Source organism: Balaenoptera borealis (assembly GCF_965194805.1).
Source record: "Balaenoptera borealis genome assembly, chromosome: 17".
In the NCBI taxonomy this organism is placed as follows: domain Eukaryota; kingdom Metazoa; phylum Chordata; class Mammalia; order Artiodactyla; family Balaenopteridae; genus Balaenoptera; species Balaenoptera borealis.
In genome coordinates, this window is record NC_138876.1 from 57,986,285 (window position 1) to 58,058,373 (window position 72,089).

Sequence of the window (72,089 nt, forward strand, 5' to 3'; positions counted from 1 at the left end):
TACCTCTTCCCTCAGTTTCTCTTTGCCTTATAGACTTAACACCTTTATGAAAGTTCATGTTACTGTCACTTTCATGGTATCTCAAGGAGCATTGAGGTAAACAAGTATATTTGATCTGCCATGTTTAATTTGAAGTTCTGCTGTTAGTTTCAAAATTGTCTGTATTTGCAGTTTAGATGTTGTCTCCACCACAAAATGTAATTATATCCTTTCTTTAATACCCTTCTTATCTAAATTTGATTATCTGATTCATCATTTCAGCTACTGTCTTATCAAAGCTCTAAGTCCTCTGCTATTTTATTCTATTAGCATCTACCCAGCTAAACACCACTATTTTCTTTTTGCCTACACCCAAATTATACAGATAATACAAATAAATAAAAATAGTAAACAAACAAATAAATAACACAACTAGCTCAATCATTTTATAATTTTATTACCAGAAATACCAGCACATAAATGATCAACAAGTGTAATTGGTCTTTTTAATAATTTTTCTATCTCCAAATATCTTTCAGTAGCACTTGACAAAAACTGACCTTCTTTATTTCTTGGAAAAGAAAGACTATCAGCTCTTGCTTTCAGTGAAACCCAACTTCAGTTTTCCTACCTTCGACTTCTCGAATTTCTCTCTAATTTGCCAGTCCCCCTTTTTCATCTTGACCAATAAATGTTGGAGTACATCTGGGTTTCTTTCCTAGGATCTCTAAATTCCTAATCATCCACTTGTTCCCTCCATGATATCATCCATTTCTTAGACTTAACAGCCAACCTGTAATGCCAATAACAGTGTCCATAAATATCAGATCATATATATGTAAAATGTTAATATACAGAAACCTCAGTTAAATAGATTTGAGAGACCAGAGGGGGAACTCTCATGCCCTACAATGATAACAGAGCTCAACAGAAAGAAGACTCCTCTTTCCTGGCAAAGACTCAGTCAATGAAAAGTCACGGGCTCTTTGTTTACTATATTGCTCCCAACTTCCTTTTCCTCCCTATAAAAGCGTTCTCTTTCCTTTGGGGTGTGGTGACTTGCACATGGCTCGCCATGGTTGCAGACCACAAATTGCAATTCTCTGCTAATTCCATATAAATCCATCCTTGCTGGAAAAATATCTGGCAGTCTGTTTGTTTTAGGTCAACATATGGAACTGTGCTATTCCCCTACTAAAATTTTACTTCCAGGCTACAACTGTCTCTCACCTAGACTCTTAGTTATACTGGTTACTCTGAATTGCTACTGGCTTCCCCCAACCTATTTTCCACAAAGCTGCTAAAAAGACCATTCATTTAAATCTAACCATGTCACCCCTGTTCTTAGAAACCCCAGTGCCTTCTCTTTGCCTCTAAACTGAAGTCCAAAATCCTGGCGTGTTTTGCAAAGTCCTTCCTGACCCAGCTTCTGGTGTTTCCAGTCCCTATGCTTTGCCACCATCTTTTTGATTCTCTCTTTGCCAGTCATCCTAGGTTTCTTTCACTATATCGAACTAACTCCCAATATTTCAAACATATTGTGGTAGATACTGTGAGGTGTTGCCCAAATCCCATTCCAGAAATGAAAGATTTATTACTTCAGCTTTAGGAATTGCCACCAGCAGACATGTCTCAACTGTTAGTCCTTTTTAGAGATTGCATCAGCTGAAAACTATTGCCTCACTCAAAACTATGGCCCCTTTGGGGTAAGGTGGGGAGAGTAGCCTGGATCCAATTACTCACTGACAAGGAGGTGTAAAAGCTTGACTTTCTAGGCTTAACTCAGGACAATTCTGAAGGGTCTTCATATTTCAGAGTCCCCAAAAGGATTGGACGAGTCTTCTGTTGAGACTGCATCACAGCTTGACTTATTCTGCTCATTCCAGCTTCTGTCTCTTCCCTTCACAGTGTTAATGCCAAGAGCACTTCCTAATAACCTGCTGCAGGAAGAATCTATTTCTCAATGATGCAACCAGTGACAAATAGTGTCACCCCTACTTAGAACAGTATATTTCACTCCCTTATTTTCTTCACTGACTTCTCACTGTAGGTAATCATGTTTTGATGGAGACATTTCCTGATTTCTAGGATTGGGATAAATTCCCTTATGTTATAGTGTTATAGCACTGTGCACTTTCCAGCTCATAATAATCATCATGTGTTGAATTATTTGTTGGTTCTGCATCTTCAACTGGATCTTCAACTCCATCACTCTCCACCTTCCATGCTGGTCTTCCTCAGTCTTTTGCATTTTGTAGTTCATGCTGCCACCTGCTTCTGGTCCTCACACTACTGTTGTGGGTTTCTGGCCCTTCCCTCTAACACTACTGCCTGCCTCATTCCACTTAGCTTACTCTCACTCATTCTTTATGTCTTTGCTTTAAAATACCATTCCAGAGTTTCCTCCATCCTGCTTACAAATATTTACTTATTCTCAATATTATCATCATGCTTTATTCTCTAAATAACCAAGAATGCAGTAACTGTATATGCTTTTCCTCCCACTTTAAGTCTTAACACAGGGCTTCACACTTTGTGGATGCTGAAGAACTGATTGACTTGAGTTGTTGTTTTGCCACCCACATATATATTGGTTGATGTCTTGCCACCCACATATATATTGCTTTGGGATACATCCTCCTCAGAATGAACCATCCTTTTTGGAATTCTATCCTTCCCTCCTTCCAATCCCTTTATACTCAGAGATGTACAGTTTTTATATTGATGAATAAAAAATGGAGGTGGGAATAGAGTTGAGGGTTAGGGGCAGAGGCCACTGCTTACTGCCACTTCTCAAAGAGATCATATGTCCAATTTTCTCATGTAGTTGGCATAAAGAGTGTGCCTCTCAATATGGAGAGATGATAGGGGTGGTACAAAAACATTTCCTTCCATTTGTCAGGTAATCTCTATTTAGTACTATGAAGCTATTTATGCCACAGTTACTTCTTACCTTAGTTTAACTTAGTTGGACTAAAATAACTGTCACAAAATTAATCTGTTATGCTTCATATTAGTGTAATTCTTAGAGTTAATAGTATATGGAGTTGTCCTTTCTGAAACTTCATCAATTAGTAAGAAATTAGGACAGGCTCAAAATTCCCTACAATTTCTAGAATTTGGAGGTATAATTTAGGATTTTATAACAGGTATAATAATCTGTTTTGTTTACATTTGTGTATGTTTTCTCTTGAAAATAGTTTTACTTCTGTTTTTCAACCATATTTAGTCACATTTATAAACTTAGGCATTAAGGATGTATGAAGATGGAATGCTTGCTTCAGTTTTTTTAACTTACAAACTGTGCACTTGTTGCTAAGTTACATACTTTTAATTAATGTTTGAGATAGACTGTATTTGGTTTTGTATTTAATTACTGCAACTTACTTGGGAGATAATTGTACTTTCCTGCCCCACTGATGTCAGGCTTAACCATGTGGCTTATACTATTATGACCAATGAAATGTTAGGGAAATTGAAGATTCAACATGTGATTTGTGCTGTTCTCTTTTTTCTTTGTGTCACAGACAAGCAGAAGTTTCTTCGAGCCTTGATCTCAGAGTAAAGGGTGATTTCTGATCTATCTATCAATCTATCTATCTATTTATCTATCTACTTATGTAGAGAGTGAGAATGTGTGCATATATGCACATATATAAATATAAATCTCCACATATATATTGTATAAATATTACATGCACACAGACACAAGCATAAAAATGCTCACTTTCAAACATTGTGGAACAAAATATATTGGAACAAAAAACAAGAACCTGCTACTCTCTGTAAGTGTTTTATTATTTTGTCAGAGACTTTAAACTTGTGATTTTCTTTTAAGTGTAGAATGACCATCCCATTCACAGATTTACAGAAGATCAGCACTAGACAGGCTCTTACAGAATAGAGCAGGACCATCCCAAGTTGGGAAATTCAACTACGGCAGCACTGGTATTCACTGGGAATCATTCTGTAGTTCCCTTTGCCAGTCTCTTTGTTGGCTACTGTTGCCTTTTTTCAGATTATATTTTAGAAAATGCAGGGGGAGAGACTTTAATCTGAAGGAAACAGCAGGTCAAGTGCCCCAAGGTTAAAAGTAATATTTAGTAAGTTAGACCATAAACAGGTTTCTTTAATGTGATGAAGTCATGAGAATATCATCTTTGCAAAGGGGAGATGATCTCCAAACTGAGCATAAAGTTTACTAGATGTACATAATTATTAATTTTTTGATAAATGGAAATGAATATATTTTTTTCTTTCCACCTAATTTTTTAAGTCAGTGCTTAACCAATTTCAAAGAATTTGCTACTATCCTATTGATAGTCAGTAGACCCAAAGATTGGTGCACATACTATCATATTGCAGGATGTAATGAAATAAGTTCTTCATTATTTCCAAGTAAGTCATTGTAGCAATAGCCTCTTGAAAATTGCATAATTGAAATACTGGCTGTATACTGCTTCAAGCAGGCATGTTTTGAAATGGATAAAATAAAAATCCTTTTAAAACACGAAAGTATATTTTCTGATCTCCTCCTTTGCAGTCATCTCACATGATTATGATTATTATAATTTAGCAATTATAGAACTTTTAAAATGGATTGTGCTTAAGCTAAGAACTATTATTACTACCATACTCTGAATTAAGAAGCAAGCACAAAGATGTCATCAGTGAGGCCTCTCAGCAACTCTACATTCTGTTAGTCTGAGCACTAGAAGACAAAAAGGTCAAGTCCAACAGCTATACATACTGAATAGCTGTTTAACACAGCAAGAGACACTATAATAAGCTGGATACCAAGACTGCAGCCTGAGAATGCTGAGCCACTGGCAGTGTGGAAGTGAACCTTTCCAGATTTAATTAAAACTATCCATGAAGATACTAAGGACAATGAATCAGACACCATAACAATTACCACAGGCTTTTTGTAGTTGGATGATAGAGGAAAGCTATCATTCAGGAAAAAAAAAAAAAAAAAAAATCAATTCAGAAGATAATACTGTAAAGCAAGTTTTTACTGGGTGAAAACTGAATGCCTTTTTGCTATTTGTTGAATGCCTTTTGCCAGGATGGGAATAGATGGTGTTTTAGGTGGCACTTTTACACTCAAGTTCATATTTAACAAATACTTTTTATGGCATTCAACAACAGATGTATATATTCTGGGGCACTTGATAATAACGAATTGCACATCTAACAATTTCTTTCTCCAAGCCCACGCAATGAGGAAGGCTCTAAGTTACTATTTATAATTTTTATGGAAATACTTTTTAAAAGAGCATTTCTAAATAACCACCCATGGCTGTCTGATTACAATTATTTTTCAGCCTTAAAGTACAGTAAAGTGTAATTCCCTATAATAACATATTTTCAGAGGCTTTAAGTGATAGTAAGAATAATTTTTAAAAATTCATCCCCCGGTGGGTTATTCTGTTACTATAGTTCCTACAATTTTAATATCTCTAAATCATAAGAGGTGGAGAAGACAAGCAAACAATTAAAATAGAATATGTATCCTCTTAATTCCATCTGAGTTATTTCAACTAAAAGAGTCAAAAGTAGAAAGTAAAAGCAACTCTTATTTCAGGGAACATATAAAAGATCAATGTTATGTTGACTTTACTATTATTATGGTTTAAAAGAAAATAATCATTTAATGTTTCATAGTTAAGCAACATTACGAACAAAGTGAAAATACAGGCACTGCATTAAATTCAAATTTTATTAAAATTATTCTTAATACACAAAAATATAGAGCAGTCAATTGTACAGATTTATGTATATGCACACAAAGTATTTTCTTTTAAACCAGGCATAATCAGTGACAAACATATAATCAAGCACTATTCTGTAATACAAGAAATTAGGACAGTGAATAAAGTGAGCATAAGAACACCGGAGTACTCACTGATTTGAATACTCTTTTCCTTTTTTTTAACTCTTTCAATTTTAAAGTAGTAACAACAATATCATTTCACAAAACACCTTAAAGGAATAGTCAGCTGAACCATTCTGTAACAAAGATAATGATAGAGACATCCATTATGCCAGTAAAGGGTCATATGGGTGTATTAGTTTGCTTGAGCTACCATAGGAAAGTGCCACAAACCCGGTGACTTACATAACAGAAATTTAATGGCTCACACTTGTGGACGTTAGAAATTCAAAATCAAGACGTTGGCATCTCCTTCAGAAGGCCATGAGGGAAGGATTTGTTCCATTTCTCTCTCCTAGGCTTGTAGATGGCTATCTTCACGTCCCTATCATGTCCCCCATATGCACGTCTGTTTCTAAATTTCCACTTTTTATAAGGAGACCAGTCATATTAGATTACAGTCCACTCTAATGACCTCATTTTAACTTGAACACCCCTGGAAAGCCCCTTTCTGCAAATGAAATTGCATTCTGAGGTACTGAGGCATTAGGACTTCAACATATAAATTTTAGAGGAACACAAATCAATGCATGATAACAGAGTTTTACCCTTTTATTTTTAATAGCTTCAAGATCTTAACTGGAAATTTGAGGATTTCTTTAAGTGGATGGTTTATGTCCATGTTATTCTTCTAGCTTAAAATCATAACAGAACAAGAAATAGCAGTATATACTTCTACCGATCCCCTTTTTACTTTACAGAGACCCCCTCTTACATCCCTTTTGGCATATTATGTAATGAACTCTTTATATTTTATTGGCTTTGTAATTTTTCCCAATACACTTCAATATTAGGTATTTGCCCCCCCAAAACAGGAAATGTTTAATGTTTAAAATGTAAATATTATCAATAACAAAAAAGTAATGGTTTATTATTTCAGGGAATTTTAGAAATATCTACTAAGGATCTTTCTATATAGCCTGTAAACTCATTCTTTACACATATCCTCCACAAGAAAGCTACAAAGTCATCAAATGTATATTTACTTTTTAAAAAGTCAGTATTTTATAACACAAACCTTTTCAGAACTTTGATAAAATGGTTGAGTAAAATAAAACAGTACAAGTTTACTTACATGCTGTTAAAATTCTTTTGACTTTCATGTGAATTATATCTTTAATTTTTTAAACTTTTCATTTATCTAGTTTTGTGCTTTACATCGATGGTAAAGTCAGTATTCAAAGCAATTTTTAAAAATAGTATAGCACAGTCATAAGATGTCAGAGTTTACAAACAGATATATGCTCAATTTCTGACTCCATCACCTAATTCTTGGATGACATGTGACATGAGCAAGTTACTTTCTCTGAGCTTCAGTTTCACCTTGTGCCAATTTAAATAATGATATATGTAAACTATTTAGAAGAATACTTGGTCCATAGTAACAGCTCAACGTGTGTTAGTTGTTTTACTCTTATAAAACTTGATTTTTCTACTTCTTTAGTCTGTAATTTTGTTTTTCTTTTCAATTGTGCAGTGAGCACACAAAATTGTACTGTGGCTATGTGAAGGAAAAAGACTTCTACATAAATTTAACTTTGAAGATGGCCTTGAGAATATATTTTCTGACAATAACAAAAAATAGTAGAAAATAATAAGAATTAGATGCCAGTAGGGAGAAGTTTCCTTTTTTAATTTTATAAAGAAAGCAGCTATAAGAAAGAAAAGAAGCCCTTTTATTACAGCTTAAGTGTCAATAATATGTGGTATGAAACAAGGTCAAGTTTTCTTCTAAAGAAAAAACATAGGCAATAAATTCAATGGTTTATTGAAAAGATAAGAAATTTGCCAGAAAGAAGTTGTATACCTTGAACATAAGTATCACTTGTTTTATTTTAAGCTCATTCTGTTGTACCCAAAATAAATATTAAAGACATGCAATGAATGTAAAGACTTTAAAAGCTCTAGTTATATGAGATCAGGGCTGGATAGGACTTGAGAGCTGGATCAAACTTTCAATGTTCAATAACGTTTATGATAGAAATGGTATTTGGATATAGTCAGAGGCTTTATTTTGGAATACAGAGTTAAATGAAATTAGGTAACAAATTAAATTTAATAATAAGTACATTCTAACAGGATGTCAAACAATGTTTTCTATCTTGAACTGATGGATAAGTCAAACAGAATAGAATAAGTTCAAAACAAAATCATCTCAATTGCTTTAAACAAAGCATGAAAAAGAAGGTAAATTGGGGGGCTTCTTACTTTGTACTTCCTTCTCGCTTCTCAAATCTTGACACTATCATACTTCTTGAATAATGAAAATGCAGTCTCTCTGCTGCTGTCAAAGTTGTAGTTTTCTTTAACCTAGCATTCGTTGGTTTGTTGATAAAAGCACTCAGATTTTCATGTTCCTGCTGTATCATAAATATGAATGATGGACATAAACTTTCACAGGTAGACTCACCAAATAAACTTTTTTTTTTTTTAATTAAGAAGAGAAGACCTCAGCCCTGGCTGATTTGTACTAAGGTCAATAAGGCATCTTGATTGTGCGCTGCGTGCTTCAGCAAAACAAGCCCGTGGTCAAGATGAAAGACAAAGCGGTTGCCTAAAAATTCACGTGCAGAAGTTCAGCAAATGTTTTTGAATGTATGAATTACCTAGTGTGTATGGTAGAAATTGGATTGCAATATCTGTTACTGTATTGATTTGATTGCCATGTTAATTTGAATGAACATATTATCTTAGATTGATTAATAATCTATCACACACAAAGTTAAGATTTATTTTCTTTCAATTTGTGTCCTCACTCATGGGTTGTTAATTGACTATTTCAATCTGAGAACTAAGTAGTTTTAATATATGTGAAAGCTAGTTTTGAATGCTTTCTTCATTTTCATTTTATTTAGCATTTCTTTATGGTGACTGCTGGATTAAAACTGACCAATTGGCAGATAATTTGCTGAATACAGATTTTTGTAGACACTCAAATCTGTCCTGATAATCTATGAAAGGATACACTCTTTCATGCCTGGGGACAGTTATCCCGAAGCCCCTGGATACCAGTGCTCCCCAGGTTTCTAAAGGGATAAGTTACAAAGTCTACTTCCCTTTTACCTGGCTACCATCGCTGACACTGTCTAGACTTCAGCCTTCCTGCTCTTACAATTTGTGGCTAAGCACTTTGTTGCTCAGCATACACACATCATCTTTCACCTAGGGTGATAAATAAGTGAACCCCTCATTAAAACAGCAAATGATATTATTAAGCAAGAGACAGGTGAACTCTGTACAGAAATTGGAAAAAAATGGCTGTGGAAGTCAGGGTACATTTTGCCTGGTAACGCTTCTCCAGGAAAGGATAGAAGAGTCATTAATCTGAAAAGAGATCAAAATCATAGTTTTGAAAAATGTCTAGCAATTCTCATTCCACCTATTTATCACCTGACTTTATTACTACAAGTTCTTCTCTTACTTTCTCTTTCTGACAGAACCCTCTTAAGAAGGAAATTGTTTGACACCCCCCGCCTCCATGTACAAGTGTCAGTCATTTCTCAAACTGGATTTTCTCACATTACACCTTCCCCAGCAACTCTGGTAGTGTCCGTCTCCACCCTCCACTCTAAGGAAGCACATGGTGATAAACCCCACAAATTCCTTTTGGCTTCCATGAGAATTGGACCTAAATCATAATTCACATTGTTGGAACTAATATTTTAAGCATTTCCTAAAAATGTATTTGAGGCAGTTATGCTTCTTTTTGCCCCATCGTTCCCTTTGATTAGTTACAAGAATAAAGAATACAGGACATTGTAATCATCACTCCCTCCTCACTCACTCTTATGTTAATATTTAACAATCCACTTTGATGCACAGAACAACTGAGTCTCTAAACTGTAAAACTCTCTCAAATGGACATCAAGATGGAACTTAAATCACAAATGGAGTGTGTATTACATAAAATTTATAGTAATTAGGTGGAATTACAGAAAAAAAATTTTTCATGATTATAAACTTAAATCATGTTCATTGAAGAAAATATGTATTCCCTGTCTCTGTTTTCTACATATGGACATATACGTATTTCTCAATATTGTATTGTATATAAAGTTGTGCATCTTTTGTTTTCACTTGGTTTTATATTGCAAATGCTTCCTGATGTTAGTTCCAGCTTCTGTAAAACTTTTCTCAACGGCAATGCCTCTTGATGGCTGTGGATTCTGGTGGCTGGCTGCTGTCAAGAAATCTGTGGTCGTCTGGTGGCAGGACCCAGAAGTTCTTCTCTCTGCACTAATAGTTGTTTTTGGGAAATCTCTGTAGCATATTATAGCAATAGAACTTTGAGGGATTTGTTTCTCTCTGGTGTCTCTAGGCACATGAAGCAGTGCCTGATTCCCTTGGATTGACTTCCCAGTGCTGCCACCCATTGCACCCTCTCTAGCCTATTGCTTCTAGTGACAAGTGCTGTGCTGTGCATTTCTTTCCAACTCCTATGATTGTACCCAGGAAACACTTTGCATAATGATACAAAGTTATGTATTCTTACTTACTTTCTCAGTTTCGTTTTGCCTTGTGGAAACTTCAATCCTGGCTCAATAATATTATTTTAGCTCATGGTGAGATTTCCTATCCCTTTAAGTGTGTGTCTTCTCAGGTCTTTGTAGAGCCAACAAGGACTTTGTGGTGATTTTGAGATTGAGGTATTACATGGATTCGGCCATATCCCCACGTTTATCCTTCCTTGAATTCTCTGCCTATTTCTCACTTTCCTGATGAAGTACTATGTGCAAATGGAATTCCAAGTACACTCATGATTTTTTCAGCTTCCCAAACTAGATTTGTAAACAAATGTCTATGAATTGCCTGATTTTACAGCTAACTTATTTTTCAAAAATGGTACCTTAGCGGGGTCCACACTTCCTGACAGTTTCATATGTTCTCTGGAGTAGCACTGCCACGGGTCTTTGTCAAGTGAGCTTGTACGAAGAAATCTAGGGATGTACAAGCTTTTTGCTCTTAACGTTTGAGAGAACAAGCAAACTGGATGACTAAGTAGATGCAAAGGAGAGGCATAAACACACATCAAATTTTGCATGTTAGTGGTGGAAGCTGCCAAGCATTTATGATGCATTTTAATTAGATGTGGAAAATGGACACACGAAGAAGCCTCAGCTCAGCAGGGATTTTTGTCTGTTTGGTTCACTGATCTATTCTGGACACCTAGAAGAGTGCCTGGCCCACAACAGGCATACCCAACATATATTTGTTAAGTAAAGAAATAGTAGCTTAAAGAATCAAGTTCACTAGAATCTTTCAAAGAAACTCGGCAGTTGTTCTTTCCAACCCTTCCTCTTATCACCTATTATTTTCTCATCGCTTGAAATATGATCTAACTTTGCTTAAAGAGGTAATGAAAAATATCGCCTCTCTGTGTGGACAGATAGAGCCGGAGGCATCAACAGCCATCTGTAGAATAATCCCTATAACATCTAAGCATTAATCTCTATGTACACATCCTACCTTTGCATAAAATATCTTTGAAAGGAAAAATGAAAAATAATAGACAAATCATATCCATTTTACAAAATATTTCTAGCCTTGGGACATTGCCATATAAAATGAAAATCCATTGCCCCCTTACAGATATGCTGTTCATTTCTAATTAGACTTTTATTGCCAGTAGATATTCTCAGAAACTGCTGTCACATTTCATATTAATACTAAAGAAATAATTTATTACATACAGAGCACCCAAAACTAGTAATGGTTTCATACTATTACTATTGAATTATTATCTAAATGCATTAGATTCACTGTTTATACATTGTCTTGACATTCTTACACAATATTCACACATGGTAGTTGTCTATAAAAGTCTTGGAAATAATCACTTTTTAGTGACTTAAGACAAGCAAAAACTTTGGTTTAAATTATGTTACTATTAATGCTCCTTCATAAAGAAAAAAAAGATTATTTCTGACAGAGTCAATTTCTTTTACTTATAAGTCCCTAATATTTCTATTCACATTGAAAATTACTACAGCAGAGTTCCATTAAATAAAACTAAACAAATGTGTCATTTATGCATACCTAAATCAGAGTGGATCATTGAGATAGTTGCCCTCAACAACAACACAACAATAACAAATAAAAATGACAACAAAACTTACAAGCTTCTACGAAAAAAAAAAAAGATTGCTTAAAAAGAGATAAAAATGAACTAAGATGCAGCTTTTCCTCTGTACCACAAGATGCTGTAAAATAATGTAAAATCTACAACTTGCCATGAAAATAGGATTTTGAACCTAGAGTCTTATGTCTATTCAAGCAAGAGGAACTAACAAAGACATTTTTAGTTACACAAAGTCATGGACCCTTACATTCCTCTGTTTCTCAATCCACATCTGTTTCATTTTCTTCTCAGCGTTCAGGCTTCTTCTCCAAGGCTTTTATTTTCTGCTTCCACTTAACTTTCACTTGCAGCATGCCATGGCTTTTCATGGTGATTCTCGCTTTACCTCATCACTTATAGATCCATTTATCAATATCAGCTCAATTCATCTCTGTGTATCTTAGTTCAAATTTCTATAGAGAGAGAAACTATTTGACTCAACCGACATCAGGTGCCTGCCTTTGGTTGCAGCAACTGTATGCTAAGGTGTAGGGGCCCCTGATATCAATATGCCCATCTGAGTTATGAGAAATAGGAGAGGGGGGAATATAATTTTAGAAGGGAATGAAGCAAATATAAATATATCTAATAACTTGGACTACTTACAATTTATGTGGTAGCTTGGTAATAAAATATAGACTTTGTAGTTAGGTTGGGATTTGCTTGATAACTTATTCCTGATGTCCCTAAGTCCTATTGCTCAATGTTAAAAACATCTACCTCCAGGCATTGCTGTGAAGAAGTATGCGATAAAACACATGCTGTGACCAATCCCAGGTCTAAAATATTGTAGTTAATTAATGGTAACTTCCTCTCCATACATCAACAAGTAATTAATTTTAGTCCAAAGAAAAATCATTTGTTCTTACATAAATTATTTTAAGTGATCATAAGCAGCAGGTTTAGGGTGGAAGCACTGTTTTTGGAAGGAAAATATATTGAAATAGGAATTTACCCTCATTGGCTGTCAGTGTTACCTCAATACAGTCCAATTCACAAAAGCATTTCCATTTTTGTCCTAGGGAGTCAGGAGTTTCTGAGTTAGATAGATAATAGATGATGGATAGATAGATAGATAGATGATAGATAGATAGATAGATAGATAGATAGATAGATAGATAGATAGTTTTATATATTTGTTCCATAGCTTTCAAAGTCTTCTCTAATCTTGCCCACTCTATTTAGTAGAATTGTTTTCTCACTAAGAACCAATATGTTTCCTCTACCCTTTGGTTCCCTTAAGACCCAAAGCTACATCCAACGTACATGCATGTGCTCCTGGTATTCTACAAGTCCAGAATGGTCATTTTCTTTATTTATCTAAATTTTACTCACGTTGTCACCCCAAATCAAGTTTAAACTCATTAAAGAAATATTCTTCTGGGGGGAGGAGAGAAGATGGCGGAAGAGTAAGACGCGGAGATCACCTTCCTTCCCACAGATACATTAGAAATACATCTACACGTGGAACTGCTCCTACAGAACACCCACTGAACGCTGGCAGAAAACGTCAGACCTCCCAAAAGGCAAGAAACTCCCCCCGTACTTGGGTAGGGCAAAAGAAAAAAGAAATAACAGAGACAAAAGAATAGGGACGGCACCTGCACCAGTGGGAGGGAGCTGTGAAGGAGGAAAGATTTCCACGCACTAGGAAGCCCCTTCGCGGGCAGAGACTGCGGGTGGCAGAGGGGGGAAGCTTCGGAGCCACGGAGGAGAGCGCAGCCACAGTGGTGTGGAGGGCAAAGCGGAGAGATTCCCGCACTTCCCGCACGGAGGCTTGGCGCTGACCAGCACTCACCAGCCCAAGAGGCTTGTCTGCTCCCCCGCCGGGGCGGGCGGGGCTGGGAGCTGAGGCTCGGGCTTCGGTCGGATAGCAGGGAGAGGACTGGGGTTGGCGGCATGAACACAGCCTGAAGGGGTTAGTGCACCACAGCTGGCTGGGAGGGAGACCGGGAAAAAGTCTGCAGCTGCCGAAGAGGCAAGAGACTTTTTCTTGCCTCTTTGTTTCGCGGCGCGCAAGGAGAGGGGATTCAGAGCGCCGCCTAGACGAACTCCAGAGACTGGCGCGAGCCGCGGCTATCAGCGCGGACCCCAGAGACGGGCGTGAGACGCTGGGGCTGCTGCTGCCGCCTCCAAGAAGCCTGTGTGCGAGCACAGGTCACTCTCCACACCGCCCCTCCCAGGAGCCCGTGCAGCCCGCCACTGCCAGCGTCCCGTGATCCAGGGACAACTTCCCCGGGAGAACGCACTGCGCGCCTCAGGCTGCTGCAACGTCACGCCGGCCTCTGACGCCGCAGGCTCGCCCCGCCTCCTCTGTACCCCTCCCTCCCCGCGGCCTGGGTGAGCCAGAGCCCCCGAAGCAGCTGCTCCTTTAACCCCGTCCTGTCTGGGTGGGGAATAGACGCCCTCAGGCGACCTACACGCAGAGGCGGGTCCAAATCCAAAGCTGATCCCCAGGAGCTGTGCGAACAGAGACAAGGAGGGGAAATCTCTCCCAGCAGCCTCAGAAGCAGCGGATTAAAACTCCACAAACAACTTGATGTGCCTGCATCTGTTGAATACCTGAATAGACAACGAATCATCCCAAATTCAGGAGGTGGACTTTGGGAGCAGGATATATTAATTTTTCCCCTTTTCCTTTTTTTTTGTGAGTGTATATGTATATGCTTCTGGGGGAGATTTTGTCTGTATAGCTTTGCTTTATAATTGCTTTATTTTACTTCACTATATTATAGCCTCTTTCTTTCTTTCTTTCTTTCTTTCTTTCTTTCTTTCTTTCTTTCTTTCTATTTTTTCTCCCTTTTACTCTGAGCCGTGTGGATGAAAGGCTCTTGGTGCTTCAGCCAGGCATCAGGACCGTACCTCGGAGGTGGGAGAGCCAACTTCAGGACACTGGTCCACAAGAGACCTCCCAGCACCACGTAATACCAAACGGCAAAAATCTCTCAGAGATCTCCATCTCAACATCAAGACCCAGCATCACTCAATGACCAGCAAGCTACAGTGCTGAACACCCTATGCCAAACAACTAGCAAGACAGGAACACAGCCCCATCCATTAGCAGAGAGGCTGCCTAAAATCATAATAAGGCCACAGACACCCCAAAATACACCACCAGACGTGGACGTGCCCACCAGAAAGACAAGATCCAGCCTCATCCACCAGAACTCAGGCACTAGTTCCCTCCACCAGGAAGCCTACACAACCCACTGAACCAACCTTAGCCACTGGAGACAGATACCAAAAACAACGGGAACTACAAACCTGCAACCTGTGATAAGGAGACCCCAAACACAGTAAGATAAGCAAAATGAGATGACAGAAAAACACACAGCAGATGAAGGAGCAGGTCAAAACACACTAGACTTAACAAATGAAGAGGAAATAGGTAGTCTACCTGAAAAAGAATTCAGAATAATGATAGTAAGGATGATCCAAAATCTTGGAAATAGAATAGACAAAATGCAAGAAACATTTAACAAGGACGTAGAAGAACTAAAGAGGAACCAAGCAATGATGAAAAACACAATAAATGAAATTAAAAATACCCTAGATGGGATCAATAGCAGAATAACTGAGGCAGAAGAAAGGATAAGTGACCTGGAAGATAAAATGGTGGAAATAACTACTGCAGAGCAGGATAAAGAAAAAAGAATGAAAAGAACTGAGGACAGTCTCAGAGACCTCTGGGACAACATTAAACGCACCAACATTCAAATTATAGGGGTCTCAGAAGAAGAAGAGAAAAAGAAAGGGACTGAGAAAATATTTGAAGAGATTATAGTTGAAAACTTCCCTAATATGGGAAAGGAAATAGTTAATCAAGTCCCGGAAGCACAGAGAGTCCCATACAGGATAAACCCAAGGAGAAACACGCCAAGACACATATAATCAAACTGTCAAAAATTAAATATAAAGAAAACATATTAAAAGCAGCAAGGGAAAAACAACAAATAACACACAAGGGAATCCCCATAAGGTTAACATCTGATCTTTCAGCAGAAACTCTGCAAGCCAGAAGGGAGTGGCAGGATATACTTAAAGTGATGAAGGAGAAGAACCTACAACCAAGATTACTCTACCCAGCAAGGATCTCATTCATATGTGATGGAGAAATTAAAACCTTTACAGACAAGCAAAAGCTAAGAGAATTCAGCACCACCAAACCAGCTTTACAACAAATGCTAAAGGAACTCCTCTAGGCAAGAAACACAAGAGAAGGAAAACACCTACAATAACAAACCCAAAACATTTAAGAAAATGGGAATAGGAAAATACATATCGATAATTACCTTGAATGTAAATGGATTAAATGCTCCCACCAAAAGACACAGGCTGGCTGAATGGATACAAAAACAAGACCCATATATATGCTGTCTACAAGAGACCCACTTCAGACCTAGAGACACATACAGACTGAAAGTCAGGGGATGGAAAAAGATATTCCCTGCAAATGGAAATCAAAAGAAAGCTGGAGTAGCAATTCTCATATCAGACAAAATAGACTTTAAAATAAAGACTATTACAAGAGACAAAGAAGGACACTATATAATGATCAAGGGATCGATCCAAGAGGAAGGTATAACAATTGTAAATATTTATGCACCCAACATAGGAGCACCTCAATACATAAGGCAAATACTAACAGCCATAAAAGGGGAAATCGACAGCAACACAATCATAGTAGGGGACTTTAACACCCCAATTTCACCAATGGACAGATCATCCAAAATGAAAATAAATAAGGAAACACAAGCTTTAAATGATACATTAAACAAGATGGACTTAATTGATATTTATAGGACATTCCACCCAAAAACAACAGAATACACATTTTTCTCAAGTGCTCATGGAACATTCTCCAGGATAGATCATATCTTGGGTCACAAATCAAGCCTTGGTAAATTTAAGAAAATTGAAATCGTATCAAGTATCTTTTCCGACCACAACGCTAGGAGACTAGATATCAATTACAGGAAAAGATCTGTAAAAAATACAAACACATGGAGGGTACACAATACACTACTTAATAACGAAGTGATCACTGAAGAAATCAAAGGGGAAATCAAAAAATACCTAGAAACAAATGACAATGGAGATATGACAACCCAAAACCTATGGGACGCAGCAAAAGCAGTGCTAAGAGGGAAGTTTATAGCAATACAAGCCTACCTCAAGAAACAGGAAACATCTCGAATAAACAACCTAACCTTGCACCTAAAGCAATTAGAGAAAGAAGAACAAAAAAACCCCAAAGCTAGCAGAAGGAAAGAGATTATAAAGATCAGGTCAGAAATAAATGAAAAAGAAATGAAGGAAACGATAGCAAAAATCAATGAAACTAAAAGCTGGTTCTTTGAGAAGATAAACAAAATTGATAAACCATTAGCCAGACTCATCAAGAGAAAAAGGGAGAAGACTCAAATCAATAGAATTAGAAATGAAAAAGGAGAAGTAACCACTGACACTGCAGAAATACAAAAGATCATGAGAGATTACTACAAGCAACTCTATGCCAATAAAATGGACAACCTGGAAGAAATGGACAGATTTTTAGAAATGCACAAACTGCCGAGCCTGAACCAGGAAGAAATAGAAAATATGAACAGACCAATCACAAGCACTGAAATTGAAACTGTGATTAAAAACCTTCCAACAAACAAAAGCCCAGGACCAGATGGCTTCACAGGTGAATTCTATCAAACATTTAGAGAAGAGCTAACACCTATCCTTCTCAAACTCTTCCAAAATATTGCAGAGGGAGGAACACTCCCCAACTCATTCTACGAGGCCACCATCACCCTGATACCAAAACCAGACAAAGATGTCACAAAGAAAGAAAACTACAGGCCAATATCACTGATGAACAGAGATGCAAAAATCCTCAACAAAATACTAGCAAACAGAATCCAACAGCACATTAAAAGGATCATACACCATGATCAAGTGGGGTTTATCCCAGGAATGCAAGGATTCTTCAATATATGCAAATCAATCAATGTGATACACCATATTAACAAATTGAAGGAGAAAAACCATATGATCATCTCAATAGATGCAGAGAAAGCTTTCGACAAAATTCAACACCCATTTATGATAAAAGTCCTGCAGAAAGTAGGCATAGAGGGAACTTTCCTCAACATAATAAAGGCCATATATGACAAACCCACAGCCAACATTGTCCTCAATGGTGAAAAACTGAAACCATTTCCACTAAGATCAAGAACAAGACAAGGTTGCCCACTCTCACCACTATTATTCAACATAGTTTTGGAAGTTTTAGCCACAGCAATCAGAGAAGACAAAGAAATAAAAGGAATCCAAATCGGAAAAGAAGAAGTAAAGCTGTCACTATTTGCAGATGACATGATACTATACATAGAGAATCCTAAAGATGCTACCAGAAAACTCCTAGAGCGAATCAATGAATTTGGTAAAGTAGCAGGATACAAAATTAATGCACAGAAATCTCTTGCATTTCTATACACTAATGACGAAAAATCTGAAAGTGAAATTAAGAAAACACTCCCGTTTACCATTGCAACAAAAAGAATAAAATATCTAGGAATAAACCTACCTAAGGAGACAAAAGACCTGTATGCAGAAAATTATAAGACACTGATGAAAGAAATTAAAGGTGATACAAATAGACGGAGAGATATACCATGTTCCTGGATTGGAAGAATCAACATTGTGAAAATGACTCTACTACCCAAAGCAATCTACAGATTCAATGCAATCCCTATCAAACTACCACTGGCATTTTTCACAGAACTAGAACAAAAAATTTCACAACTTGTATGGAAACACAAAAGACCCTGAATAGCCAAAGCAATCTTGAGAACGAAAAATGGAGCTGGAGGAATCAGGCTCCCTGACTTCAGACTATATTACAAAGCTTCAGTAATCAAGACAGTTTGGTACTGGCACAAAAACAGAAATATAGATCAATGGAACAGGATAGAAAGCCCAGAGATAAACCCACACAGATATGGTCACCTTATCTTTGATAAAGGAGGCAAGCATAGACAGTGGAGAAAAGACAGCCTCTTCAATAAGTGGTGCTGGGAAAACTGGACAGCTTCATGTAAAAGTATGAAATTAGAACACTCCCTGACACCATACACAAAAATAAACTCAAAATGGATTAAAGACCTAAGTGTAAGGGCAGACACTATCAAACTCTTAGAGGAAAACATAGGCAGAACACTCTATGACATACATCACAGCAAGATTCTTTTTGACCCAGCTCCCAGAGAAATGGAAATAAGAACACAAATAAACAAATGGGACCTAATGAAACTTAAAAGCTTTTGCACAGCAAAGGAAACCATAAACAAGACCAAAAGACAACCCTCAGAATGGGAGAAAATATTTGCAAGTGTAGCAACTGACAAAGGATTAATCTCCAAGATTTACAAGCAGCTCATGCAGCTCAATAACAAAAAAACGAACAACCCAATCCAAAAATGGGCAGAAGACCTAAATAGACATTTCTCCAAAGAAGATATACAGATGGCCTACAGACACATGAAAGAATGCTCAACATCATTAATCATTAGAGAAATGCAAATCAAAACTACAATGAGATATCATCTCACACCGGTCAGAATGGCCATCATCAAAAAATCTAGAAACAATAAATGCTGGAGAGGGTGTGGAGGAAAGGGAACACTCTTGCACTGTTGGTGGGAATGTAAATTGATACAGCCACAATGGAGAACAGTATGGAGGTTCCTTAAAAAACTTCAAATAGAACTACCATACGACCCAGCAATCCCACTACTGGGCATATACCCTGAGAAAACCATAGGTCAAAAAGAGTCATGTACCACAATGTTCATTGCAGCTCTATTTACAATAGCCAGAACATGGAAGCAACCTAAATGTCCATCGACAGATGAATGGATAAAGAAGATGTGGCACATATATACAATGGAATATTACTCAGCCATAAAAAGAAATGAAATGGAGGTATTTGTAATGAGGTGGATGGAGTTAGAGTCTGTCATACAGAGTGAAGTAAGTCAGAAAGAGAAAAACAAATACAGTATGCTAACACATATATATGGAATCTAAGGAAAAAAAAAAAAAAAAAAGGCCATGAAGAACCTAGTGGCAAGACGGGAATAAAGACACAGACCTACTAGAGAATGGACTTGAGGATATGGGGAGGGGGTGGGGTGAGATGTGACAGGGTAAGAGATTGTCATGGACATATATACACTACCAAATGTAAAATAGATAGCTAGTGGGAAGCAGCCGCATAGCACAGGGAGATCAGCTCGGTGCTTTGTGACCACCTAGAGGGGTGGGATGGGGAGGGTGGGAGGGAGGGAGATGCAGGAGGGAAGAGAAATGGGAACATATTGTATATGTATAACTGATTCACTTTGTTATAAAGCAGAAGCTAACACACCATTGTAAGGCAATTATACTTCAATAAAGATGTTTTAAAAAAAAAAAAAAAAAGAAATATTCTTCTGAATTCTAAAACCTCTACTGACCTCACCTTTCTCTGAACTTCTCAAGTCAATTGCCATGTGATTTATTACTTTGTTGTCTTCTTCCTCCCGTTACTTTTCATGCATTACTTTTGTCTTCCCAAACATAAGACTGGAAGACAACTATAGATTGTACTCAACTTACAGAGCACATAGGTCCTAGTTTAATGTAAGGTCCACCACAGGTATTCAATAAATTTCTAGTTATCATTTACTCCATACTTTCTTTAAATTAAAAAAAAATCAATAATTAACAATTGATATATATTGACAGTAGTAACATATTATGCATACACAATTCATCTTGCAATACACACTTCATGACATCACTCTTGTAATAACTATATGAACTAGAAATAAGTATATAATGTTGATTCCTAATGTGTTATAATGTAACACATGGAACACTCTGAAATGTAATTCAGATAAAAATTTCCTCAACACTTAATAGCCCAAAATAGTTCATGGATTTTTATGTGCTATATCAAGCTAAACACAATGCTTAGTTCATTTTACAAAAGACATAAAAATTATTCAGAGATAATGATTCATAGAAATCACTTAATTAAAAACTATTTTTCCTGTTGACTATAAATAAGCATAATATGTTAAGAAATAGGAATAAATCTGTTAAAGTTGGAACCACAAGAAGAAACTCTGGAATAACAACTCTTTACCCTTTAAGTCAGAAGAATAATTGAAAGAATTTGAGTGTACTGCATGCACAACAGTGTAGCATCACTTCAAATGAATTACAGTATTTTCCCTTAAGAATTTGTAATAATGTTCAAAAGTAAATAATAACCTGTAGGGCAAGTATAAATGGAGGTGGAATGTAGAGAAATTTTACCAGAAACTCAATTCCACAGGCTAAATTGATCTATGTTGATTGCTTTTGCCTGTACAATTTGCTTCTGAAGATAACAGCATAAACTCCAACCCAACTCTCCCTACCTGCCAACCTCAATTGACTTCTTTGTCTATACTGCTTACTTTTAGACACTAAAAAGAGAAACTATACTTAATCAACACTTCAATCTATAGTATAAGCACCTTTTAAAAATAATGCAATCCATTGAGAGAAAAACATTACCATTTCATGTAATTAAAAGCATTGTGATAACAGATAAGACCTTAGTCTTGTAGCACTTAAATCTTTTTTGTAGCTCTATTTATTAGGTGATATAACCAACAAGACTGAACATTCATACCTCACAGGAAGATTTTCATGGAAAAGTTGATGTTTTAGTTTTTTAATATGCTCTAAGGTACTTCTTTTATTTTTTTTTATTATTTTTTTTAAAATTTATTTATTTTATTTATTTTTGACTGTGTTGGGTCTTCGTTTCTGTGTGAGGGCTTTCTCTAGTTGTGGCAAGCGGGGGCCACTCTTCATCATGGCGCACGGGCCTCTCAGTATCGCGGCCTCTCTTGTTGCGGAACACAGGCTCCAGAAGCGCAGGCTCAGTAGTTGTGGCTCACGGGCCCAGTTGCTCCGTGGCATGTGGGATCTTCCCAGACCAGGGCTCGAACCCGTGTCCCCTGCATTAGCAGGCAGATTCTCAACCACTGCGCCACCAGGGAAGCCCAGGTACTTTTTTTAAAATGTATATACTTGATATCTAGATTATTGATCATTAATAAATGAAGACCTTTTGTACAATTTCATAGAAATGTTATATTAGAGGTCTTCTATGGTATTGCAGTTCTTAGAATAGTCCTAGAGAGAAGTAGAATGAAATTAGTCCGAAATATGTGTGATTTTTTTTTAAGGTGTTTCAAAAATTTTTTAGATTCTTTATTTTTTTTTAATTGAAGTATAGTTGATTTACAATGCTGTGTTGATTTTTGCTGTACAGCAAAGTTATTCAGTTATTCATATATATGTATATTATATTTCTCTTCCATTATGGTTTATCATAGGATATTGAATATAGTTCTCTGTGCTATACAATAGGACCTTGTTTTTTATCCATCCCATATATAAAAGCTTACATCTGCTCACCCCAACCTCCCACTCCATCCCTCCCCCAACCGCCGCCCCCTTGGCAACCACCAATCTGTTCTCTATGTCCATGATTCTGTTTCTGTTTCATAGATAGTTTCATTTGTGTCATATTTTAGATTCCACATATAAGTGATATCACATGGTATTTCTCTTTCTGACTTATTTCACTTAGCATGATGATCTCTAGTTGCATCCATGTTACTGCAAATGGCATTATTTCATTCTTTTTTTGGCTGAGTAGTATTCCATTGTATATATGTACCACATCTTCTTTATCCATTCACCTGTCAATGACATTTAGGCCATTTCCATGTCTTGGCTATTGTGAATAGTGTTGCTATGAACATAGGAATGCATGTATCTTTTAAAAAAAAAAATTTTATTGGTGTATAGCTGATTTACAATGTTGTTAGTTTCTGCTGTACAGCAAAGTGAATCAGTTATACATATACATATATCTACTCTTGTTTAGATTATTTTCCCATATAGGTCATTACAGAGTACTGAATAGAGTTCCCTGTGCTATATGGTAGATCCTCAGAAATCAGTGAGCAGGGGGCAGGCCTGCTGTCCCGGGATGGCGTGAAGAGGACTAGTCCCTAGGAATACATGAAATTTTTAAAAGTCCCACATTTCCACCAAACTAAACCAATGATCTCAATAACTATGACTCCTGACTAATACAGAAAACTTTAATTTAAAAATAGCCATTATTTGTATATAAGCATGCAATCCTATAGTATGCTATTTTTGCTCTTCTTTGGTGTGCACAAAATTTAAATAGATAGACATTTCTAAAACCCACTTTTTTCCATTTAATTATTTAATCATTTTAAGTGATCCTATTTATGACTGATATTGGGTATTGAACATCAGAAAAGAATATCCAAGAGGAGAGAAAATCCCTAAACTGACACCCCAGATAACAATTTTGTGTATTCAGGTATATTACAGTTTAACTTCCACTTTAAAAAAAGATTTCCCACACTCATAACTGCCAAAGCTTTCCATATATCTCAAATCAAATAATATTTTTTAATTATAACCACAATAGGGCTTAACATATGGATTTTTATTTAGAAATTTGTCCTTACAGTTTGAATACTTAGTTAATGATTTGCACTTCAACAATGGGAATAATTTTTATTCACTATGGGTGGACAGACAGCTGCTTGCTGCTGTAATAACTACCCTCATGTTTCAGTAGTTTAAGAGAAAAAGTGTTTATTTCTCAAAAAAGAGTAACCCAATATAGGTATTCCTGGTTGCAAGTGAGATGTGATACTTTTGTCTAGTTTCACACTTGTTCCCAGACTCAGGCCGACGCAGAATCTTGTGACGTTCCATGCCTGCTATAGCATTCTTTGATGACTTTTTTTGTCCTTAGTAAGCAATTCCAATCTCCTTAATGTCTCTCATGAAACTTTCTGTGATCTGGTTTTTGGTTACTTTTTATGGCTCTTATCCTGCAATTCTCACATTCCTTGCACCAGCCCACTGACTTATTTCCATCTCCTGAACGGACTACACTCTCTCACGTACCTTCAAACTTCTTTCAGGCTTTCCTGCTATGCATGTTGCCCCTCTTTATGGAATCTCCTTCCTTCATTTTTATGTGGATAAGTTCTATGAATCTTATATGTTTCAGCCTAGAGGTCACTTCTTAGAATTCCAGAAGTGACCGCCCTATTTCACAATACTTCGTGCTCCCCATAGCACACTATATTTAGCAACATCATAGCATTTATCTTATTCTCCAATTTCTTCTTTGCCTCTTGGTGATATGCTTAAAGAAATAAAGTGTTTGAAGGCATGGACTATATCTTATACTTCATTTTATCCCCAGGACATAGCACATGACTAGCTAACAATAGATACCAGTATAGAAAGAGTGAATAAATAAATAGGGAAAATATTTTGTACTGTAACCTAAAGACATAAGTCCCAGATTGATTAGTGTTAGTAGTAAAAACAGAAAACATAGAGTAAATAGAACAAAATATATATGTCACTTTTTAAACTTAATTCTAAATGAAAGAGGAAGCAAGGCATAACATTAATTAAAAAAGCACAAAGGATATGAAAGATAGAATGGCTTAGATCAACATTTAAAACTAATGTTCATTTTTATAGTTATATATAAAACTAAAAAGTCAAAGGCAATGGGGAACATTTTGGCAACAGGTTTGACGGGCAAGCCATATTTTTAATGTATGTAAATTTCTTACAAAGCACTAAAAATACTTTCACACAGAAAAAAGTAGGTATTTCTTTAAAAAATAATTACAAGTTGACAAAAACTTTTTTTAATAAATGTACATCTTCTCTGGCAGTAAAAAATAACTCTATAAGCTTTTGCCCTTTAAATTGATCAAAAAAAAAAAAAAAAAAAAAAAAAAAACCAGGGGAAAGAATTAATGATGGCAGTATTGTGAGATAACCACTTCCAGAAAGCAATATGCCCATATGCATCAAGAGACTTAAAAATATGTATAACTTTTTATTCTGGATTTCCAAATGGAGGAATTTATTCTAAGTAAACAATTCAGGGTGAGTTTGAAAATAAATATATAAATCACATATTAAAGTAGTATTTATTTTAATACAAATTGGAAACCAACTAATTATTGAGAAATAGGTACATGATTAAATAAATAAAATATAGTGTATAAAATGACAAAATATTATTTCAGTAACTAAGAAGATATATAGTGGCCTAAAGAATTTTTTTTCATATTTAGGCAGGGAAATGCGGCATTTTTTTCTTTTGTGGTATCTGCCTTTGTTTCAGTTGCTTAAGCTGCTTGAAAACTCTATGCCATGGTAGAGTTTACCAGTGATCCAGAGTGGTGCCCCAGTTCCTGGGCTATGTTCAGAGGTAAGGCAACAGGCACTGAGGGAAGATGGGCCCCCTTTCCCTTTCTCCTCCTCCATAAACTGTTTATGTTCACTCTTGGATTTTGGCCTTTGAAAGAAAAAAAATTCAAGAATAGATGTAATCTATTTCTATATTTTGGTGTGCCAGAATCCTTCTCAAAATAGAGAGCCAGATGTCTGGTCAGTATGCTTGTTGGAAAGGATGAAATGTAGAGAAAAGGGAAAAAAGATAATATCTAAAAACATTGTTATTCATATTTTGAAAGACTTTCCCACAACCAAGATCAGATGAACATTCACTTTCTTTTTCTATTTTTATGGGACCATTAAAATTAATTATAATGTGATATTTTTACAAATCATGAGAAAATTATCTAATTTACTTTTTGAGAAAATCAGCTTTCCACTGCCATCTACTAAATCTACTAAATAATAATCACAGTTTTCTTTAATTTGATATGCCATATCTAACGTATACCAAAAAATGCCTAGTATAAGCAACAGTACTTATATTAATAAATTTTAGTTGTTTCATTGATCTATTTATCTTTTCTGTATAGTGTTGATTAGTAATTCTTTATGATATGCTTTTCTATTAATTATTATAAATTGACATAATCATACATTTTTTATTACTCAGCCATAAAAAAGAAAGAACTCTTTTTGTTTCCTTGGATATTTGAAAGGATATATGCACCCAAAGTTCATAGCAGCTTTATTTACAATAGTTAAGATATGGAAGAAACTTAAGTGTCCATCAACAGATGAATGGATAAAGAAGATGTGGTATATGTATACCACAGAATACTACTCAGCAATAAAAAAGAATGAAATTTTGCCATTTGCAACAATATAGATGGACCTAGAGGGCATTATGCTAAGTGAAATGAGTCAGACAGAGAAATACAAATACTGTCTGTTTTCACTCATATGTGAAATCTAAAAAATAAAACGAATGAGTATAACAAAACAGAAACAGATTCATAGATAGAGAAAAACTAGTGGTTATCAGTGGAGAGAGAGGTAGGGAGATGGGCACAATAGGAGAAGGAGATTAAGAGTACAAACTACTAGGTATAAAATAAATGAGAGACAAGAGTGTAATGTACAGCAAAGGGAATACAGCCTATATTTTATAATAATTTTAAATGGAGCATAAGTTATAAAAATATCAAATCACTCTGTTGTACACCTAAAACTAATGTAACATTGTAAATCAACTGTACTTTAATTAAAAAAAAAAGAGAGGGAATGAAATCTTGCCATTTGCAACAACATGGATGGACCTGGAGGGTATTATGTTTAATGAAATAAGTCAGATAGAGGCAGACAAGAACTGTATGCTTTCACTTATATGTAGAATCTAAAAAATGAAACAGACAGAAGAATATAGCAAAACAGAAACAGACTCACATAGAGAACAACTAGTGGTTGCCAGAGGTGAGGAGGGTAGGGGGATGGGTGAAATTGGTGAAGTGGACTAAGAGGTACAAACTACCTGTTATAAGATAAATAAGTCACAGAGATGTAATGTACAGCACAGGGAATATAGTCAATAATATTATAACAACTTTTCATGGTGTATAATCTATAAAAATATCACATCACTATGTTGTACACCTGAAACTAATATAATATTGCAAGTCAACTATAATTCAATAAAAAGAAAATGCTTTGTTAATAACAAATAAGATTATATTTTTTGCTCATCAAATTTTTAAAACAAGGATATTTTCTGAGAAAAGATTTTAGATATGCTGTTACATCACTGTCATTAGCATCACTAATGTTATCTGTCTTTGGCCTGTATCAATCTTTAATTTTAATATGCACCTTAACTGATACAACATCATTGAAGCCACAAGAAATGTTTTCTTTTCCTTCTTTTCTGTCTACAGCTTTTATGCAACCTTTTCTAGCAAATTATACTCTTATTCTTAATCTATAGAGTTTATTTATTTCCAAGCAGGGTATCTGTGACAGGTGTTCTGAAACCCTAACAAGTGAATGCATTCATTTAGATACAGCTCCTTCCTAATAACCTCAGTTGCCTGAGGTTGCCAACGGTCTAAATTGTAACTCCTATTCACTGGAAATGGCCTGAAACTTTTACCATCAAGCTAAGCTTGAGGGTTTCAGGGAATCAGCTAGATTGGTCAAGTACCATGCAATAATACACTAAAGGAGGCAGCTTCCAAGGACCACTAGGGTTAAAGGTAATTTTGTAAGAAGTTTCGATGCATACTGCAGTACTCACTCTTGTACATGTGCCACACTGGACATCATTTGCCTGGTGCTGGCATGCCCTTTTGAAAAGATGTGAGAACTGCTTTAAAATGAAAACCATACACATTATCCAGTGGTAGAATGACTGTAATATAATTTTAATATACTCAACTAAAAATCCTAGTCATGTCTCTTTCTTCCAAACTCTAGTTCATAATAACTGTCTACTAAATAAAGCATGCCTGGTAAACTAACATAATTATGCCAATCAATACCAATTACAAGAGAATAGAGACAATGGCATTTAACATGGCACTAAGTATATATCAGTTGCATTTATTATAAGAATTCTAACAGGTAGACACTGTTATCACCACCTCCCCATTTTTGAGGTGAGATAATGGAGGTTTAAGAGGTTAAATAATTTGTCATTGTCAACACACTAATATGTTGTGGATCTGACACTGGAATGCTAATCTATGTGACTCTAAGTACCAAGCACTGTATAAATATTCAGCCAAATACTTCAAAAGGGTGGCATTTAAATACCCTGTCTCTGAACTGAGTTTGATTTCAATCATCTCAGAAAAATAAATTTCAGAACCTTTTCTTAAATGCCTCTTTCTTTCTCAATGGCCTTGACTAATGCTTTGCAATTTTAATATTCTTTCTGATATCTAATCCCAAGTGTTCCTGATGAATTTTAAACCTACTCCATTTTTAAGGTGTATCAAATAGACGCTTGCTAAAAAACATATGTCTATAAGTGGCTATAGCACAGCATAACTCGACCTCAAGTGAAAAAATATTCTGGAAAAGTGTGTTGAAATGAACACTGTTCCCCTTCCTTTTACATTTGCTAATGAACAATACAATCTCAGGACCACATTTTCAAAGATAACTCATCAAATTTGTAATTGTTTCATGAACAAATCCCTGCGGTCACATACAAGAGATGGTGCTTCAGAGGTCTTCTGGATTGTCAAAAGCTGAGAGTAAAAGAAAGATTAACTATATCAATGCTTGGAAGATCTAGTTTTATTTACAATAAAAATGGGCCATGATATTTGCAACCAGGGCAATTTATGGGAGAACTTACTGTCTTAATCAGTGTCATACGGGGAATTAGATTACTGATAAAGTAGAAAAAAGAAAATAAGGAAAATTTAGATTGGAATAAAGAAGCAGTCTAAAGTCATTGCCCAATAGTTTAATATGTCTACTGTTTTGTTGAAGCATAAGATATTAGAATATTTGAGTCATTGTAGAATATTTGTGTCATGGTGGATCATTACTCTGTTAAGAGTCACAAAGAGGTACGTTTCTGTGCGCATTTGGTCTCATGGTTGAATGCTTTGTGATCTTGGGAGTGCCATTGCTTTCCTTTTTTTCCATTAGTGTAATAATTTTTTGGCAAATGTGAATTCTTTTCTTTTTTAATGTCATCTTCCTCTATTCCATTCTTTTCCATTTTCAACACTGCCTTATGCTATTTCATTTATGACACATTGCTATGGCATCCTAACCTGTTTTAGTATTTCCAATCTCTTCCCATCCTTGGCTCTTTAAGCCAGTTTGAATCTTCCTAGAACCACATCATCAGTGGTTCTTTTGACCTCTGATCTGCTCTAGCCTTTACTTGATCTCTTCCTGGTTCCAAAACACCTGCCACCAAGACTCCTACTTTGGATACATTTGGATTTAGTATCTCCAGTGTATTCTCAATCATCAACTTTTTTCAACAAACTTTAACTTCACTTGTGACTCTGATTCCTCAGGTCCCTTGTTTCTTTCAACAGGAATCCCATACTCCTGGCTGAGTTCTAGAATACTGAGCTATAAAAATTAGCTCCACATTCCAGCCAGATTGCCTCCAACACACATCCTTCCTGCAATATTCCCTATGCATTACCACTAGATTGAATCTCTTCTAAGTTCCACTTTTCACAAAACATTTTCCTACTAAAGTATTTTTCCATTACATTTCTCCAAATCTATTTGTTAATGCATTTTGTGTCAGTCGAGGTTCCACCAGAGAAACAGAACTAAATATATATTAAGAGATTTATTGCAAGGAATTGGTTAATGTGATTGTGGGGCTGGCTACATAAGTTAGAAATCTGAAATCAGCCATCAGGAAGGGGAGGCTGGAACTCTCAGGCAGGAGTTGAAGCTTCTGTCCAGAGGCGGAATTTCTTCTTCTTCTGGGAAGCAGTAGTTCTGCTCTTAGGGTCTTTTAACAGATTAAATCAGGCCTGCTCAGATTATCTAGGACAACCTTCCTCACCTACAGTAAACTAATTATAAATTTTAATCACATCTAAAAAACATCTTCACAGCAACACGAAGATCAGTGTTTGATTGAATAACTGTGGACTATAGCCTGGTTGTTGGTACATAAAACAGACCATCACATACTCCAAATTGAATGAATGAATGAAACCTATTTACTCGCTAGCCTATTAATAATTGCAGAGAATAAGCCATTAAGACTAGGAGGAGAGAGGAATCTGGAGAAGTTAAAAATGACTAACTTTGGCCCAACACAGGAATACCAGTTTCTTGTCCAGTGGAATTTCTCTTCTCACACCAAAATAATCAGTTTATTATCTTCCTGGCATGGCCTACATACTTTGCCTCCTGATCCTTACTCAGTATCACAGCTCCGGAATACCTTCTAACGTGCAGTCTAAACTATAGCCTTCCTTCAAGGTCCCACTTAAGCCCTGCTTGCAGAATGAAGCTTGCTTAGATGGCAATTCACTCTGGACTTCCATAACAGGTAGGGTAGTTTTTTCCTTTTTTATTTTATTTTTTTTTATTTTTTGACAGCTGCGGCGCAGCATGTGGGATCTTAGTTCCCTGACCAGGGGTTGAACCCCTGTCCTCTGCATTGGAAGCGCAGAGCCTTAACCACTGGGCCATCAGGAAAGTTCAGGTAAGGTTTACAGTACTAATTTATCATTTGCCATCTATACCTTGTATCATTATTCATCTTCAGAACTCTTACCCCAGCTAGACTATAACAAGTCCATGTGCAATGTTGTGTCCCCTACATACATAATAGGTCAAAACTATTTATGACCACATTGGTACTTGTCAAGCAAAGAGAATTATTTCATAAACTAGTCTACTTCTGTTAAAAGATCATCCTGATGGCAAAGTGAGCAGAAATAGATGGAGAAATCAAAACATTCTCTGTAGTTCAGTGGAACTGCCTCTTGTTGTACAATGGAATCTATTTGGACTGCATCTGCTTTTGTTTCACCTCCTTTTTCAGTTCCTTTTTCCTTTCCTCTCCTTCTCACTGCATATACCCACCTCACCAAGGAGCTACACTAATATCTCTTGAGAAATGCATTGTCTGCAGTTCTCACCTAGCTTTTTCAGCTCTGTTGCACTGCCTGATGCTATGATTTAGCATGATTCATAATAGCAAGACTCAGCTAAGGTCCTGTCACCTCAGATTGCTTATGTGCCTTTTTAGATACATGCTTAATTCCTGTTATGTTGCTGGGAGTCATTCACAAGTGTGGGATTGAGGAATAATTCCCTGAAGGCATTACAAATGACATTTGCTTTTCAAATCTTCTTTTTTTTCTTTTGTTTAGTCATTCAGTGAAACACTGTGCTCAATATAAGTATCATGGATTCTAGGCTGTTAAAGCAGGAAAATGCTACTTACATCTTCTTATTATCCCTGCCAAGAAATGATGATCCTTGTGGTGTATTTCTTAGAATAGCCAGGCCCTAACTTACCACTAAGTCGTTTTACAATATTAAACTCTGAGCTATTTGTCTGAAACCTAGTATGTCTTCCACATTGAAAAATGTTACTAAATGTCAGTTAATTTCCTGAACTAGGCTAAAAGAATTCTCAAAGTAGACTTAATTCAGCGAATTAGGCCCAGTATGTTATAAATAATTTGAGGGTTTTTTCCAGTAAACTCTATTAAAAATGTAGCCATTCTAGGGCAGGAATGGAGACACAGATGTAGAGTACAAATGTGTGGACACAGGGTAGGAAGAGGAGAGTGGGATGAATTGAAAGATTAGGTCTGACATAAATACACTACCATTTGTAAAATAGATAGCTAGTGGGAACCTGTGGTACAGCACAGGGAGCTCAGCTCAGTGCTCTGTGATGACCTAGATGGGCAGGATGAGGGGGATGGGAGGGAGGTCCAAGAGGGAGGAGATATATGTATACATATAGCTGATTCACTTCGTTGTACAGCAGAAACTAACACAACATTGTAAAGCAATTATACTATAATAAAAAGAAGATTTAAAAAATAAAATAGAGTTAAAAAATGTAACCATTATTTCTAGCACAAGTTTCACTTTGGAACACTGGGAACTTACCTTCCTTAATAAGGAAAGCACTGGATCGCAATGTGGACATTTTGTAGTTATAGATTTCATCCACTGAATGTTTATATGAAACATGGACACAATCCACATATTTTCTAAATGATAAATTAATGAATAAGCAGATATCCTTCTCCTATGTACTATGAGAGAGGGAAAACATTAATAATCACCTCTCTTGATATGAAGCAGCAAGAACCACAGGGAATGTTGGGTCACATCCTCTCATGGAACACTGCCCTTTTGCTAAAATAAATTTTTAAAAACTCTAACCTTCCCTTGACATTGTATGGATAAACTCGCCTCCAAATCAGGCAATTAAAGATCAGGTGCTGGTGTGATGGAAGCTGTCTATGTTTAAAGTTTGTTCAAATTAAGACTAGCATTAAAGATTCTACCAGAAGAGTTGACCCTGTCTGTCCTTCCAAAAATCTCAGATCTCTTCTGTTCCCTTTTTAGAAGACTTGAGTAAAAAATGCAGAGCACTTAAAAATACAGCTGGAGAAAGAAGATAGAGAAAACAAGAGAAAGCTTCCTTCTGGTGCAAGGGGAGGGAAATGCCTGCCTTTTACATATAAAACCTTGAGACTAATTACATTAAAGGCATATTCAGTAATATCATTTAAAAAATTTTCAAGGATACTTATGAGTAATTTAAATATATACCTTTTAACCTACACCTCATGTTCCATTATACATAATTATTCTACTTGCTTATTATACACTTTAAATTACAAGGATTAATCATACACATAGCATAATTAAATTGTGAAAAAGGATTAATCATCATTATATTATTGTTTAATTAGACTACATATTTCATTTTAACTAGAAAATGCAAAGCGTTTTAACTCATAGGCTAACCACATTGTTATATGGATAATTAGCCTGGATTTTATTATAGGTAAAGAAAAATAAGGTCCAGGATAAATGACTTATCCAAGGTGAAACAAGAATATGTCCTGTCCTTGGTCTGAACCTAAAATAGCTTAGAATTGAGAACTTTCAGCCATTTTTCAGAAAACCAAACCAAAGAAAAACAAAAAGTTTTTCTCTTTAATGAATTATATCTTGACCCTTAAAGAATATGTGCTCTTCTCGCCCAGAATCATATGGTTCATATAGGGTTTCTGAGAACATGGCCACTGAGTGTGTCAGTTAACCACCTATTGGCAGTAAGTCTGGCTTACACAGCTGTCACAGTCCCAGCCTCTGACCCTATACAGTTCCACCACAACATGGAATAGCCCCAGGGTGTCTTACTTCTTAAATGGCCTCCAGACAGATATTGTCACCAGATGGCAGTACCAGAGACTTGTGATCCAGGACATAAATATACCACCTTTTCTTTTTTATTATAATACCTATTTATAATACTAAATGAACAGAGAGAAACAAAAAAGTACTGGTGGGAATTATTTTAAATCACAAGGCAGGTTTTTCTGCTAGGTAAAGAAGTAGTTAAATTCCTTCTTGAGAATGCTACTCAGCCATAAAAAAGAATAAAATAATGCCTTTTGCAGCAACATGGATGGACCTAGAGATTATCATACTAAATGAAGGAAGTCAGAAAGAGGAAGACAAATACCACAATATCACTTATATTTGGAATCTAAAATATGACACAGATGAACTTATCTACTAAACAGACTCACAGACATAGAGAACAGACTTGTGGTTACCAAGGAGGAGGGGTTGGGGGAGGGATGGATTGAGTTTGGGATTAGCAGATACAAACAATTATATATAGAATGGATAAACAGCAAGGGCCTACTGTATAGCACAGGGAAGTATATTCAATATCCTGTAATAAGCCATAATTGAAAAGAATATAAATATATATATATATGTAAACTGAATCACTTTGCCATACAGCAGAAATTAACACAACATTGTTAATCAACTATACTTCAATAACATAAATTTTAAAAAATTCGTTCTTGAGTAAATTGCATCTGGTTTAGTTAAGTCCATTGATGGATCTTTTGATTATTGAAAAAATTAAGACTCAAGCCTTAACCAGGAAAATACAGGAAACAAGTAAATGAACATCAACAACAACAACAAACTTGGTCTCTGTTTCAATCTCTTGTATGAGGTGACATTCATAATTCCTGAGAGAGAAAGTCTTATTGCTCAAGATTAGACCATAATACTGCCCATCATACAAGTTAATTGTGAGGAAGGGAAGACAGTTTATAGGAGATATTTGGCTGAAGAAGTTTGCAGGAACTCCTCTAGTTTCTGTTAAGTGTAGGTAGAGCACCTGGATTAATTTCCCCAACAAAACACCAATGAGTGTAAAACATTCCTAAAGTAGATTAGAAAGTTGTTAGAAAGGGGAAATAGATGCTGAGCAGCAAAAAGTAAAAATAAAAATAGACTCCAGCACAGAGTCTAATCAACACACTGAGATGTTTTAAAAAATGCTTTGGTACCTGAATAAGGTAACCATAATTTAAAAATTTTTACCTTTATATTTTAAGTGTGTGTGTGTGCATGTGTGTTCTTTATATCAAAATCTACAAGTTGGAAAGATACAGCCCAGTTATTCCTCACAGTTCATCTTTCTTGATAAAGAAACATGAGAAAATCCAGCTAATATATTTTTATTTGAAGAGAAATTGTAAAAGCCAAGGATCATATATAAAGCAAACGAACATGCTTGTAATTATTTTTCTGGTAAAAGTTTCAAATAACAAATTTCCTAAAGTGGGTATTTTTTTTTAATATAATAAATATCTTTAGTATACACACATGCTTTCACAATCTGTCCCTTTTAGATTCTTGACTGTACACACCAGACCCAGGAAATAATCCTTCTATTTGATGTTTCTGGATCCAGCGTCTAACTGCAGATACCATGGTTACAATGCCTAGTGTTGGGCATGAAACTGTAGGCTTTAAAATGCAGCAAATTGATATACTGTTTTTTTAGGACACTCAGCCAGATCTGCACCAGATCACATATTTGTTTATGAAGAAATGGTTCTCTGTAAGGTAAGGTGATGTAGACCACTAATTATAGATGGAAGTCAGGAGATAAGGAAAAGATGATTATTTATATAACCCAGTTCCTTACCACAATGCTGTACAGGAAAAGAGCTAATAAAACCTCTCTGATAACTTTGAACCCAAGAGGTAATTTACATTTTATTAAGTGGAGGAGATTTGAAATTGTTTGTTGCAGAAGATTAAAAAGAGGGGAAATAAAGAGAGAGAAAGAGACTGAAGCTTGAATTAAAAATGAGATTCATGATTTTCCTTTTGATCCACAGAATAGCAACTGTCTGTACTGCATTATAACTTCATATGATTTCCCATCAGGTTGTCTGAAAATTGACTCTTTAAATGTGATGATGCTGAAAAAATGGTGTCTAAAAAAAAAGATTTTTTTTAACATTATGTCTCCTGCAAAATTTTACTAATGAGATACACAATAAAATTATATCACTCATGCATTATTTAACATCATACCCCCCGGATTTCCATCTCTTGATTTTAGATGACTCACATGCCTGGAAACAGAACAGCCCCAGGCATTTTAGGTTTTGAATATAAATCACCTATATAACTTAAGAATGTTATTTTAAATAAAATACCCAATGCTCTGTCTTGATTATATATGAAAGAGAATATGTATTTTTGCATAATTCTAACTTCATTTGCATATTGCAGCATTTCATTTTTATTGAGTGCCCATTGGTACCAGGTGCCATGATAGAGATGTATGATATTGTTTAATTTAATTAAGAAATCATTATTCCTAGCATATTCCACACTTCCCATGCAGGCAATTGACAGAAATACTTTGGTAAATTGCTGGCATAAATTATTTATAGAGATAAGATATCCATTTTACATTCAAAATGACACAAGACTGATATTTGAGTTGCAGAGGGGAACATACATGTATGTGCCCAAACCATGTATTTGAATAAGGAGGTTTATACAGTGGTGTGCTGGTGTCAGCTTATTTTGGCTCAGGAGAACCGTTGTAAGCATCTCTTTTCAAATCCATGTTCAATAATGTCATGTTGCTGGCTTGAAACTGGCCATAGTGGAAATATTTACACCAGAGAAATTGTAAACGCAGCAAACCAGTGGTTTTTATTTTGTTTTGTTGTTTTCAGAGAGCCAGTTGTTAAACATCTACCAGTACACCACTGGATTCATGCAATGTTTCAGAATTACACATGCAAATAAAGTGTTGTCTTGAAAGAGCAACAATCTCTTTGAAAGATTTTTAATGTTGTAGTAAATGTTGTATTAAAATAATAGTCGCACTTATATTATATTTAGCGTTTACTTTAAAATAATCCAAACTTCACAAAAAATGAGTTGGTGGGAGGATAGGGAATAGATAAAACAAAACTAGTAAAAATATTTACATTTTTTAAATTGGGGGATTGGTATATAGGTTTCTTTTGCATTTTTATATTTGTGAAGATTTCCATAAAGTGATGTTAAAAATAAGTATCAACAGCAAATATACATATACATATATATTCTCTTACATGTGCATGTATGTATATATACTTATATTTGTCATGAAATATATATATATGAATTCACAGATAAGTACCATATTCTTAAAAATAAAGACCATATGAACATACACAGCTTTTGTTCTATAGACATTCAATTATTTTCTTAGTATGTTTCTGTATCATGAAGTTATGGCTTGTAATTTAATTATGAAAAAATCTTTAATTAACCTCAAATATTTCCCTTAACTGTGATTCTAGATTCATCAGGGCATGAAAAGAAGTAAGGTACCAAATTATCTTCTTAAGTAAATTTATGACAAAGTCACAAAGGATATAATGTAATATATCTTAACAGAGGTACTGATGGCTTGTGAGATTCAGGTCCCTTGCATATTATTGAGCCTAGCCATTTTATTTTGTAAATGAATAAACAAAAACAAAAACAAAAAAAGGACAAGGGACTTTTTCAAAGTTAGTTAACCAAGTTCTTTCTACCCAAATGCCAAAGTCAACATCACCTAGGAACTTGTAGGAAATTCTGAATCTCAGCTTCTACCCCAGGACTACTGTAGGAGAAACTGTAGTTTAACAAGACCCCCAGGTGATCTATATACATTTAATAAAAATTGAGAAGCACCAAACTAGGCTGTAACAAATTCTGACAGTTTGTCTGATTCCCCCTCCTCATTACACTCCACTCCCTAGCAAGTGGATGAACTTCTTTTTGCTAATCGTAACAACAGGAAATAATTTTCCTCATTCCATTTGCATTTTCCTCCTCATTCCATTTGCATTTTCCCTTGTCGAGGTTATGCTTGTGTCTACACATGCACACACTACAGAGGCACCAAAAGATTTCTTACAGGTTTTGCCTCCTTCCTTCAATCTTGGATTTGTCATTTCATTAAATGAAAATGTTGATATTCTGAAATTCTGTAAAAGTTATCAGACACAAGAAGAATTAGCAAGAGGTACAGCAGTGATCTATGATGATGACGATAAAGATATCTGTATTCTGTATGACAGAGAGTCATATAAATTCATGAAGATTCATAGAGGAATGAGTTTGAGAAGGACTGAAAATGCTGTGCTAATAGCTCTAGACTTCCCTTAAATGAGTGTATAACCTTTCCTCGGACATCAATAGCACTTTATTTGAAGAAAAGTTGCATGTAGATTGCACATGGCATCAAGAACAGCACAACTTCTCAGAGAGCCTCTGTGGTCATGCAGATGGGCAGGAGCTGCCACAGGTTAAACAAATTACCCTACACTAAACTTAATTGAAGAATAATTTATAGAAGCCAAGAAATGTTAATTGAACAATGAATTACTTAGACTGAAGTTAAAATACATGCAGATTGATCGCTAGAAAGCAAACAAAAGATTGAAAAGAGCTTAGGAGGACTTGAGTACCTTGAAACTTAAAGCCACTAAAAATAAACTTCACGATGGTAGGATGATCAAAACATTGGAGCAAGAAAGAGAAGGAGGTTGTCAAATTCTAGAGCATGACCTGGCTAGCAATCAGTGTTTGTGTTTATGTTCAATTTGTTCATGAAACTAAGGTATTGGACTAGGAATATTCTAATGTATTTTTAAACAGTGTTCTTTAAATATTATTTTCCCCCTTAGACATGCTTACCCCCAAGAAATTAAGACAGCTGTCATTACAGTGTTTGGAATACACTGGTGTGGTGAGCATTAGTTAATCACCTACACACCGCAAGAAGCCATTCAGGCTACATTTGAAGGGATGGTTGGTGAGAGATAGGAGTCATGCCTGGTCATCAGGTGAACAGAAATTGGTACAGAATTAAACACAAATCTGAGTGCTATGCCAGAAAAGAATTCTGGTCAAATAGTGTTAGTGCAATTAATGTTAGTGCAAATAGTGTTAGTGTTTGTGTGACAGTGTTCAGAGAAGAAAAGTGAATAAAACAACACTCAACTGAGTTAGGATCTGCCATCATACCTGTATGTCATTGAAAATACAATTCTTTTATCTAACAGGCATCTTTATTGCTTTTTGAAAGCAGAGAATTATTTAGAAACTTTAAGTTTTATTTATCTTTAAAGTAATGTGATATGATTTGTTCATCATTTTCTAGTTCTCTAACTCTCCAAATTCTATGGTTTCTGGTAAAATCATCTGAGCCTTACTCAGTCTTTAACTGATGTTAGAGGGAAGATTTGCAGAACATTGATTTTCCCTGGGAGACAGCAGGGAATAGTAGAGAGGGCTGGGTGGTCAGACAAAATTCTGGCTCTGCCACTTCTTAGCTACTAACCACAAGCAATAGCTACCTCTAATCTTCAGCTTCCTCATACACTTTGCATCTCAGATTATCCTTCATCAGTTTGTTGTGGAGTTTAAATGAGGTAATAAAAATGGACTGTTTTGAGGGAATTCCCTGGTGGTCCAGTGGTTAGGACTTCATGCTTCTACTGCAGGGGGCATGGGTTCGATCCCTGGTTGGGAAACTAAGATCCTACAAGCCACGCTGCATGACCAAAAAATAAAAAAATAAATTTTAAAAAGTAGACTGTTTTGTACAATGCCTGGCACATGAAAGGAGAAAAACAGTGGGAGCTCTTTTCTCCCTTTTCTCCATCTGTGATGGAAGATTTCTTCAAACACAAATCACCCAGAACTGGCTAAACTAGATAATTTATGGGAAAACAATAACTTCCTCCATTCTGAATAATTTACTACTATGAATTACTGAGAGGGTGTCACTATTACCCCTTAGCTAACTATTCCCAAACAGAAGAGGACATATGTTACTCCCATTAAAAAACAAACAAACAAAAAGTTAAAAAAGGAAATTCAGGTAAAACAAAATGTAAAAGAAACAAAAGCCAAAATCGCAGAAAGTGTAGTTTTTAATTGCATGGTTTTCTTAAATGTTCAGGGTTTGGTTTCTCCCTCCCATCCCCCAACACTCCCCCCACCCCACCACCGTATTTGTCAGTAAGGTTGGCCTCAGTTTAGTGACAGCTCTTACTCTGGGATGTGATGACCTTATTTTTGTGGAAAATTGCTTTGACTTTTCGTAAGGTAATAGCCATTCTAGCGTAAACATACACTGTAATTTGTTTTTCGCTTTTGTTTTGCCAGGAGAGGTTGTGCATGCTTTCAGAAAGCATCTTTCCCTCTCACTTCTTGTTTTTCCTGAGAGATCCAACTGGCAGTGTTATTTTATGGATTACTTTATGCTTTGTGATTTTTCCGTGATTGACTTCTTGCACTTAAGCTAAAGGAATTCACTGATGTTAACTGAGGTGGTTTCATTTCTATGAAAGCTCAAGCTTTAACTAGGCAAATCTGAGATTGATAAAGATGCTTCAGATTCTATACTGCATCTGGATATGCATAGAATTTTACAGCAAAGGGTTTGGAAAATAACTAGGAAAAGTCGAATAGGTACACATTTGTTAACATCATTCTTCAGCTCACTTTATATTTCCAGAGTTTATTAAGTATACATTTCTTGACCCTTAAGAATAATAATGAATTGACTGTTTGTGCTGCAGTTGCCTCATTCTAACCTAGAAGATTTAAATCAGATGAGAAAATGACTTAGTAAACGTAAAATCTTTTGCCAAATGTAAAGTGTCTTTAAATGTATACTACCCAGCCTCCACACTGGCCCCAGTAATCCCTGTCTCCTGGTATCCATGCCCCTGTATAGTGTGTGTCCATATTAAATAAGACTGTTCTGTTTAACCTACAGGATGTTATGGAAATGAAGGTGTGTGATTTCCAGGGTTAAACTATAAAAAATATCACAGCTTATGCCTTGTTCTCTTTGGGATCATTTGCTCTAGGAGAAGCCAGCTTCTAAGATGTGAACACATACATGTGGTTCTAAGAATAGATCCAGACATCTTGATTGTAACTTCATAAGAGACTTTGAGCCAGAACTACCCAGCTAAGCCAATTCCAAATGTATGGTCCACAGAAACTGTCCAAGACAATATCTCTATTTTGGGGGGGCAATTTATTATGTAACTATATTTAACAAATGGAGAATGGTGGTTCACTCATTTATTCCTCCAATGTTTATAAAATGGCATCTACCAAGCACTGTACTAGAAAGTCAGACACAATGATAAAGAAGCATGCAATTCACTGAGAAAGAAATAATGTAAAAATAAAATTAAAAAATGCTTTTCTTGGCATATTGAATTATAACCACTTTAACTGTTAAAGCCCCATTGCCATAACTCTTGTAGAAGGAAAGACATTTCCCTCAGCAACCTGAATAACTACATTGTGATTATTAAAACTTTCATTTTATTTCAAAATGTGTCCAGGCTAACTAATTAATTTGACCAAAAACATGTCTCATGAACCAGAGTCAAGTGCACAATCCTTGGCCAGAGGGTTTTCCATTCCATGGCTCATATTGGAGCTCCTTACCTTGGCTTCCCTCTTCATCAGAGACAGACCAAGAGATGGTATCAAAATGTATTCCATTAGCAGGAAGACGAAAACTAAATGCAAACAAAGAAAACACAGAGAGCAGGAGAGACCTTCAAGATGGCAGAAGAGTAAGACATGGAGATCACCTACCTCCCCACAAATACATCAGAAATACATCTACATGTGGAACAACTCTTACAGAACACCTACTGAATGCTGGCAGAAGACGTCAGACTTCCCAAAAGGCAAGAAACTCCCCACGTACCTGGGTAGGGCAAAAGAAAAAAGAGAAAACAGAGACAAAAGAATAGGGACAGAACCTGCATCTCTGGGAGGGAGCTATGAAGGAGGAAAAGTTTCCACACGCTAGGAAGCCCCTTCACGGGCGGAGACTGTGGGTGGTGGAGGGGGAAACTTCAGAGCCACGGAGGACAGCACAGCAACAGGGGTGCAGAGGGCAAGGTGGAGAGATTCCCGCACAGAGGATAGGTGCCGAACAGCATTCACCAGCCTGAGAGGCTTGTCTGCTCACCCACCAGGGCCCGGGAGGGCTGGGAGCTGAGGCTTGGGCTTTTGGAGGTCAGACCCCAGGTAGAGGACTGGGGTTGGCTGCATGAACACAACCTGAGGGGGCTAGCGTGCCACAGCTAGCCAGGAGGGAGTGTGGGAAAAAAGTCTGGACCTGCTGAAGAGGCAAGAGACCATTGTTTCAGGGTCCTCAAGGAGAGGAGATTCAGAGCACCACCTAAACAAGCTCCAGAGATGGTCGTGAGCCACAGCTAACAGCGTGGACACCAGAGACAGGCATGAAACATTAAGGCTGCTGCTGCAGCAACCAAGAAGCCTGTGCAAGCACAGGTCACTATCCACACCTCCCCTCCTGGCAGCCTGTGCAGCCCGCCACTGCCAGGGTCCCGTGATCCAGGGACAACTTCCCCGGGAGAACACATGGTGCGCCTAAGGCTGTTGCAACGTCATGCCGGCCTCTGCTGCCACAGGCTTACCCCACATTCCATACCCCTCCCTCCCTCCCAGCCTGAGTGAGCCAGAGCCCCCTAATCAGCTGCTCCTTTAATGCTGTCCTGGCTGAGCAAAGAACAGACGCCCTCTGGCGAGCTACATGCCAAGGCAGGGCCAAATCTAAAGCTGAAACCCAGGAGCTGTGCAAACAAAGAAGAGAAAGGGAAATTTCTCCCAGCAGCCTCAGGAGCAGTGGATTAAATCCCCACAATCAACTTGATGTACCCTGCATCTCTGTAATACCTGAATAAACAACAAATTATCCCAAAACTGAGGCAGTAGAATTTGGGAGCAACTGAAGACTTGGGGTTTCCTTTCTGCATCTAATTTGTTTTTGGTTTTATGTTTATCTTAGTTTAGCATTTAGAGTTTATTATCATTGATAGATTTGTTTATTGATTTGGTTGCTCTCTTCCTTTTTTCTTTATATATGGGTGTATATTTCTTTTCATTTTTCTCTTTTTGTGAGCATGTATGTGTATGCTTCTTTGTGTGATGTTGTCTGTGTAGCTTTACTTTTACCATTTGTCCTACGGTTCTGTCTGTCGTTTTTTTTTTTTTTTTTAAGTATAGTTTTTAGTGCTGGTTATCATTGGTGGACTTGTTTTTTGGTTTGGTTGCTCTCTTCTTTCTTTCTTATTCTTTTTTTTTTCTTTTTTATTACTAATTAATTTTTTTATTTCTAATATTTTTTTATTATTTTTTATTTCAATAATTTTACTTTATTTTATTTTTCTTTCCTTCTTTCTTTTTTTCTCCTTTTTCTTCTGAGCCGTGTGGCTGACAGGGACTTGGGGCTCCAGCCGGGTGTCAGGCCTGTGCCTCTGAGGTGGGAGAGCCGAGTTCAGGACATTGGTCCACCAGAGACCTCCCAGCTCCACATAATTTCAAATGGTGAACTCTCTCCCAGACATATCCATCTCAACGCTAAGGCCCAGCTCCACTCAACGATCAGCAAGCTACACTGTTAGACATCCTATGCCAAAAACCAAGCAAGACAGGAACACAATCCCACCCATTAGCAGAGAGGCTGCCTAAAATCATAATAAGGTCACAGACACCCCCAAAACACACCACCGGACTCTATCCTGCCCTCCAGAAAGACAAGATCCAGCCTCATCCACCAGAACGCAGGCACCAGTCACCTCCAACAGGAAGCCTACACAACCCACTGAACCAACATTAACCACTGGGGGTAGACACCAAAAACAATGGGAACTACAAACCTGCAACCTGTGAAAAGGGGATCCCAAACACAGTAAGTTAAGCAAATTGAGAAGACAGAGAAACACAGAATAGATGAAGGGGCAAGGTAAAAATCAACCAGACCAAACGAATGTAGAGGAAATATGCAGTCTACCTGAAAACGAAATCAGAGTAATGTAAAGTTGATCCAAAATCTTGGAAATACAATGGAAAAATAAAAGAAACGTTTAACAAGGACCTAGAAGAAATAAAGAGGAAACAAACAATGATGAACAACAAAATAAATGAAATTAAAAATTCTGTAGAAGTAATCAATAGCAGAATAACTGAGGCAGAAGAACAGATAAGTGACCTGGAAGATGAAATAGTGGAAATAACTACCGCAGAGCAGAATAAAGAAAAAAGAATGAAAAGAATTGAGGACAGTCTCAGAGACTTCTGGGACAACATTAAATGCACCAACATTTGAATTATAGGGGTCCCAGAAGAAGAAGAGAAAAAGAAAGGGAATGAGAAAATATTTGAAGCGATTATAGTTGAAAACTTCCCTAATATGGGAAAGGAAAAAGTCAAGTCAAGGAAGCACAGAGAGTCCTTACAGGTTAAAACCAAGGAGAAACATGCAAAGACACATATTAATCAAACTATCAAAAATTAAATACAAAGAAAAAATATTAAAAGCACAAGGGAAAAACAACAAATAACATACAAGGGAAACCCCATAAGGTTAACAGCTGACCTTTCAGGAGAAAGTCTGCAAGACAGAAGGAGTGGCAGGACATATTTAAAGTGATGAAAGGGGAAAACCTACAAACAAGATTATTTTATCCAGCAAGGATCATATTCAGATTTGATGGAGAAATTAAAACTTGTACAGACAAGCAAAAGCTAAGAGAATTCAACACCACCAAACCAGATTTACAACAAATGCTAAACGAACTTCTCTAGGTAGGAAACACAGAGAAGGAAAAGACCTACACGGACAAACCCAAAACAATTAAGAAAATGGTAATAGGAACATACATATTGATAACTACCTTAAATGTAAATGGATTAAATGCTCCAACCAAAAGACATAGACTGGCTGAATGTCTACAAAAACAAGATCCGTATATACGCTGTCTACAAGAGACCCACTTCAGACCTAGGGACCTATACAGACTGATTATGAGGGGATGGAAAAAGATATTCAACACAAATGGATATCAAAAGAAAGGTGGAGTAGCAATTCTCATATCAGACAAAAAACACTTTAAAATAAAGACTATTACAAGAGACAAAGAAGGACACTACATAATGATCAAGGAATCAATCCAAGAAGAAGATATAGCAATTGTAAATAATTATGCACCCAACATAGGAGCACCTCAGTACATAAGGCAAATACTAACAGCCATAAAAGGGGAAATCGACAGTAACACAATCATAGTAGGGGACATTAACACACCAATTTCGACAATGGACAGATACTCCAAAATGAAAATAATAAGAAAACACAAGCTTTAAATGATAAATTAAACAAGATGGACTTAATTGATATTTATAGGACATTCAATGCAGAAACAACTGAATACACTTTCGTCTCAAATGCTCATGGAACATTCTCCAGGATAGATCATATCTTGGGTCACAAATCAAGCCCTCATAAATTTAAGAAAATTGAAATCATATCAAGTATCTTTCCTGACCCCAACACTGTGAGACTAGACATCAATTATACAGAAAAATCTGTAAAAAATACAAACACATGGAGGCTAAAAAATACACTACTAAATAACAAAGAGATCACTTAAGAAATCAAAAAGGATATCAAAAAATACCTAGAAACAAATGACAAAGAAAACATGACAACTCAAAACCGATGGGATGCAGCAAAAGCACTGCTAAGAGGGAAGTTTATAGCCATACAATCCTACCTAAAGAAACAAGAAACATCTCAAATAAACAACCTAACCTTACACCTAAAGAAATTAGAGAAAGAAGAACTAAAAAAACCCAAAGTTAGCAGAGGGAAAGAAATCATAAAAATCAGATCAGAAATAAATGAAAAAGAAATGAAGGAAACAATAACAAAGATCAATAAAAGTAAAAACTGGTTCTCTGAAGAGATATACAAATTGATAAGCCATTAGCCAGACTCATCAAGGAAAAAAGGGACCAGACTAAAATCAATAGATTTAGAAATGAAAAAGGAGAAGTAACAACTGACACTGCAGAAATACAAAGGATCATGAGAGATTATTACAAGCAACTATATGCCAATAAAATAGACAACCTGGAAGAAATGGACAAATTCTTAGAAAAGCACAACCTTCTGAGACTGAACCAGGAAGAAATAGAAAATATAAACAGACCAGACACAAGCACTGAAATTGAGACTGTGAATAAAAATCTTCCAACAAACAAAAGCCCAGGACCAGATGGCTTCACAGGTCAATTCTATCAAACATTTAGAGAAGAGCTAACACCTATCCTTCTCAACCTCTTCCGAAATATAGCAGAGGGAGGAACACTCCCAAACTCATTCTACAAGGCCACCATCACCCTGATACCAAAACCAGACAAAGATGTCACAAAGAAAGAAAACTACAGGCCAATATCACTGATGAACATAGGTGCAAAAATCCTCAACAAAATACTAGCAAACAAAATCCAACAGCACATTAAAAGGATCATACACCATGATCAAGTGGGGTTTATCCCAGGAACACAAGGAGTCTTCAATATACGCAAATCACTCAATGTGATATACCATAATAACAAATTGAAGGAGAAAAGCCATATAATCATCTCAATAGATGCAGAAAAATCTTTCAACAAAATTCAACACCCATTTATGATAAAAACCCTCCAGAAAGTAGGCATAGAGGGAACTTACTTCAACATAATAAAGGTCATATGTGACAAACCAACTCCCAACCTCGTTCTCATTGGTGAAAAACTGAAATCATTTCCACTAAGATCAGGAACAAGACAAAGTTGTCCACTCTCACCAGTATTATGCAACATAGTTTTAGAAGTTTTAACCATGGCAATCAGAGAAGAAAAAGAAATAAAAGGAATCCAAATTGGAAAAGAAGAAGTAAAGCTGTCACTGTTTGCAGATGACATGATACTATACATAGAGAATCCTAAAGATGCTACCAGGAAACTACTAGGGCTAATCAATGAATTTGGTAAAGTAGCAGGATACAAAATTAATGCACAGAAATCTCTTGCATTCTTATACACTAATGATGAAAAATCTGAAAGAGAAATTAAGGAAACACTCCCATTTACCATTGTAACAAAAGGAATAAAATATCTAGGAATAAACCTGCCTAAGGAGACAAAAGACCTGTATGCAGAAAACTATAAGACACTGATGAAGGAAATTCAGAATGATACAAACAGATGGAGAGATATACCATGTCCTTAGATTGGAAGAATCAACATTGTGAAAATGACTATACTACCCAAAGCAATCTACAGATTCAATGCAATCCCTATCAAATTACCAATGGCATTTTTCCCAGATCTAAAATAAAAAATTTCACAATTTGTATGGAAACACAAAAGTCCCCGAATAGCCAAAGCAATTTTGAGAAAGAAAAATGGAGCTAGAGGAATCAGACTCCCTGACTTCAGACTATACTACAAAGCTACATTAGTCAAGACAGCATGGTACTGTCACAAAAGCAGAAATACATAACAATGGAACAGGATAGAAAACCCTGAGATAAACCCATGCACATATGGTCATCTTATCTTTGATAAAGGGGGCAAGAATATACAATGGAGAAAAGACAACCTCTTCAATAAGTAGTGCTGGGAAAACTGGACAGCTTCATGTAAACGAATGAAATTAGAAGACTTCCTAACACCAAACACAAAAATAAACTCAAAATGGATTAAAGACCAAAATGTAATGCCAGACACTATAAAAATCTTAGAGGAAAACATAGGCAGAACACTCTATGACATTAATCACAGCAAGATCCTTTTTGACCCACCTCCTAGAGAAATGGAAATAAAAACACATATAAACAAATGGGACCTAATGAAACTTAAATGCTTTTGCCCAGCAAAGGAAACCATACACAAGATGAAAAGACCACCCTCAGAATGGGAGAAAATATTTGCAAATGAAGCAGCTGACAAAGGATTAATCTCAAAAATTTACAAGCAGCTCATGCAACTCAATATCAAAAAAACAAACAATGCAATCCAAAAATGGGCAGAAGACCTAAATAGCACTTCTCCAAAGAAGATATACAGATTGCCAACAAACACATGAAAGGATGCTCAACATCACTAATCATTAGAGAAATGCAAATTAAAACTGCAATGAGGTATCACCTCACATCAGTCAGAATGGCCATCATCAAAAAATCTATCAACAATAAATGCTGGAGAGGGTGTGGAGCAAAGGGAACCCTCTTGCACTGTTGATGGGAATGTAAACTGATACAGCCACTATGGACAACAGTATGGAGGTTCATTAAAAAACTAAAAATAGAACTACCATACGACCCAGCAATCCCACTACTGGGCATATACCCTGAGAAAACCATAATTCAAAAATGGTCATGTACCACAATGTTCACTGCAGTTCTATTTTCAATAGCCAGGACATGGAAGCAACCTAAGTGTCCATTGACAGATGAATGGATAAAGAAGTTGTGGTACATATATACAATGGAATATTACTCAGCCATAAAAGAAATGAAGCTGAGTTATTTGTAGTGACGTGGATGGACTTAGAGTCTGTCATACAGAGTGAAGTAAGTTAGAAAGAGAAAAATACTGTATTCTAACACATATATGGAATCTAAAGAAAAAAAAAATGGTTCTGAAGAACCTAGGTGCAGGACAGGAATAAAGATGCAAACATAGAGAATGGACTTGAGGACATGGGGACAGGGAAGGGTAAGCTGGGACGAAGTGAGAGAGTGACATGGACATATATACATTACCAAATGTAAAATACATAGCTAGTGGGAAGCAGCCACATAGCACAAGGAGATTAACTTGGTGCTTTGTGACCACCTAGAGGGGTGGGATAGGGAGGTTGTTAGGGAGACACAAGAGGGAGGAGATATGGGGATAGATGTATATGTAAAGCTGTTTCACTTGTTATAAAGCAGAAACTAACACATCATTGTAAAGCAATTATACTCTAATAAAGATGTTTAAAAAAAGGAAGAAAAGAATATACAGAGAGCAAATCAACCCATGATTATATATATATGATGAACATCTTACTAAATTTTGAAACCACCTATAGCCAAGTTAAAATACATAAACCTCTGTGAGTTTCAAGAATTAGCCAGATTTGTGCTCACAAACATCACATTGATCAGTGGCCTAAACAATGCATTTTATAGATTTAGCAGAAGTTGCAGAGAAAGCAGCATACCCTCAGTCCCAGCACTTGTTAATTCAAGAAGCAGAAATATAACACAGAATTTCAATGCAGATGATTTTCCCAACTCCTTAAGTGGTTTCTCTGGCAGTTTAAGAATCACAAGTAACAGAAACATGGCTGAGCTCACTGCTCTGTAAATTCTAATTTATGTTGATGCCGTCCTTTTGTTCCCTTAGTGTCAAATGTCTACTTGATACACAATATACCAGAGAGTAAAATAATTCCTCTCTTAGCCCACAAAAAGAGATAATCATACAAATTTGACAATGTTACTTCAGAAAGCTGTGGAACAGTCCTTCAAAACTACACTTTTGAGAGCATAAAGAACAGCAATCTTACCACAGGGCAATAAGGCTCTAAAGTACAACTTTTCAAACAACAGTGGTTCCCACATTTAGAGTCAATAAAACCAAGATCTTGTAAAGCTACTGAAAATGAGGCACTGGAACTGGGTGTTCTTTGATATTCAAAACTTTTTCACAGGATAAACTGACAGAGTCTGACAACAGCACCTGTCAGAGTTTATACCATTTGATATTGCTGGGAAGGTAAGATCTCAAAGCTGGGAATAGCCAGCTTTCATGTCCTTGTTTCATAACAAAATTTTAGGCTATGGCATAGTGTCAAAATGAATTTCGTGATGTTCGGGATTGTTTATTCACAGACGGTACTATCCACACTTTCTTAGATTTCAAATTAATATTCAATATGTTAAAGACACAAATATGGAAATATGACTTTCTTCCTAATTTCAATGTACAGATAATGTTATTCCCACTTATTAATCTAATAAAGAAAGACATCAATCTTCAATTTTTCTTTGTTTGATTAGTTCAGATGAAACAAACTAAAGCCCTTCAGAAAAGTGTTATTCACAACCCAGTTATAATTCACATTTAAATGCACTAAATAATTTAATAATTCTACTTAATTTTTATGTTCTTCAAATGTGTGATTTAACAAGTGAAATCTTCCCAAGTACTTAAAAATAACTTTGGAGAATCTAGGAAATCAAACTTAAAAATACAGTTACTCAAATTATTTTGATTATCCCAACACAGTTTAGGATGTTGGGCAGATTCATTTACATTGTTCATCTTGAAATCATAAGTCTAAAATCATAACTATACCCCAATAAAAATAAATAAAATAAAATGATGCTATGCTCAGAGATGAGATGAATAAAAAATTGGTAAAAATAAAATCCATTGTGAACTTTAAGTTATAAATTTAAATCTAATAAAATCTCAGTCTAATGTCAAATTCTCTTAAACACCTCAGACATTTAAAACGCCAGTTACATATATTACTACTGACTCTAACACCAAAGTGTGATTATGGTAGGTTTGATTTACTATGTAATTTCTGCTTTCAATTCTAACCTTTCCATGTTGGAAAGATAAATGCCTAATAAGGAAACATTCTGATCATGTCAGATGTGTTGGCTGCCATCTCAAAAAGCTGAAGGTGCCAATCAGCCAATGAAGTGATTTTGGGATGGGAGGCCTACACATATCTTGAGTGATTTCTCCTCCACCAAAGAAGGATACACTGAGCCATTTTTCAAGTTCACTTTGCTAACTGAGGACTCCAGTCCATACTTTTCAGATAGGATGTTAAGTTTCATAAGTGTTAAAATGTTATAGGGCTTCCCTGGTGGCGCAGTGGTTGAGAATCTGCCTGCCAATGCAGGGGACACGGGTTCGGGCCCTGGTCTGGGAAGATCCCACATGCCGCGGAGCAACTAGACCCGTGAGCCACAATTACTGAGCCTGCGCATCTGGAGCCTGTGCTCCACAACAAGAGAGGCCGCGATAGTGAGAGGCCCGCGCACCGCGATGAAGAGTGGCCCCAGCTTGCCACAACTAGAGAAAGCCCTCGCACAGAAACGAAGACCCAACACAGCCATAAATAAACAAATAAATAAATAAATAATTTTTAAAAATGTTATAATTCAATATTTTATTTCAGCATATGAATATTCACATACTGCTAAAACTGAAAATAACTGTTTTTACTTTCTTATTTTCTCATTTATCTTCATTTTTCATATTCACAAGTCTTATAGTTACCTTAATGACATTTGATTGTATTTTCCATCTGTTTCATAACTTTGGTGATCCACAACTCTGATGTCATCAAATGAAATGTGGAAGAAGGTTTGTAAAATAATCAATACAGAAGTGCAGAAAATAATTACACATACACCATAGGACTTTCAGTAGAATTAATACTATCATTGGGCCTCATCTAGAATGCCTGAGCAGACTTAGTGGCCTATGGATACTTATAAGACACTTTGCCACAATTGGATCTGTCAGAGTTGATGACAATACTTCACAACATTTCTTTTGATGGATAGAATACATTTCCTTGTTTAAATTTTTTAAAATTATTATAAACAAAGGTATTAAGCTTATGAATTTAACCTTAAAGAGAATCTTGATGGAGTTGAATACTGTCTCCATGGTAAAAGGAAAAAATGGAAATTAAATTATATATAATAGGAAGGTTATATTTCTGGTGCCATTTCAGTGGCAAGGAACCATTCCTCAAAAGACACAGTCCTGGTGAGAATGTTGTCTTGAGGAATAAGCCACTTTAACTACCAATAGAGTGCTCAGCAGAGCTATTTGCTTCCCTCTAGTATTAGTTTGTTAGGGCTGCCACAACAGAGTACCATAAACTGAGTGACTTAAACAACAAAAATTTATTTTTTCAGCGTTCTGAAGACTAAGAGTCTGAGATCAAGGTGTCAGCAGTTACGATCTCTCTGAAGGCTCTAGGGAAGCATCTGTTCCAGGTCTGTCTCCTGACTTCTGGTACTTCATTGGCTGTGGCACCATAACTCCAATGGAATTCTCCCTTTGTGCTTGTCTGTCTCTGTGTCCAAAGTTTCCCTTTTTATAAGAACACCAGTTGTATTGGATTAAGGCCTATTATAATGACTCCAGCTTTATTAATTAACATCAGCAAAAACTTTATTCCCTAATAAGGCCACATTCTGAGGTTCTGGGAGTTAGGACTTCAACATGTGAACTTTGGGGGGACACAATTCAATGTATAACACCTCTCTAGTGCTGTCTAAGAGCAGAAGGACCTCCAGAGCGATTTGAAACTGAATAGGAGCAAGTGACAAGTGATCATCCCTCTGGGAGTGGAATGTCTTGAAACCTAAGATTTAAACATCCTTCTTAAAAGATCTAATGCAGCAGTGCTGGAGATGTTCATGAATAACAAGCCACTGACTTGCACATGAAGGAATATTTAAGAAAGCAGCAATTCAAAATATTTGTCCATAAATGAAGAAAATGTTTTCATATTCTAGAAAGAGTTTAAGGAGATAGAAAATTTTTGAGACGATAAAATTACTACCTCCAATTCTCAGCCCCATTCTTACACAGCTTATGACCCTAGAGAAAGAGGTTTATCTACCCTTTTAGCTTATGTACTTCTGGAAATAGGTAAATGTGGTTACAATAAGAAAAAAGAACTTTAATTATCTACCATTTGAGCTAATAAAATAAATTACTGAATAACAGAAACGAAACTAAGATCCCTGTAATTTCCAGAAGAGGGTATGTCTCCAGAGTATAAACATAATATAGCAAAAGCTGAGCTCTGCTATTATATTTTTACCTTATTTTTATTCTATGACCTATTTTGTCCTGCTAAATCAAGAGAACTGAAAGACATAATGTACTTTGGTTCAAGGGAGGCAGAGCATCTGATTCTAACCTGAACCTAATAGGGTCCCCTGCTTTACCCACTGTCCCCCAAATGTTTTGTACATCTTTAGGTTGGACATCCTTAGCTGTGCCCTATTCATACCCTTTGCACATACTACTATCAAGATTTCCATCGTGTCAATAAAGGACCATTTATTCTGGAAACTCATGGATAAAACAGAGTAAATTAAAATTGTTATAATATTAGATTATCCTGTCTAGCAGTGAAATCTCTAGCATCTCATGTATTGGGGAGGCAAAGTCTTAAAAACTGACCTGGGAGTCTATGCTTCTCTTCAAGGTTTCTTAACTTCTCACTTATTGATAATTCTACTGATAATGATTTAGTAAGTACGATGTCCACTCCAAGCCTGAAGCACTGAGCAGGTTGCCTTGAGGGACTGACATTGAACAATATAATAGCCATGTCCTCAATAGGGCAAAGTGGAGCCCCGTTTTAGAAGCAGGTAAAACCTCTTCCAATACCACAAGATGCATCTGCCCCAAAACTGAGGATCTGATCACATCCATTTCAATTTCATTCTCGCCCCTTATTAACTATTTTTATGATTTGTTGTGCAACTGGATGTGGCTTAGCTGACACTACTTCTCATTTCAGTTGGCTTTCCAGTCTTTGTTTGGATGTCTGCTTTGTCAAACCTTAGCTTGTCGTTGTGTTAGCACGTTTACTACAGCTTTAGCTCTTCGGTTCTTTCCCAACTAGTCTGGATCTCTGGGAAAGTTCAAGGGCTTGTCTCACCTGCACTGTAAAACGTTTAGGAGGTAGCTCCCAGATTTGTGGATTTGGGACTGGTGCTCTGCTGCCCCCTACTGGCCCTAAGCCATACTTTACTTTGAGGTACAACCTTGTCAAAAGCCAAGCATTTCTCAAGGAAATATTCTTTCAAGAATTCAATCAAAGATCTATAAAGTTAACTAATGAAAAGACCTAATATGTATTGAGAACTTAAATTCCCACATACTATACTTGGCTTTTTGTACATATTCATTATTTAACCTTAACTTCTTTGTGAGATCATTGTTATTATAATTCAGTAGATAAATTATTTTAAGGGAGAATTGGAGAGATTAAATAATATGCCTGAGAAATTAAGCATATGTCAATGCCTGGGTTTTGCTTTTTTTGTAGTTGTTTGTGCAAGCTGTTCTCTGACTCAATTCACAGGTTCACTACCTCCCTACTTTCAGAATAAATCCTCAAATGCCCCAAATACCATTTTATCATCCTCAGTAATAGGGTTAAAATTTAGTTACCTATGAATCTGGGCTACAGTTCAGATTACTTCTTTTTCTACTGTTCTCAGGACATGGAGTGATGCTATAATAGAAAGTAAGCATTGGATGCAAAGTCAAAAAGCCTGGATATAAATATCAGGCTACTCCTTGGGCAAGTCATCTGACCAGCCCAAGTCACAGTCTCCTCAGACCAAAAAAAAGGAGAGCACTGCTCTTTCTACCTCAGCAAGGGGTTGTGTGAACCACACACAGGGTGTTGTGAGTTTAGCATGCACTCTACAGAAGTACTGTACATCTGCATAGTGACTTTAATAAGGTCACAGATAATAGGGGACTTTCCTGGTGGTCCAGTGGTAAAGAACCTGCCTTCCAATGCAGGGCGTTCGAGTTCGATCCCTGGTTGGGGAACTAAGATCCCACAGGCCGTGGGGCAACTAAACCCGCACACCACAACTACCGAGCTTGCATGCCTCAACTAGAGAGCCCGCATGTCGCAAACTACAGAGCCCACGTGTCCTGGAACCCACACACCACAACTAGAGAGAGAAAACCCACACCCACAACTAGAGAGAATCCTGTGCGCCGCAAAGAAGAGTCTGAGTGCTGCAACTAAGACCCAACACAGCCAAAAAATAAAAAAATAATATCACAGATTATACATGAGAGAAGGAACACCAGTATTTCCTATTGAACAAAAGTATGTTTATATTAAAAATTCAAATAATGATATTCATCAATATGCAAGGGAAGATGTAAACAGTGGAAAGAAAAATAATTCTTGATGCAAGAGCTTACTCAAATGAGCAGACATGAACTTAAATGCTTTTTAATTTTATTATCTTAATTCAAATATAATCTAATTTTCCTTACCAAATAAGTTATAAGACCACTACTACTACCACTGTTATTACTACTACAACTTTTATTAATTAGAAAAAGGAAGAAATCATGTTATTAATTCTGCCTCTATATAATGATGGTATAGGTTGTTTACAAACTTCCTTCAAAAACATTTAGAAATCATTTTAATGGTAATATAATATGAAGCCAACTTTTTCTTTCTGGGAAATATTATCAGCAACGATGTCAACTTTCTTCTCCCATTTATGCTATTCTCATGAGAATTTGTTCCCCTGTGACTAGTAATTTTTCTTCTCACTGAAATTTCAAAATATAAAATAAACAAGGAAAATAAGTAGTGTTATTTCAAAATCCTGTAAATTAATCCTTAGGACTATAGAACAACTTAATCTTTATTATCCAGTGCAATTTTCAATAGCTTCCTAAGCTCTTTTCTGCCTCCCATCTTATTTCTCTCAAATTATTGCATCCTAAGAGACCTGTGCAAAATCCAATCTGACCAATTTTCTCCCTTTTTAAAAAATACTTTTAATTTATATCCATCACCTACAAGGTAAAGTCAAATTTCTTTTGAGGGACATACAATTCTTTTCATTAGCAAACTTCTGCTTATCTCTCTAGTGCTCCTTCCACTCCCCACCTTACTCTTTTTTTTTTTTTTTTTTTTTTTTTTTTTTTTTTAAACATCTTTATTGAAGTATAATTGCCTTACAATGGTGTGTTACCTTCTGCTTTATAACAAAGTGAATCAGTTATACATATACAATATGTTCCCATATCTCTTCCCTCTTGCATCTCCCTCCCTCCCACCCTCCCCATCCCACCCCTCTAGGTGGTCACAAAGCACCGAGCTGATCTCCCTGTGCTATGCGGCTGCTTCCCACTAGCTACCTATTTTACATTTGGTAGTGTATATATGTCCATGACACTCTCTCACCCTGTCACATCTCACCCCACCCCCTCCCCATATCCTCAAGTCCATTCTCTAGTAGGTCTGTGTCTTTATTCCCGTCTTGCCACTAGGTTCTTCATGGCTTTTTTTTCCCTTAGATTCTGTATATATGTGTTAGCATACTGTATTTGTTTTTCTCTTTCTGACTTACTTCACTCTGTATGACAGACTCTAACTCCATCCACCTCATTACAAATACCTCCATTTCATTTCTTTTTATGGCTGAGTAATATTCCATTGTATATATGTGCCACATCTTCTTTATCCATTCATCTGTCGATGGACACTTAGGTTGCTTCCATGTCCTGGCTATTGTAAATAGAGCTGCAATGAACATTTTGGTACAAGACTCTTTTTGACCTATGGTTTTCTCAGGGTATATGCCCAGTAGTGGGATTGCTGGATCGTATGGTAGTTCTATTTGTAGTTTTTTAAGGAACCTCCATACTGTTCTCCATAGTGGCTGTATCAATTTACATTCCCACCAACAGTGCAAGAGAGTTCCCTTTCCTCCACACCCTCTCCAGCATTTATTGTTTCTAGATTTTTTGATGATGGCCATTCTGACCGGTGTGAGATGATATCTCATTGTAGTTTTGATTTGCATTTCTCTAATGATTAATGATGTTGAGCATTCTTTCATGTGTCTGTTGGCCATCTGTATATCTTCTTTGGAGAAATGTCTATTTAGGTCTTCTGCCCATTTTTGGATTGGGTTGTTCGTTTTTTTGTTATTGAGCTGCATGAGCTGCTTGTAAATCTTGGAGATTAATCCTTTGTCAGTTGCTTCATTTGCAAATATTTTCTCCCATTCTGATGGTTGTCTTTTGGTCTTGTTTATGGTTTCCTTTGCTGTGCAAAAGCTTTTAAGTTTCATTAGGTCCCATTTGTTTATTTGTGTTCTTATTTCCATTTCTCTGGGAGCTGGGTCAAAAAGAATCTTGCTGTGATGTATGTCATAGAATGTTCTGCCTATGTTTTCCTCTAAGAGTTTGATAGTGTCTGGTCTTACACTTAGGTCTTTAATCCATTTTGAGTTTATTTTTGTGCATGGTGTCAGGGAGTGTTCTAATTTCATACTTTTACATGTATCTGTCCAATTTTCCCAGCACCACTTATTGAAGAGGCTGTCTTTTCTCCACTGTATATGCTTGCCTCCTTTATCAAAGATAAGGTGACCATATGTGCGTGGGTTTATCTCTGGGCTTTCTATCCTGTTCCATTGATCTATATTTCTGTTTTTGTGCCAGTACCAAACTGTCTTGATTACTGTAGCTTTGTAATATAGTCTGAAGTCAGGGAGCCTGATTCCCCCAGCTCCATTTTTTGTTCTCAAGATTGCTTTGGCTATTCGGGGTCTTTTGTGTTTCCATACAAATTGTGAAATTTTTTGTTCTAGTTCTGTGAAAAATGCCAGTGGTAGTTTGATAGGGATTGCATTGAATCTGTAGATTGCTTTGGGTAGTAGAGTCATTTTCACAATGTTGATTCTTCCAATCCAGGAACATGGTATATCTTTCCATCTATTTGTATCATCTTTAATTTCTTTCATCAGTGTCTTATAATTTTCTGCATACAGGTCTTTTGTCTCCTTAGGTAGGTTTATTCCTAGATATTTTATTCTTTTTGTTGCAATGGTAAACGGGAGTGTTTTCTTAATTTCACTTTCAGATTTTTCGTCATTAGTGTATAGAAATGCAAGAGATTTCTGTGCATTAATTTTGTATCCTGCTACTTTCCCAAATTCATTGATTAGCTCTAGGAGTTTTCTGGTAGCATCTTTAGGATTCTCTATGTATAGTATCATGTCATCTGCAAACAGTGACAGCTTTACTTCTTCTTTTCCGATTTGGATTCCTTTTATTTCTTTGTCTTCTCTGATTGCTGTGGCTAACACTTCCAAAACTATGTTGAATAATAGTGGTGAGAGTGGGCAACCTTGTCTTGTTCCTGATCTTAGTGGAAATGGTTTCAGTTTTTCACCATTGAGGACAATGTTGGCTGTGGGTTTGTCATATATGGCCTTTATTATGTTGAGGAAAGTTCCCTCTATGCCTACTTTCTGCAGGACTTTTATCATAAATGGGTGTTGAATTTTGTCGAAAGCTTTCTCTGCATCTATTGAGATGATCATATGGTTTTTCTCCTTCAATTTGTTAATATGGTGTATCACATTGATTGATTTACGTATATTGAAGAATCCTTGCATTCCTGGGATAAACCCCACTTGATCATGGTGTATGATCTTTTTAATGTGCTGTTGGATTCTGTTTGCGAGTATTTTGTTGAGGATTTTTGCATCTATGTTCATCAGTGATATTGGCCTGTAGTTTTCTTTCTTTGTGACATCTTTGTCTGGTTTTGGTATCAGGGTGATGGTGGCCTCGTAGAATGAGTTTGGGAGTGTTCCTCCCTCTGCAATATTTTGGAAGAGTTTGAGAAGGATAGGTGTCAGCTCTTCTCTAAATGTTTGATAGAATTCACCTGTGAAGCCATCTGGTCCTGGGCTTTTGTTTGTTGGAAGGTTTTTAATCACAGTTTCAATTTCAGTGCTTGTGATTGGTCTGTTCATATTTTCTATTTCTTCCTGGTTCAGTCTCGGCAGTTTGTGCATTTCTAAGAATCTGTCCATTTCTTCCAGGTTGTCCATTTTATTGGCGTAGAGTTGCTTGTAGTAATCTCTCATGATCTTTTGTATTTCTGCAGTGTCAGTGGTTACTTCTCCTTTTTCATTTCTAATTCTATTGATTTGAGTCTTCTCCCTTTTTCTCTTGATGAGTCTGGCTAATGGTTTATCAATTTTGTTTATCTTCTCAAAGAACCAGCTTTTAGTTTTATTGATTTTTGCTATTGTTTCCTTCATTTCTTTTTCATTTATTTCTGACCTGATCTTTATGATTTCTTTCCTTCTGCTAGCTTTGGGGTTTTTTTGTTCTTCTTTCTCTAATTGCTTTAGGTGCAAGGTTAGGTTGTTTATTCGAGATGTTTCCTGTTTCTTGAGGTAGGCTTGTATTGCTATAAACTTCCCTCTTAGCACTGCTTTTGCTGCGTCCCATAGGTTTTGGGTCGTCGTATCTCCATTGTCATTTGTTTCTAGGTATTTTTTGATTTCCCCTTTGATTTCTTCAGTGATCACTTCATTATTAAGTAGTGTATTGTGTAGCCTCCATGTGTTTGTATTTTTTACAGATCTTTTCCTGTAATTGATATCTAGTCTCATAGCGTTGTGGTCGGAAAAGATACTTGATACGATTTCAATTTTCTTAAATTTACCAAGGCTTGATTTGTGACCCAAGATATGATCTATCCTGGAGAATGTTCCATGCGCACTTGAGAAAAATGTGTATTCTGTTGTTTTTGGGTGGAATGTCCTATAAATATCAATTAAGTCCATCTTGTTTAATGTATCATTTAAAGCTTGTGTTTCCTTATTTATTTTCATTTTGGATGATCTGTCCATTGATGAAAGTGGGGTGTTAAAGTCCCCTACTATGATTGTGTTGCTGTCAATTTCCCCTTTTATGGCTGTTAGTATTTGCCTTATGTATTGAGGTGCTCCTATGTTGGGTGCATAAATATTTACAATTGTTATACCTTCCTCTTGGATCGATCCCTTGATCATTATATAGTGTCCTTCTTTGTCTCTTATAATATTCTTTATTTTAAAGTCTATTTTGTCTGATATGAGAATTGCTACTCCAGCTTTCTTTTGATTTCCATTTGCATGGAATATCTTTTTCCATCCCCTCACTTTCAGTCTGTATGTGTCTCTAGGTCTGAAGTGGGTCTCTTGTAGACAGCATATATATGGGTCTTGTTTTTGTATCCATTCAGCCAGTCTGTGTCTTTTGGTGGGAGCATTTAATCCATTTACATTCAAGGTAATTATCGATATGTATGTTCCCATTCCCATTTTCTTAAATGTTTTGGGTTTGTTATTGTAGGTGTTTTCCTTCTCTTGTGTTTCTTGCCTAGAGAAGTTCCTTTAGCATTTGTTGTAAAGCTGGTTTGGCGGTGCTGAACTCTCTCAGCTTTTGCTTGTCTGTAAAGGTTTTAATTTCTCCATCAAATCTGAATGAGATCCTTGCTGGGTAGAGTAACCTTGGTTGTAGGTTTTTCTCCTTCATCACTTTAAGTATATCCTGCCACTCCCTTCTGGCTTGCAGAGTTTCTGCTGAAAGATCAGATGTTAACCTTATGGGGATTCCCTTGTGTGTTATTTGTTGTTTTTCCCTTGCTGCTTTTAATATGTTTTCTTTATATTTAATTTTTGACAGTTTGATTAATATGTGTCTTGGCGTGTTTCTCCTTGGGTTTATCCTGTATGGGACTCTCTGTGCTTCCAGCACTTGATTAACTATTTCCTTTCCCATATTAGGGAAGTTTTCAACTATAATCTCTTCAAATATTTTCTCAGTCCCTTTCTTTTTCTCTTCTTCTTCTGGGACCCCTATAATTCGAATGTTGGTGCGTTTAATGTTGTCCCAGAGGTCTCTGAGACTGTCCTCAGTTCTTTTCATTCTTTTTTCTTTATCCTGCTCTGCAGTAGTTATTTCCACCATTTTATCTTCCAGGTCACTTATCCTTTCTTCTGCCTCAGTTATTCTGCTATTGATCCCATCTAGAGTATTTTTAATTTCATTTATTGTGTTTTTCATCATTGCTTGGTTCCTCTTTAGTTCTTCTACGTCCTTGTTAAATGTTTCTTGCATTTTGTCTATTCTATTTCCAAGATTTTGGATCATCCTTACTATCATTATTCTGAATTCTTTTTCAGGTAGACTACCTATTTCCTCTTCATTTGTTAGGTCTGGTGTGTTTTGACCCTGCTCCTTCATCTGCTGTGTGTTTTTCTGTCGTCTCATTTTGCTTATCTTACTGTGTTTGGGGTCTCCTTTTCACAGGCTGCAGGTTCGTAGTTCCCGTTGTTTTTAGTATCTGTCCCCAGTGGGTAAGGTTGGTTCAGTGGGTTGTGTAGGCTTCCTGGTGGAGGGGACTATTGCCTGTGTTCTGGTGGATGAGGTTGAATCTTGTCTTTCTGGTGGGCACGTCCACTTCTGGTGGTGTGTTTTGGGGTGTCTGTGGCCTTATGATTTTAGGCAGCCTCCCTGCTAATGGATGGGGCTGTGTTCCTGTCTTGCTAGTTGTTTGGCATAGGGTGTCCAGCCCTGTAGCTTGCTGGTCGTTGAGTGAAGCTGGGTCTTGATGTTGAGATGGAGATCTCTGAGAGATTTTTGCCGTTTGGTGTTACGTGGAGCTGGTAGGTCTCATGTGGACCAGTGTCCTGAGGTTGGCTCTCCCACCTCAGAGGCACAGCCCTGATGCCTGGCTGAAGCACCAAGAGCCTTTCATCCACACAGCTCAGAATATAAGGGAGAAAAAAATAAAAAGATAAAAAGAGGATAAAATAAAATAAAATAAAGCTATTATAATAAAAAATAAGAAAAAAAATTATTAAGAGTAAATGTATTCAGAAAAAATTTTTTTTTAATTTTTAAAAATAGATTTATTAATTTTTTTATAGTAAAAAATAAGAAAAAGATTTTTAAGAAAAAAATTTATTAAAAAAAAAATTTTTAATTTTTTAAAATAAAAAATATGAAAAAACTTTTAAAAAAATTTTTTAATTTCTAAAATAGAAAATACGGAAAAAATTATTAAGAAAGCATATATTAGGAAAAAAAAAATTTTTTTTAAGTAAAAAAAAAAAAAAAAAGGACGGACCTAACCCTAGGACTGATGGTGAAAGCAAAGCTATACAGACAAAATCTCACCCAGAAGCATACACATATACACTCACAAAAAAAGGAAAAGGGGAAATTAATATATCCTGCTCCTAAAGTCCACCTTTTGAATTTGGGATGATTCGTTGTCTATTCAGGTATTCAACAGATGCAGGCACATCAAGTTGTTTGTGGAGCTTTAATCCGCTGCTTCTGAGGCTGCTGGGGGAGATTTCCCTTTCTCTTCTTACAGCTCCCAGCGTTCAGCTTTGGATTTGGACCCGCCTCTGCGTGTACGTCGCCTGAGGGCGTCAGTTCCCCGCCCAGACAGAACAGGGTTAAAGGAGCAGCTGCTTCGGGGGCTCTGGCTCACTCAGGCCGGGGGAGGGAGCGGTACGGAGGAGGCGGGGCGAGCCTGCGGCGTCAGAGGCATCGTGACTTTGCAGCAGCCTGAGGCGCGCCGTGTGTTCTCCCGGGGAAGTTCTCCCTGGATCACGGGAACCTGGCAGTGGCGAGCTGCACCGGCTCCCGGGAGGGGCGGTGTGGAGAGTGACCTGGGCTCGCACACAGGCTTCTTGGTGGCGGCAGCAGCAGCCTTAGCGTTTCCTACCAGTCTCTGGGGTCCGCGCTGTTAGCCGCGGCTCGCGCCTGCCTCTGGAGTTCGTCTAGGCGGCTCTCTGAATCCCCTCTCCTTGCGCGCCGCGAAACAAAGAGGCAAGAAAAAGTCTCTTGCCTCTTCGGCGGCTGCAGACCTCCTCTCCGGCTCCCTCCCGGTTCGCCGCGGCACGCCAACCCCTTCAGGCTGTGTTCACGCCGCCAACCCCAGTCCTCTCCCTGCGATCCGACCGAAGCCCGCGCCTCAGCTCCCAGCCCCGCCCACCCCGGCGGGTGAGCAGACAAGCCTCTCGGGCTGGTGAGCGCTGCTCGGCGCTGAGCCTCTGTGCGGGAATCTCTCCGTTTTTCCCTCTGCGCCCCTGTTGCTGTGGGATCCGCGCTGATAGCCGCGCGGCTCGCACCCGTCTCTGGATTTCGTTTAGGCAGCGCTCTGAATCCCCTCTCCTTGCGCGCCGCGAAACAAAGAGGCAAGAAAAAGTCTCTTGCCTCTTCGGCAGCTGCAGACTTTTTCCCGGACTCCCTCCCGGCTAGCACCAAAGCCCGAGCCTCAGCTCCCAGACCCCGCCCGCCCCGGCGAGTGAGCAGACAAGCCTCTCGGGCTGGTGAGTGCTGGTTGGTGCCGAGCCTCTGTGCGGGAGTCTCTCCACTTTGCCCTCCGCACCCCTGTGGCTGCGCTCTCCTCCGCGGCTCCGAAGCTTCCCCCCTCTGCCACCTGCAGTCTCTGCCCGCAAAGGGGCTTCCTAGTGCCTGGAAACCTTTCCTCCTTCACGGCTCCCTCCCACTGGCGCAGGTCCCGTCCCTATTCTTTTGTCTCTGTTATTTCTTTTTTCTTTTACCCTACCCAAGTACGTGGGGATTTTCTTGCCTTTTGGGAGGTCTGACGTCTTCTGCCAGCGTTCAGTGGGTGTTCTGTAGGAGCAGTTCCACGTGTAGATGTATTTCTGCTGTATCTGTGGGAAGGAAGGTGATCTCCGCGTCTTACTCTTCCGCCATCTTGCCCCCTCCTCTCTCCCCACCTTACTCTTTACAATTATATAAAACTGATGACATTTCAAGATTATAATGTCACATCCATTTGTCTTTGCCACCTGCTCATCCCTCTTCATTCCTGGGCTTCTCTACAACCCTTTTCTGCATTTAAAGAATTTTTATTCAGCCTTCTAGAGCCAGAATCATCTCTGCAAGAGAGCTTTCCAAGAAGTCATTCCTAACTTTCCTCAGGAAGTTGGAAATGTTTAGGAAATTAACATTTCCTAATCTAAGCCCCACTAGTCACAATTATAAATTATATTTGGTTAATGATATAATTTTAGTTTTAAGCTAAGCATGTCACATACATTAATTATGTAATCCAGACAACAAGCACATGAAGTAGTTAATATTATTACCCTTTTATGCGTAATGAAATGTAAATACAGAAAGGTTAATAACTTGCCAAAGACCACACAGCTAGTCAGTTGTAAAGTTGAGAATCTAAATTCAGTTAGCCTGACTCCAGAGTCCATTAGCTTTAACCTCTCCGCGGATACTGTTTCCCGTAAACAACACTGAATTTTCCCTTCAAAAGTTCATTTCCTTACCAAGATTTACCAGGGGAGAAAAATCAGGTCATTCATATTTCTGTCTACAACATATCATATGTTATAGTGTTCAATAAATGTTTGTTAAACCTAATCATGTTTTATTTTTAAAATTATGTTATTTTTTAATTACTTAAAGCTTTTCAAGGGGAAAATATATACTTATTGGAGTAAAGAATATGTGATACAAATTGTTCTTCTGGAAAGAATTTGAAGTAAATCAATAAAAGCCATGTACATAAAAAGGTTATTAAACTTGTAGATAATAAAACACATAGTTTTCACATTTTTTATAAATCATGCAATAATATGATGAAAAATTTCATGAACACAGACTCTAAAACACCTTCTTAGGGGAGGTTTTTCTTTCCTTGGCTGTTTAGAATCAATGATGCAGAACAAGTAAATAGATCGACCTCTAAGACTAATGATTAAGCATGAAGTCTAACTCTGAACTTCATGGTAATAAAAGCAAAAGTACGAAATATGATATGCATGTGTTGCCACTATATTAGGTAAATTTTTAATTAAAATCATAATTTAATAGTAATTCAAATAGTAATCAAAATCATAACATTTTAATAGTAAATATCTGTATTGATTTTTGTTATATATTAATATATTCCCAAGTTATTTGGAAAAAGCAAAAATGTAATATTAAAATATATATATCTTCCTCAAATAACATAACTAAAAGAAAATATTATATATACTAATATACATACATACTTATTTTATAATAAGCAGTGTATAATTGTATAAATAGGTAGATCTATACATATATAGTTTAATAGAAAGATTTACCTACTTTACAGTGCACTAAGTTATAGATTTCTATAATGTATTTGCTTGTTTTTGTCCACTTGAAGCAGGTATACCCAAGTTATTCTTAACAGCCCACTGTGACCACTAAGTAAACAAGTCCCTTGGATATAGTTCTTATGTTGACTAGTTTTTAACATTTCCAAGCTATTTAGAAATAGCAAACAGAATGTTGATATCTAACAAGTAATACACACCTAAGTAATTTAAATTTCTACCATAAATAATGTAGTTTTCTACATGGTTAATATACTGTGTTATAGAATTGTATCAAGACTTTTATTAATCTTGAGCACTCAGACCAAGCATGTTCATTTGCTGCAACTCTGAACACCAGGGAAAAAATAAAAGTTCCTTGAATATAGTCTTGCAATGGAATCATAAATTCACCTGCTCATCTCTGTAATGGACCACACTAAAAAACGGTTTTCTCTGGGTTGCAAATATTTGCTACTAGAAGAAAAATAAAAGAATGAGAGAGACAGACAGAGAGACAGACTAAGAGACAGAGCAAGAGAGAGAGATCATTGTGGAGACCTGAGCACAGTCTGAACACGCCCCTCAGCTGGACTAAACTTTAGACAAGTTTCCTTCTAACTATAGACCCCTGACCTCCCTTTCCTTAGAGCGCTTATTCTAGAACATTTAAAATTGTAGATTTTTTCACTGCTCCTTTGAGATGTATATCTTCTAAGCCTCTTGCCAGTTTTATAACCCAGGAATGTCTTTCTCAAAGCCCTGGAAGCCATCCCTTTGAAATGTAACCATCAAGAAAGATAAAGTCCCTAGCAGCCAGTCTCTGTGCGAGTGTAGGAGCCTAACTTCCATAGGCAACATTAGCAAACATAGTGCAATCAGCGAACCTCCTCCCTAAAGTCCTAGTGGTTTTCTACTAGATGACCCCAGAGCTTGAAAGTTCTCCCACTTTTTATTTCAGTAGAGTTCAATTCAATCTCTCTCCCCTATTGCAATACCTTGAATAAAGTCTTCCTTGCCTGTTTCACTTGGCCAGTGTAATGTCTCTTGGACATATGAAACACTGTTCATACAAATAAAGTACTTTAATCTTTCTCTCATCTTCATATGGTTACTTCTAGAGTTAGAGACTGTATAGTTAGAGTAATTTTTGAAAAAGCATTCTTTGAGTTCCATTATTTAACCAAGTTAGTTTACAGGAATGTTGAATAGAGTAAGATTATGAATATTGTGGTCAGTCATGTTGGGTATGCCTAATACATTATGCTCATCATAATATTTTTTTCTTAAATATGTATTTTAAAAAACAAGCTAATTTCTGTTTCTCTGCCTCCCATTACTTTTTTTCTAACATGATTCATCTATGTAATTTCCCTAGCCTAAGTTGTTTTACTGATTTTGAGAGGCCTTTTGTATCAATTTACATAAAGTTCTCTCTCCCGTCTGTTCACTCATTCTTGATTGTTCTGATATTACAAAGTTGTCAATATTTCTATCATCTTATTTATGACAAATTCATATAAATTGAGTTGAAATGTGACAAACTGTTTAAACAATTTCTTTAATTTTGCCTTGGATCCCAGAAAATTATAACAGAAAAAGCACTAAATAAAAATAAATACAAGTAAGTACATACTATGTTAGAAGGTTTTAAGTACAAGGTAAAACAAAACAAAACAAACAAAATAAACAAGCAAACAAAAAGTGAAATCAAGGTAAGATATCCAGAGAGAGAGAGAGAGATTTGCCCATTGTATGTCAAGAATATTTTTGGCAGTGTGGCAACTGCTAACATGCCCTTGCCCTCGTGTGTTCTGTTGAAGAATGCACAGTAGTTCACATTTAAATGAAATAGAAGTGAGAACTCCATAATATTATTGTAAAAATATTCTTCGTTAAAAGCTGTTGCATTATACACCTGAAATAGATGAAATATTTAGTTGAGAAGTAGCAAATATGGTATTTAAGAGGAAAAATCAAAATGTCTAAGTAATGAGATGATGTTAATCTAATACAATTAATTATATACTCTTTATAATAAAAACAAAGACACCTTAGAAACAAATGAAATTACTATGTAAATGGCAGGGTCTTAAATCATTGAAGAACCAAGTTCTAGAAGAAAAGCATCAATCAAATTAAGGACTATTCTATATTCTTATTTTGCTAAGAATTGAATGTTATTAATATTTTCAGGTTTTAAAACTTATCATACAGACTTTAATTTAGATGACAGAAATAACTTTAGGTTTGGGGGATTTCTTTCCCTCTTTTTTCAGACAAACTAAAGATAACTCTCTTTTCAATCATTATTCCCAGGTCTTAAATACAGTGATAATTTTTTCCTGAAATTTAATATATTCATCTTTATGTATGGATGAGACTAGTGTACATAAGTAAGAGCCACTGAGAGAGAGGGAGAGAGAAAGAGAGAGAGAGAGAGTGTGTGTGTGTGTGTGTGTGTGTGTGTGTGTGTGTGTGTGTCTACGTTAGAAGCAAAGAAGAATTGGAAATCGGAAATCCTTGGAACATAATCACGGTGAAAGTGAGGTAACTCAGTCAATGAGGACAAGGATGCCCAATAAGATACCCTGACATTGTTTTACCATAAGCAGGTTGCTGAGAAATCAGGTAGCTGGTTAATAAAGAACTGAATTTCAGGAAAGCATTCAGTCAGTTCCCACGGAGCTACAGTCTGAAAGGGCAACTGAGTCACCTACCAACGCTGACTAGCAGCAAAACAAAGATGAGCATTAGCTGAGCAAAACAATCCATATAATCCTGCTGCTTAGAGTATGTTTAAAGTTGGAGTAAAGTGGATTCAGAAGCCAGGATTAAAACGATCTTGAGAGAATGTCAGAGACTGGAAAAGGAAGGACCAGGAAAGATGGAAAGTGCCAAACTGTAATAAAACCAACCTGACACCGGTGGTCTATTTACCTTTCCTCCCCTTGACCAACTTCAACTCCCTCAACTTATTTTACTTTGAGACTTCTCTTAATTCTGGCAATTAATCCATAAAAAGAATTCTAAAGACAAGTGAATCAAGCATTTACAAATAAATCGCACTTAATGGTCCTATGTATTTTGCAATAAGCAAAGTCATTTGATAAACACTGCCCATGAAACTAGCGTGTCATAAATAGACAAAAAAACTAAAATTTATGTTATTTAGCACATAATTTGCATTTATTTGAATTTATTAGTGTTCTGAAAAAGCAGCCCATTTTGATTAGATTTCTTTATTCATATGACCCAGATGAAATTTCTTGGAAATTCATATACAAATATCTCTGGTTATGCAGTGAAAAATGGTAAACATCATGCTTCTATGTGCCAGGGAGCAGAATTCTTGCATTTAAGCACATGACCATTTAGGAAGAGAAAAAAACCTGAAAATGTGTGAAAAGACATTTCTCTGTAGTTTTTGTATTTTGTCCACACAGAAACGAGTTCAAACTATCGAGGTTCATAATCTTTTCTTTTGTCACAAAGGAAGCAAGGAAAAGAGTAAGACTAAAGCAGTGTATTACCACTTCTCTCAGCTAGATAGGGCCAATCAGTGTCAAAAGTGACAAGAGAAGACACCAAGGCAATATAGCTTATCAGAGCTAATCTTTGGGGACCTCAAATGAGAAAATCTCGGGAGAGCAATGAAAAAGAGAGTGAGAGGCCGAGTGACACACATGAAGTACGAAAAATAGAAGGAGACCTTCAAGATGGCGGAAGAGTAAGACGTGGAAATCACCTTCCTCCCCACAAATACATCAGATATACACCTACATGTGGAACAACTCCTACAGAACACCTACTGAACACTAGCAGAAGACCTCAGACTTCCCAGAAGGCAAGAAACTCCCCCACGTACCTGGGTAGGGCAAAAAAACCCAAAAAACAAAAAACAAAAAACAAAGACAAAAGAATAGGGACTGGACCTGCATCTCTGGGAGGGAGCTATGAAAGAGGAAATGTTTCCACACATTAGGAAGCCCCTTCACTGGCAGAGACTGGGAGTGGCAGGGGGAAGCTTCAGATCCATGGAAGACAGCACAGCAACAGGGGTACAGAGGGCAAAGTGGAGAGATTCCTGCACAGAGGAGTGGTGCCAACCAGCACACACCAGCCTGAGAGGCTTGTCTTCTCACCCTCCTGGGATGGTGGCTGGGAGCTGAGGCTCAGGTTTTTGGGGGTCAGATCCCAGGGAGAGGACTGGAGTTGGCTGCATGAAAACAGCCTGAAGGGAGCTAGTGCACCACAGCTAGCTGGGAGGGAGTGCGGGAAAAAGTCTGGACTTGCCAAAGAGGCAAGAGACCATTGTTTTGGGGTGCTCAAGGAGAAAGGATTCAGAGCATTGCCTAAACAAGCTCCAGAGATGGTCATGAGCTGCAGCTACCAGTGCAGACACCAGAGACTGGCATGAAACATTAAGGCTGCTGTTGCAGCAACCAAGAACCCTGTGTGCAAGCACAGGTCACTATCCACACCTCCCCTCCAGGGAGCCTGTGCAGCCCGCCACTGCCAGGGTCCCGTGATCCAGGGACAACTTCCCCAGGAGAACACACGGTGCGCCTCAGGCTGGTGCAACGTCACACCAGCTTCTGCCGCCACAGGCTCGCCCCGCGTCTGTACTCCTCTCTCCCCCAGGCCTGAGTGAACCAGAACCCCTTAATCAGCTGTTCCTTTAACGTTGTCTTGTCTGAGCGAAGAACAGACACCCTCAGGGGACCTAAGCGCAGAGGCAGGGCCAAACACAAAGCTGAACCCCAGGAGCTGTGCGAACAAAGAAGAGAAAGGGAAATCTCACCCAGCAGCTTCAGAAGCAGCAGATTAAATCTCCACACTCAACTTGATGTCCCCTGCATCTGTGGAACACCTGAATAGACAACAAATCATCCCAAAATTGAGGCGGTGGACTTTGGGAGCAATGATATATATATATATTTTTTTCCTTTTTCTCTTTTTTGTGAGTGTGTATGTGTATGCTTCTTTGTATGATTTTGTCTGTATAGCTTTGCTGTTACCATTTGTCCCAGGGTTCTGTCAGTTTTTTGTTTGTTTGTTTCTTTGTTTGCTTTAGTATATTTTTAGCGCTTGTTGTCATGGGTGGATTTGATTTTTGCTTTGGTTGTTCTCTTCTTTCTTTCTTTTTTTTTCTCTTTGTATTACTTTTTACTTTTCTAATTTTTAATAATTATTTTTAATTATTTATTTTAAAAACGTTATTTTATTTGATTTCTTTCTTTCTTTCTTTCTTTCTTTCTTTATTTCTTTCTTTCTCCCTTTTCTTCTGAGCCGTGTGGCTGACAGGGTCTTGGTGCTCCAGCAGGGTGTCAGGCCTGTGCCTCTGAGGTGGGAGAGCCGAGTTCAGGACACTCGTCCACCAGAGACCTCCCAGGTCCACATAATATCAAATGGCAAAAACTCTCCCAGAGATCTCCATCTCAACGTTAAGACCCAGCTCCACTCAACAGCCAGCAAGCCACAGTGCTGGACACCCTAAGCCAAACAACTAGCAGGACAGGAACACAACCCCACCCAGTAGCAGAGAGACTGCCTATAATCATAAAAAGGTCACGGACACCGAAAAACAAATGAGCAGATGTGGACCTGCCCACCAGAAAGACAAGATACAGCCTCATCCCCCAGAACACAGGCACCAGTCCCCTGTATCAGGAAGCCTACACAACCCACTGAACCACCCTACCCACTGGGGGCAGACACCAAAAACAACAGGAACTACAAACTTGCAGCTTGTGCAAAGGCTACCCAAAACACAGTAAGTTAAGCAAAATGAGATGACAGAGAAACATAAAGCAGATAAAAGAGCAAGGTAAAAACCCACCAGACCAAACAAATAAAGAGGAAATAAGCAGTCTACCTGAAAAAGAATTCAGAGTAATGATAATAAAGATGCTCCAAATCCTTGGAAATAGAATGGAGAAAATACAAGAAACCTCTAACAAGTACCTAGAAGAACTAAAGAGCAAACAAACAATGATGAACAACACAATAAATGAAATTAAAAATTCACTAGAAGGAATCAATAGCAGAATAACTGACGCAAAAGAACGGATAAATGACTAGGAAGATAAAATAGTAAAACAACTACTGCAGAGCAGAATAAGGAAAAAAAATGAAAAAAAATTGAGGACAGTCTCAGAGACTTCTGGGACAACATTAAACACACCAACATTCAAATTATAGGGGTCTGAGAAGAAGAAGAAAAAAAGAAAGGGACTGAGAAAATATTTGAAGAGATAATAGTTGAAAACTTCCCTAATATGGGAAAAAATATAGTGAATCAAATCCAGGAAGCGCAGAAAGTCCCATACAGGATAAATCCAAGGAGGAACATCCCAAGACACATATTAATCAAACTATTAAAAAGTAAATACAAAGAAAAAATATTAAAAGCAGCAAGGGAAAAACAAAAAATAATATTCAAGGGAATCCTTATAAACTTAACAGCTGATCTTTCAGCAGAAAGTCTGCAAACCAGGAGGGAGTGGCAGGACATATTTAAAGGGAAAAACCTACAACCAAGGTTATTCTACCCAGCATGGATCTCATTCAGATTCGACGGAGAAATTAAAACCTGTACAGACAAGCAAAAGCTAAGAGAATTCAGCACCACCAAACCAGCGTTACAACAAATGCTAAAGGAACTTCGTTAAGAAGGAAACATAAGAGAAGGAAAAGACCTACAAGAACTAACCCCAAACAATTAAGAAAATGGTAATAGGAACATTAATATTGATAACTACCTTAAACATTAACAGACTAAATTCTCCAACCAAAAGACATAGACTGGCTGAATGTATACAAAAACAAGACCCATGTATATGCTGTCTACAAGAGACCACATCAGACCTAGGGACACATACAGACTGAAAGTGAGGGGATGGAAAAACATATTCCATGCAAATGGAAATCAAAGAAAGCTGGAGTAGCAATTCTCATATCAGACAAAATAGACTTTTTAAAATAAAGACTATTACAAGAGACAAAGAAGAACAATACATAATGATCAAGGAATCAATCTAAGAAGAATATATAACAATTGTAAATATTTATGCACCCAACATAGGAGCACCTCAATACATAAGGCAAATGCTAACAGCTATAAAAGGGGAAATCGACAGTAACACAATCATACAAGGGGTCTTTAACAACCCATTTTCACCAATGGACAGATCACCCAAAATGAAAATAAATAAGAAAACACAAGCTTTAAATGATACATTAAACAAGATGGACTTGATTGATATTTAAAGGACATTCCATCCAACAACAGAATACAATTTCTTCTCAAGTGCTCATAGCACATTCTCCAGGATAGAGCACATCCTGCGTCACAAATCAAGCCCTGGTAAATTTAAGAAAATCGAAATCATATCAAGTATCTTTTCGAACCAAAATGCTATGAGACAGGATATCAATTACAGCATAAAACCTGTAAAAAACCAAAACACATGGAGGCTAAATAATACGTTACTAATTAACCAAGAATCAAAAAATACCTAGAAACAAATGACAAACAAAACACGATGACCCAAAACCTACGGGATGCAGCAAAACAGTTCTAAGAGGGAAGTTTATAGCAATGCAATCTTACCTCAAGAAACAAGAAACATATCAAATAAACAACCTAACTTTACACCTAAAGTAATTAGAGAAAGAAGAACAAAAAAACCCCAAAGTTAGCAGAAGGAAAGAAATCATAAAATCAGATCAGAAATAAATGCAAAAGAAATGAAGGAAACAAAAGCAAAGATCAATAAAACTAAAAGCTGGTTCTCTGAGAAGATAAACAAACATGATAAACCATTAGCCAGACTCATCAAGAAAAAAAGGGAGAAGACTCAAATCAATAGAATTAGAAATGAAAAAAGAGAAGTAACAACTGACACTGCAGAAACACAAAGAATCCTGGGAGATTACTATAAGCAACTATATGCTTATGAAATGGACAACCTGGAAGAAATGGACAAATCCTTAGAAAAGC

The 72,089-nt window shown here is 36.9% G+C and overlaps 1 long non-coding RNA gene across 1 annotated transcript; it reads right to left on the reverse strand.

Moving 5' to 3' along the window:
• Positions 1–22,913: 22,913 nt before the first annotated feature.
• On the reverse strand, positions 22,914–38,568 carry LOC309614868. Its single transcript, XR_014236445.1, has 2 exons — positions 24,773–38,568; positions 22,914–24,147 (listed from the first exon to the last, which is right to left on the reverse strand). It is a non-coding gene; the product is annotated as an uncharacterized lncRNA (long non-coding RNA).
• Positions 38,569–72,089: the final 33,521 nt, after the last annotated feature.